The sequence below is a fragment of the Eschrichtius robustus genome, chromosome 1 (assembly GCF_028021215.1).
Source record: "Eschrichtius robustus isolate mEscRob2 chromosome 1, mEscRob2.pri, whole genome shotgun sequence".
NCBI lineage: Eukaryota > Metazoa > Chordata > Mammalia > Artiodactyla > Eschrichtiidae > Eschrichtius > Eschrichtius robustus.
Genome location: NC_090824.1, coordinates 58,408,133 through 58,480,221, shown reverse-complemented (window position 1 = coordinate 58,480,221; position 72,089 = coordinate 58,408,133). Strand labels below are relative to the sequence as shown.

Sequence of the window (72,089 nt, the reverse complement as noted above, 5' to 3'; positions counted from 1 at the left end):
TCTGGATAGCTGTGATGTTGGGACAAGAGGCTGTTCCAGGGTGCAGTCATAGTCTGAGGTTTTCTAAAAAAAAAAAATATTAAATATACTGTTGCCATAGAAACAATTAGTTTATTAAAACATATACACTTGCACGTGTGAATTTCCCTCAGGTTGATTAATAATTAAAATAAATTACACTTTCACAGTATTTACAGAATGCAACTATATTTATAGTCTTGGGACCATGTGAATAAATAAATACAGCACTGTAATAGATATGGAGCCCCCCCCCAAGTACTGCTCAGTGCAGGGTCTGCACAAACATGTGGTAGCTCTGAATGTAGAACATTTATATGAAAGGAAAATCAATGGATAAATTAGGAAGAAAGCAGAATGTGTATTTACAAACATCTTTAAAATTACATTTGCTAACCATGTGGCAACATTAGGGAAACCAAAATAGAGGGACATCCTACAAAAAATCTAACTAGTACTCTTTAAAAGTATCAAAGTCCTGGTGAACAAGGAGAGCCTGAGAACTGTCAGAGATTAGAGAAGATCTAAGAGATGTGATTGAAAGCAACGTGATACCACGGATTGTGTCCTGGAACAGAAAAAGGACATTTAGTTGGAAAATCAAATCAAAATCTGTAGTTTAGTTAGTATTATATCAAATTAATGTCTTTGTTTTGAAATATACCATGGTTATGTAAGATTTTAAGATTAGGAGAAGCTGATTGAAGGGTATATGGGAATTCTTAGTATTACATATGTGAGTTTCTGTAAATCTAAAATTATTTCCAAATAAATTTTTAAAAATACACCAGAATAAGACATTAAAATATTTCTAGGAAAGAAGCAATGTTACATTCTTAATGTCACATAAAATCACAGTTTACTCTCCTTTTTTCTCCTAAGGTATATGTTGCTCAATTATGACTTATTTTATCATGTCTTTGATTAATGGGTTATATCGATACATTTGAGAGAATATTGACTGGAGAGTATTGACTATAAAGAAGATATAGAAATATTATCTCAAATCTTAATACTGTTTCTCCTACAATTTTTCTACTTTTTTTTAACATTAAAACCTTTAGCATATTAATCATAATCATTTACAATTTTGTCTGATATTTCATACATCTGTGATTCTGAAAATTTCTTTGTCCTTTTGATCTGCTTTCTTACTTTTTAGTATGCGTCATAACTTTTGTTGAAATTCAGCAGTATTGCACTGCTATACACTACTCAACTCTCCGTAGCCTGGTGGGGAGAGGCTGGGCAGTGGTGAAGGGGAGGTAGGGGGAGGAGGAAGGTGGAAACCTTTTCTGTTTTGATCAAACCTCACTCTCAAGCAGTCACCATAATCCTGGGTTTGATGCTGTGGCCTCCTGGTTCTCCTGTCACTTTCCCAGCTGACTCTGCACCCAACATGTATTCCTGCCCCTCCTCCTTTTCCATTACAGCGATCAAAAGTGCTACTCAGACTCACAGATAAATCTTCCACATCCGCGAATGTCCCTAAGAAAGAACAGCTCCAAACACCAACCACACCTCTCTCAACTTCTGTTTTCCCACAGATGTTAGCCAGGAAAGGCGTATATAAGGTACGTATAGAAAGTTCTTCAGTTAAAATTGTTATTCCAGGTATTTTATTTTCTTCTGTCCTCCATTACTGGAAGTGAAAGTCTGTGTAAATAGATAAATGAACAGATTGGTACAAAAAAAAAGAAATATATATATATATATATAGAGAGAGAGAGAGAGAGAGAGAGAGATGTTAGACCCAGAGGATATGGTTTACAATGTTGAAGGTGACAAAAGCAAACAAACAAACAATACAATCATGTATTTATTGCTATAGTGGAGTTCACCTCACCAAAATGAGATTAAATATACTTTAACAGTAGTACATAAACCAAAGGAGATGGTATTCCTATTCCATATGGCTATATTCACGTGCTTACATGCGTGCATGTGCTTTTTTACACACAACAAAAGTTGCGTGTGGTTCTGTGGTCAGTTTTGGATTGGTTATACTAACAAGGACTAAGTAAACATGTTTTTGCATATATTTGTTGATGAATAATAGAAAGAGACTGGAATGACTGAATGGAAACACTAATGGGAAATGCATGACCAAATGTAACAGGTAAGTTTCATAACTCTTGAAGGTTATTTGTAAGCTAGATATTTTGGCTGAGGAAATCGCACTTACCAAGCTTTCACTGAATGGAATATGGCCTTTAGACACATTAATTCTGCAAATTCAAGTTAATTTACATAATGTTGAGAGTTGAGCAGGAGGACAATGAAATATAGGTTTGGTGGATTCCATAAGAAAGCTACACAAAGAGAAACAATTTTTCTTTCAAAGATTAATTAAATAATTAAATTTTAATATTTTAGTTAATGAATACATATTTTTAATTTCTTACTCATATAAATTATAATTAGAACACAGGTAGATCATATAGTCATTTACTATTGTTTTTTTTTAACATCTTTATTGGAATATAATTGCTTTACAATGGTGTGTTAGTTTCTGCTGTATAATGAAGTGAATCAGCTATACATATACATATATCCCCATATCTCCTCCCTCTTGCGTCTCCTTCCCACCCTCCCTAACCCACCCCTCTAGGTGGACACAAAGCACCAAGCTGATCTCCCTGTGCGATGCGGCTGCTTCCCACTAGCTATCTATTATACATTTGGTAGTGTATATATGTCCATGCCACTCTCTCACTTCGTCCCAGCTTCCCCTTCCCCTTCCCCGTGTCCTCAAGTCCATTCTCTATGTCTGTGTCTTTATTCCTGTCCTGCCCCTAGGTTCTTCAGAACCATTTTTTTTTTTAATTTTTAGATTCCATATATATGTGTTAGCATACGGTATTTGTTTTTCTCTTTCTGACTTACTTCACTCTGTAAGTCTCTAGGTTCATCCACCTCACTACAAATAACTCAATTTCGTTTCGTTTTATGGCTGAGTAATATTCCATTGTATATATGTTCCACATCTTCTTTATCCATTCATCTGTCAATGGACACTTAGATTGCTTCCATGTCCTGGCTATTGTAAATAGAGCTGCAATGAACATTGGGGTGCATGTGTCTTTGAATTATGGTTTTCTCAGGGTATATGCCCAGTAGTGGGATTGCTGGGTCGTATGGTAGTTCTATTTTTAGTTTTCTGAGGAACCTTCATACTGTTCTCCATAGTGGCTGTATCAATTTACATTCCCACCAACAGTGTAAGTGGGTTCCCTTTTTTCCACACCCTCTCCAGCATTTATTGTTTGTAGATTTTTTGATGATGGCCATTCTGAGTGGTGTGAGGTGATACCTCATTGTAGTTTTGATTTGCATTTCTGTAATGATTAGTGATGTTGAGCATCCTTCCATGTGTTTGTTGGCAATCTGTATATCTTCTTTGGAGAAATGTTTATTTAGGTCTTCTGCCCCTTTTTGGGTTAGGTTGTTTGTTTTTTTGACATTGAGTTGTATGAGTTGCTTGTATATTTTGGAGATTAATCCTTTGTCAGTTGCTTCATTTGCAAATATTTTCTCCCATTCTGAGGGTTGTCTTTTTGTCTTGTTTATGGTTTCCTTTGCTGTGTAAAACTTTACTTATTATTTTTAATGAAAGATCTTTTTTAGTCCTCATTTAAATAGTATAGGCAGAGTGAAAGGATTTTTATAACCAGTTATCTTATTAGCTTATATATATTTAATATAAGCTAAAATAAATCAAAAATGATTTATGGCCTTTATTGACATCTATTATTATTATAAACTTTTAAATGTCTCATTAGTCTCTCTAGGTACTGACTTAGGAGCTTATAAACATAGAGCCTTGTCTTGTAGGTATCAAAATACAGTACAAGGTGACAGTCCCAGACACTGTCCTAGCATCATGGTAGGTCCAGTTGTATAGGTGTGAAGGAAATGCTATAGGAGCAAGATAAGGGAGTCCCATAATTTACTTCATGCAGTTACTTGAGGATTTATTTGAAAAAGGTAAATTTTGAGCTGGATCTTTAAGAACTAAATAAAAATTTTGACAAAAAAGTATAGAGAAGAGACTCCAGGCAATGGTAAGAGTAGTAGCTTTGAGACACTAAATTGCATGATCTACTTGTGAGGTGATAAGAGATTTATCAAGTTTAAGCTATGGTAACTGAAGAGAGAGAGATAAACCATATTTTTCTGGGGCATATATATTATGCTAAGGGGTAAAACTGAGCTTCATGAAGTATATGGGTGGCTTCAAGTATTTGGGAGCAGATTTTTATTTTCAGAAGATAGTCCTAACAGCAGTGTGAAGCACATTGTGATATAGGAAGATAATCATGGTGTCCATATAACTGCCTCCAAAAGTAAAGTATTTCTCCAGAGACAAATATCAGCTCCAATCCTTAGAGCCACAGGAGGATATATCTGGAATTTTCAACTATCACTTTGTCCACATTAGTGGATTAGAAATATAAATGTCTAGCTTCAGAGTACCCAGTTACTAATATATCAACATCAAACTTGTATGAAACCTTACATGAATATTCCCTTAGCCAGCCTAGATTGACTTTCTCTTTGAGGTAATCAAATGGTTAATGCCTGAAATATCCCTCGAATTCCCATTGCCCATAAGGAATTAAGCCATTTAATTTATAACATTATGTATCATCAACAACAAGTTTTAAAAAATTCACTTTTGTTACACTGGTATTGATGGTACAGTCAATTGTTCATTCAATTTATTAAAAAAAAAGTACTTGTGCTTCTAACATAGTCTGGGCACTGTGTTATTTCAAATAAGTGTTTGGTTTACAAATAAAGCTTTTTTTTAACTTAAGGAATTTAGAAAGTAATAGATGAGGTACATGAATAAACAGGAAATTACAATACTGTGAAAAATGCCTCATCGGGAATAAGAATCACATGTCTTTCTAATAGTAATTTATGACACTTTCAAACTATCTTTTTAATTTTGACTTCTCTAAACCAGTCTATTATTAAAACCAGCTATACAATTAAAAATACTTTATATTCCCTTAACATATGTACTTTGATCTATTGAAATGTGACTTTCTTTAGCATTCAAAATATGTCATTGATTTAGAAATAGCGAGAATAATGAACATTTACTTAATGATACTATGGAAAGAATAGGATTTATTAAAACATTAAGGCACAAGTAATTATTGATGAGCAAAGGTGGACATGCACATAAAATGCTGATTATCTGACTGAGAAAAATAATATATGGATTTAAAATATGTAAGATATTTATTGAACTCTGACCATTGGGTACATTTAAATTCTTTTGAGTAGGATATGAAAGAGACTTATAGTAATGAATATATCAGTTCCTGCTTTTTAACTGAAGTATAAACTTCTTAAATTATCTCTATTTAGGCAAGAAACTGTTAATAAAATCAAGTTCTGAAATAGTTTGCTACAAAAATATCTTCAGACAACGAATAGTCAAGAGAACATCCTGTTGGGAATATCGAAGCCTGATACTGCTTTGTACAATGGCTATATTTTAAAAAAGTAGTTTTGACCAACAATAAACAATGCTTGTGAAATGATTGCTTACATTTTAATTTGCTAGCTAGTACTTTGTTTACAGTATGCAAAATGGTAGGTTCCAAAGCCCCTTTTCAAAATGTGCCTAATGATCTGAGAGAACACAGATTTGGCTATTGTAACAAGCTGTGTAGCTCTGTGATAATTGGAGGCAAGAGTGATCTTGTGATAATCTGCTATTTACTGTAGATCAAAATATGTCTTTGAGGAAAACTGCCATTATTGCCTTTACTTCCTTCACAGATGAAGTCCAGTATCCTTGAAGCAAAAGTTATATCTGAAGAAGCTATATATGGACCCCATTCAAAGCAAGTAGACAAATAAGATGCTAGAAATCACACACTTGCACTACGAGACAATTACTTAGTTTTCTAACATTTTGCTTGTGGTTTATGAATTTACAAATAGATTGAGGCAGTATGTATGCATATGTCATCTAATTAAAAATAAAGATATGTGCCTTAGGTAATAACATGGCTTATTTCAGAAAAACACTTTCAAACAGGGTTGAATAGAACTGAAGCAAAATAACTTATAGGGAAGAAAGAAAGAACATGGGCTAAAAGAAAAAAAAGACAAAACACAAAACAAATAAAACCAAAATCAAAACAAACAAACAAACCTGCCAAAGGAAACTAAGACAAAGAAAAGATAACGCAATCCTAGGAATAGTAAATTTACTAGAACATGATAGATTAGGAAAATTAGATGACAGAGATTAAGCAGAAACAAATACACAAAATAACAAAGCAGGATTAAACATGAACTTCTTATGGATCTTGGGAGCCCAGTCATTTCTGCTACTCTATACCATAATGGCATTTGTGCTGGGATGTGGTAGGGAACTGAGATGTTACCACCACCATATTAAAAAGATGATTAATTTTCATCACCAAAGCATTGAACTAAGGACCCACATTATTGAAAAGGAAACAAATGAGGAAAAAAAACTGGCTTTTAATTCTTTGCATGTATGAGTGGAACAAAGGTAGACTAATACCCTAATTTAGTCCATCTAAACTGGGAGTTCTGCCCAGGGGTGGCCTTTCCTATGTTCCTGGCCAGGAGAGCAACTGAAGGAGGAGTCTTTCCTCAGCCTGGACAGCAATCAGCCTCTAGTAAGTAAAGCCTTTTTTTTTTTTTTGTAAGTAAAGCTTTCATCGTGACCTTCCAAACAGCTTGTTTTTCCTAAGAAAACAACTGGAAATATAGAATACAGTGTCAATTTTAAGAAATTATTTCAGTCTTTAATTTGCTCTATTAACATATTCAGTAAATTTTGAAAATGATTAATAATTTATACTAAACATATCTTTTCATTTGAATAATTCTACTTGCTTGGTTGTTATTTATAACAGTACAAGAAACTGTATAATGCACTTGATTAAAAAAAAAAAAGTACAGTAAAAATCACAATAAATGAGCTCCCTAAGGCTAAAACAATGTTTCAACACAAGAATATTCAGCATGGAAATATTGCTTCTGGCAGACGTGATGGAGCAAAAGTATGTTTTAAACTAGATTTAATAATCTGCTTACTAAATTTGTTACATGGTACAAAGAGCATTTTCCCATTTTGTTTAAAAACCTGGATATTTTGAATAAAAGCTTCTAATTTTATTCCCTGTTTTCAAAATATTTCTTTTTTGCTGTTAAGAAGTGTCACATTGAACTGCGTTTATCTTCTAGCATTTTTCTCAATAATGTAGTTTTAGATACATTTACTGAAATGACTTGGTATATTTTATAATATTGCTTGTATTGAAAAAATTATTTTCACTATTCTTTTTCTTCAGTTACATCATAAGACTTTGTGTTATAATATATGAAACTTGGTGGTAAAAACTTTTTTTTTTTCTTGAAAAACAATCATTGTGTATTTTTTTTTCAATGCTTGGGCTTTTAATTTGATCATTATCACATATTACTTTTTTTTTTCCTGAATTTTATTTTATTTATTTTTTTATACAGCAGGTTCTTATTAGTCATCAGTTTTATACACATCAGTGTATACATGTCAATCCCAATTGCCCAATTCATCACACCACCACCCCCACCCCCTGCCGCTTTCCCCCCCTGGTGTCCATACATTTGTTCTCTACATCTGTCTCTCAATTTCTGCCCTGCAAGCTGGTTCATCTGTACCATATTTCTAGGTTCCACATATATGTGTTAATATACAATATTTGTTTTTCTCTTTCTGACTTACTTCACTCTGTATGACAGTCTCTAGATCCATCCACGTCTCAACAAATGACCCAATTTTGTTCCTTTTTATGGCTGAGTAATATTCCACTGTATATATGTACCACATCTTCTTTATCCATTCATCTGTCGATGGGCATTTAGGTTGCTTCCATGACCTGGCTATTGTAAATAGTGCTGCAATGAACATTGGGGTGCATGTGTCTTTTTGAATTATGGTTTTCTCTGGGTATATGCCCAGTAGTGGGATTGCTGGGTCGTATGGTAGTTCTATTTTTAGTTTTTTAAGGAACCTCCATACTGTTCTCCATAGTGGCTGTATCAATTTACATTCCCACCAACAGTGCAAGAGGGTTCCCTTTTCTCCACACCCTCTCCATCATTTCTTGTTTGTAGATTTTCTGATTATGCGCATTCTAACTGGTGTGAGGTGATACCTCATTGTAGTTTTGATTTGCATTCCTCTAATAATTAGTGATGTTGAGCAGCTTTTCATGTGCTTCTTGGCCATCTGTATGTCTTCTTTGGAGAAATGTCTATTTAGGTCTTCTGCCCATTATTGGATTGGGTTGTTTATTTTTTTAATATTGAGCTCCATGAGCTGTTTATATATTTTGGAGATTAATCCTTTGTCCGTTGATTCATTTGCAAATATTTTCTCCCATTCTGAGGGTTGTCTTTTTTGTCTTGTTTATGGTTTCCTTTGCTGTGCAAAAGCTTTTAAGTTTCATTAGGTCCCATTTGCTTATATTTGTTTTTATTTCCATTACTCTAGGAGGTGGATCAAAAAAGATCTTGCTGTGATTTATGTCAAAGGGTGTTCTTCCTATGTTTTCCTCTAAGAGTTTTATAGTGTCTGGTCTTACATTTAGGTCTCTAATCCATTTTGAGTTTATTTTTGTGTATGGTGTTAGGGAGTGTTCTAATTTCATTCTTTTACATGTAGCTGTCCAGTTTTCCCAGCACCACTTATTAAAGGGACTGTCTTTTCTCCACTGTATATCCTTGCCTCCTTTGTCATAGATTAGTTGACCATAGGTGCATGGGTTTATCTCTGGGCTTTCCATCTTGTTCCACTGCTCTATGTTTTTGTTTTTGTGCCAGTACCATATTGTCTTGATTACTGTAGCTTTGGAGTATAGTCTAAAGTCAGGGAGTCTGATTCCTCCAGCTCCGTTTTTTTCCCTCAAGACTGCTTTGGTTATTCAGGGTCTTTTGTGTCTACGTACAAATTTTAAGATTTTTTGTTCTAGTTCTGTAAAAAATGCCATTGGTAATTTGATAGGGATTGCATTGAATAATCAGATTGCTTTGGGTAGTATAGTCATTTTCACAATGTTGATTCTTGCAATCCAAGAACATGGTATATCTCTCCATCTGTTAGTATTATCTTTAATTTCTTTCATCAGTGTCTTATAGTTTTCTGCATACAGGTCTTTTGTCTCCCTAGGTAGGTTTATTCCTAGGTATTTTATTCTTTTTGTTGCAATGGTAGATGGGAGTGTTTCCTTAATTTCTCTTTCAGATTTTTCATCATTAGTGTATAGGCATGCAAGAGATTTCTGTGCATGAATTTTGTATCCTGCAACTTTATCAAATTCAATGATTAGCTCTAGTAGTTTTCTGGTGGCATCTTTAGGATTCTCTATGTATAGTATCATATCATCCGCAAATAGTGACAGTTGTACTTCTTCTTTTCCAATTTGTATTCCTTTTATTTCTTTTTCTTCTCTGATTGCCATGGCTAAGACTTCCAAAACTATGTTGAATAATAGTGATGAGAGTGGGCATCCTTGTCTTGTTCCTGATCTTAGAGGAAATGCTTTCAGTTTTTCACCATTGAGAATGATGTTTGCTGTGGGTTTGTCATATATGGCCTTTATTATGTTGAGGTCGGTTCCCTCTATGCCCACTTTCTGGAGAGTTTTTATCATAAATTGGTGTTGAATTTTGTCAAAAGCTTTTTCTGCATCTATTGAGATGATCATATGGTTTTTATTCATCAGTTTGTTAACATGGTGTATCACATTGATTGATTTGCGTATATTGAAGAATCCTTGCATTCCTGGGATAAATCCCACTTGATCATGGTGTATGATCCTTTTAATGTGTTGTTGGATTCTGTTTGCTAGTATTTTGTTGAGGATTATTGCATCTATATTCATCAGTGATATTGGTCTGTAATTTTCTGTTTTTGTAGTATCTTTGTCTGGTTTTGGTATCAGGGTGAAGGTGGCCTCATAGAATGAGTTTAAGTGTGTTCCTTCTGCTGCAATTTTTTGGCAGAGTTTGAGAAGGATGGGTGTTAGCTCTTCTCTAAATGTTTGATAGAATTCACCTGTGAAGCCGTCTGTTCCTGGACTTTTGTTTGTTGGAAGATTTTTAATCACAGTTTCAATTTAATTACTTGTGATTGGTTTGTTCATATTTTGTATTTCTTCCTGGTTCCGTCTTGTAAGGTTATACCTTTCTAAGAATTTGTCCATTTCTTCCAGGTTGTCCATTTTATTGGCATACAGTTGCTTGTAGTAGTCTCTTAGGATGCTTTGTATTTCTGCTGTGTCTCTTGTAACTTCTCCTTTTTCATTTCTAATTTTATTGATTTGAGTCCTCTCCCTCTTTTTCTTGATGAGTCTGGCTCAGTATCAATTTTGTTTATCTTCTCAAAGAACCAGCTTTTAGTTTTATTGATCTTTGCTATTGTTTTCTTTGTTTCTATTTCATTTATTTATGCTCTGATCTTTATGATTTCTTTCCTTCTGCTAACTTTGGGTTTTGTTTGTTCTTCTTTCTCTAGTTCCTTTTGGTGTAAGGTTAGATTGTTTATTTGAGATTTTTCTTGTTCCTTGAAGTAGACTTGTATAGCTATAAACTTCCCTCTTAGAACTGCTTTTGCTGCATCCCATAGGTTTTGGATTGTCGTGTTTTCATTGTCATTTGTCTCTAGGTATTTTTTGACTTCCTCTTTGATTTCTTCAGTGATCTCTTGGTTATTTAGTAACGTACTGTTTTGCCTCCATGTGTTTGTGTGTTTTACATTTTTTTCCCTGCAATTCATTTCTAATCTCATAGCGTTGTGGTCAGAAAAGATGCTTGATATGATTTCAATTTTCTTAAAGTTACTGAGGCTTGATTTGTGACCCAAGATGTGATCTATCCTGGAGAATGTTCCGTGCACACTTGAGAAGAAAGTGTAATCTGCTGTTTTTGGATGGAATGTCCTATAAATATCAATTAAATCTATCTGGTCTATTGTGTCATTTAATGCTTCTGTTTCCTTATTTATTTTCATTTTGGATGATCTGTCCATTGGTGTAAGTGAGTTGTTAAAGTCCCCCACTATTATTGTTTTACTGTTGATTTCCCTTTTATAGTTGTTAGCAGTTGCCTTATGTATTGAGGTGCTCCTATGTTGGGTGCATATATATTTATAATTGTTATATCTTCTTCTTGGATTGATCCCTTGATCGTTATGTAATGGCCTTCCTTGTCTCTTGTAACATTCTTTATTTTAAAGTCTATTTTATCTGATATGAGTATTGCTAATCCAGCTTTCTTTTGATTTCCTTGTTCATGGAATATCGTTTTCCAACCTCTCACTTTCAGTCTGTATGTGTCCTTAGGTCTGAAGTGGGTCTCTTGTAGACAGCATATATATGGGTCTTGTTTTTGTATCCGTTCAGCAAGCCTGTGTCTTTTGGTTGGAGCATTTAATCCATTCACGTTTAAGGTAATCATTGATATGTATGTTCCTATGACCATTTTCTTAATTGTTTTGTTTTTGTTTTTGTAGGTCCTTTTCTTCTCTTGTGTTTCCCAGTTAGAGAATTTCCTTTAGCATTTGTTGTATAGCTGGTTTGGTGGTGCTGAATTCTCTTAGCTTTTTCTTGTCTGTAAAGCTTTTGATTTCTCCATCGAATCTGAATGAGATCCTTGCCGGGTAGAGTAATCTTGGTTGTAGGTTCTTCCCTTTCATCACTTTAAGTATATCATGCCACTCCCTTCTGGCTCGTAGAGTTTCTGCTGAGAAATCAGCTGTTAACCTTATGGGAGTTCCCTTGTATATTATTTGTCATTTTTCCCTTGCTGCTTTCAATAATTTTTCTTTGTCTTTAATTTTTGCCAATTTGATTACTATGTGTCTCAGCATGTTTCTCCCTGGGTTTATCCTGTGTGGGACTCACTGTGCTTCCTGGACTTGGGTGGCTATTTCCTTTCCCATGTTAGGGAAGTTTTCGACTATAATCTCTTCAAATAGTTTCTCGAGTCCTTTCTCTCTCTCTTCTCCTTCTGGGACCCCTATAATGTGAATGTTGTTGCATTTAATGTTATCCCAGAGGTCTCTTAGGCTCTCTTCATTTCTTTTCATTCTTTTTTCTTTATTCTGTTCTGCAGCAGTGAATTCCACCATTCTGTCTTCCAGGTCACTTATCCGTTCTTCTGCCTTAGTTATTCTGCTATTGATTCCTTCTAGTGTATTTTTCATTTCAGTTAATGTATTCTTCATCTCTGTTTGATTGTTCTTTAATTCTTCTAGGTCTTTGTTAAACATTTCTTGCATCTTCTCGATCTTTGCCTCCATTCTTTTTCCAAGGTCCTGGATCATCTTCACTATCATTATTCTGAATTCCTTTTCTGGAAGTTTGCCTATCTCCACTTCATTTAGTTGTTTTTCTGGGGGGTTATCTTGTTCCTTCATCTGGTACATAGCCCTCTGCCTTTTCATCTTGTCTATCTTTCTGTGAATGTGGTTTTTGTTCCACAGGATGCAGGATTTTAGTTCTTCTTGCTTCTGCTGTCTGCCCTCTGGTGGATGAGGCTATGTTAGGGGCTTGTGCAAGTTTCCTGATGGGAGGGACTGGTGGTGGGTAGAGCTGATTGTAGCTCTGGTGGGCAGAGCTCAGTAAAACTTTAATCCACTTGACTGCTGATGGGTGGGGCTGGGTTCCCTCCCTGTTGGTTGTTTGGCCTGAGGCAACCCAACACTGAAGACTACCTGGGCTCTTTGCTGGGGCTAATGGCAGACTCTGGGAGGGCTCACACCAAGGAATACTTCCCAGAACTTCTTCTGCCAGTGTCCTTGTCCCCACGGTGAGCCACAGCCACCCCCGCATCTGCAGGAGACCCTCCAACACTAGCAGGTAGGTCTTGTTTAGTCTCCTATGAGGTCACTGCTCCTTCCCCTGGGTCCCGATGCACACACTACTTTGTGTGTGCCCTCCAAGAGTGGAGTCTCTGTTTCCCCCAGTCCTGTCAAAGTCCTGCAATCAAATCCCACTAGCCTTCCAAGTCTGATTCTCTAGGAATTCCTCCTCCTGTTGCCAGACCCCCTGGTTGGGAAGCCTCACATGGGGCTCAGAACCTTCACTCCAGTGGGTGGACTTCTGTGGTATAAGTGTTCTCCAGTCTGTGAGTCACCCACCCAGCAGTTATGGGATTTGATTTTACTGTGATTGCACCCCTCCTACCGTCTCATTGTGCCTTCTCCTTTCTCGTTGGATGTGGGGTATCCTTTTTGGTGAGTTCCAGTGTCTTCCTGTCAATGACTGTCCAGCAGCTAGTTGTGATTCTGGTGTTCTTGCAAGAGGGAGTGAGAACCCGTCCTTCTACTCCGCCATCTTGGTTCAGGGCCTGGTCCACATATACGGTGGTAAAAATTTTTCACTCACACTTTGTCATGTCCTAATAGCTGAAGAGACTGTAATCTTACAGTTTTTAAGTTAAGTTTCAGCAGTGAATGGAGGTATATATGTGGGAGATGGGAGAATTACTGAGTGTGATGAGAGGGGCAAATCAGAGATTCTGGAACAAATAAATCCTCTAATGAATGTCAAGATGTATAAGAGTCTCATGGCTGTCCTCAATATCTTCTAGAAAGTTTATTGTTCAACATCAATTACCTTTGAGATGATTTGGACTTGTGTATACATGACAACTCCATCCAAATTTTGCTTCTGAAGCATACCCTCTAGGAAAAGTATTGCACCCATATAATCTTAAAGGGGCAAACTAAAACATGGAGATAAATAATTCCACTCGTTCTCTTTTCCCATTTACAAATGTTACAGCAGCTTTTCATGTGCAATACAAATGGGTGATAAGAGACCCCACCCCCACCCTCAATATATGTTTTGATTTATCCGAGATACTGACTCATTCAGCCTATCCTCTCAAAGCTCTCCCTGACTCCTAGCTCCCTGATGTGCACCCTGTTTCAAGTTAACCTGTCTTAGGGTAGGGTTATACAAAAGTGCAGGAACGCTCAGTTCTTATAGGCTAACAGCCTTTTATATTCCATGGTTAACCTGTTGATGAGGAATAACTTTTATGAACAAGCTGTGTTCTTCTTGGTAAGGAAACAATTTTTCCTGTTTTGACCATCACAATCAATGGGTGTAAATCTTCAGGGCTGCACCCTGCAGGCCTGTAAGCTTTATAATTGCCCAGCCCTGAAGGGCCCAGAGGCAGCAACAGAGACATCAATGATTTACTGGGTAGGGGATCTTATAAGTTTGAAAAACTTTCCTGGTCAGTTACCAGGAAAACCAGAGGCTGGGGCAGGGGGCAAGCATGTAGACAGTTACTAATTAAGCCCTATCATTAAGAGGATTGGATAGTCATGTGAGTGAAGCAGGGAGTGCTCAAGCAGGAGATGTACAGAGAGCAGAAGAGCAGCCATCTTGAATGATCTGACCATACAGTAACAAAGGGGCATCCAAATCCCGGTATTTCTTTATCTCTTACTCTAGGTTTTAAACAATCTCAAAATGCCATTTAACTTTAGTTCTTTATGGAAACTTTTGTGTAGATTTCTTTGCAGCTAAATAATCTTCTCTCTAAATCTAGCTTCTCCACGGACTTCCCTTGTGTAAATTTGGTGAATTGTATCATTGAATTCGTAAAATTTATTCCATCTAGGGGCAAGCTCTCTAGGGCCCATAGTTGCATAGAGCTCTCACTTTGTTTCTGAATTGAATCACCAAGCTCTGTGCTAAGAATCTTGGCTTCAGGAGAGCTCAAAGCAGAAATTCCCAGCAGGGGTTTTGTGCCCTTCTAATCTCATAGGCAAGTCAGGCTATCTAAACTGTTATGCTAGATAAAAATCATTAATAAATAAAGTGACCTTGGGGGTTGCCATGGGAATTTCTGATTTCAGAAAGAACACCTTATATCCCACCGTCCTTATGCTGGCCAAGAGTCAAAACCAGACATCCAGCCCTTCCCAGTGAAGACAGAGCTTTTTTCAGTTCAGCTGTAAATCACCTCTATGCTACACAAGTGTTTGTTAGTTTATATGTTAAGATTTCACCAAATACACTTTATACTTTCTAAAGAAACCTTAGTGTTCTGTCCTACATTATCAATTTGACAAGGTTACAATTACTGCTATGAGATTATAACATACAGTCTTACTCTGAGAAAACAAAATTATATATATATATATATACATATATATATATTCAATTACATAGTAATATCCTACCCATAGAACTTAGTTTAGGTTTAAAACGTTTCAGTCGGCTCTTATTTTTCTCTAAATTTTATGAGTTATTAATATAAAGTTAATAATTTAATAATAGAAATAAAATTAGGTCTGTGCTAATTGAAAAAGTGCCAAATGTACAGTAATTTTGCTTTGAAGAGTTTAAATGCCTCATCCAATTTCTTCTTCCTAATTTTTCTGATGGAAAGATGCCAGACTAGATCTGAACATGGTCAAAACGATTTAACTGCACTGAAATTCTCAGTTTTTTCTTACTATATTATTTTTGCCTTTCTCTCTGAAGAAACCACCCACCATCACATAATGTCATTGGTAAGCTCAAAAATACATAAACTGTGGTAAATGCACCCCATATGCAATGCCAAATACTCATTAAACTCAAAATCCATTAAACTCAACTGTGGTGGGAAGCTGTGGAAGTAAAGGTGAAATTTTAGCTATTTCAGTGGAATAAAGCTGAAATGCTGAAAACACAGGAGTCCTTTTATTACTGATGAACTGCCACAAGAGATAATTGGACCTACTCTTATTTAATTGAAAGGCTTTGGAGGTGAGTTTCTTTAAAAGCAAACTGATGACACTGAAAACTGCAGTCTGTGGAGTTGATTGAAGTTTATCAGAAAGTTTATCAGTTGTCCCATTTATTAAGTTACACTGGATCACCTTCCAGGGTTTTGTGTGTGATAGATGATTTTTATGAAAGAAATCTTACTATTTGAATTAATATGTTTGAAAATTCACGTATGTCTGCTTAAAGTGATAAATAAGAATGAAAAAAGTGAATTTTGAATTGAACTTCTTTACAAAAATAATGTAGCTAAATTCCATCAATCTGAGATGTTAGATGCCAACATGCAGTGTTTTACCTCTTCCTATAAAGAGAATAAAATTTTGTATAAATTAAAAAAATACTTTACTTTCAATGATGACATTTTATTGCTCAGTCTCCAGAGAATGCTTTGAAATGCATAATTATTTTTAAAACCGAGCTTAATGCCAACCATTTTATTTCCTTTCCATGGAAAGTGAAAGGCCCAAATCTCAAAAGAGTTTTGGAACATTCGAAATGGTTTTGTCCATTTATAATTCTATTGCTACTATGTCTATGGAAATGTATTTCAAGTTTAAATAACAAGCCACATGAATGAGTCAGATGCTAAGTGAGGATTACTGCTTGCTCTGACTGTATTTTAACCTAAGAAAAAGTGTCTCTAGAGGAGACTGATGTGGGAAAGCAGGAGTAGGGGTTTTAAATTTATTATTCTACCAATTTGTTTACTGATATTCAACACATCTGTTAATCTGCTTTATGACATTTTCATGTTTTAAAATTTTAACAGTTAAGATATTAATTGATTCAATGAGCATTGAAGTGTGGAAATTACAATTGTGTTCCTTTATTTCTTTTTAAGTAAATATATCTTTTTATTCTTCAATTATAAGATGAAGTAAGTGACTCTCCCAAGAGAGAGGCCAAAGTATATATCAAACTATAGTTTTTGTATTTGCTACTTGATTTTACAATTATTTGTGTAATTGCATGTTTTTCAAGCTAATATGTACTTGATTTGGCTTTAAAAACTCGTCATTTGTTCAATCTTCTCCTATGAATGATTTTTCCATACACAGATTGCATTCTTAATGTTTGTTTATGTACTTTTTTAGCATGATAAGACAATGTAATAATACAAAAAACTTAAAGGTTTATATTTGTTTTGACAAGGAAATGAATCATGTAAAGGTGTTTCTTATATGGGCAAATGCTGCTTTTGATATAAATTTTACATGAAAGCTTCCCTCGTCTCCACAAACTCTGCCCTGCCCATGTAATCAAATCATTCCTGGGTGCGTGATCGCAGACACTGGCGGCTTTGCATATAGACGTAGCAGGGTCCTGATGCGGGTGTTCCGAGCCTGGGGTCCTTTCTTCCTCTGTGGTCCTGGCTTTTGTGCCTTATGTGGTCACTGGGCCTTGCTCCATCTACTTCAGAAGCAATAAAAAAATGGGCAAGATTTGCAGATGCTTCCAAGTTTCCAAGGACCAGCAAAGATAGCAGTCTGTTTAGAAATTTGAATTTTATTCATATGTCTATCATAGGACTATAGTTATCATTTTCTGGGGTTTTTGTTTTGTTTTGTTTTCATTTTGTTTTTTATTGGAGTATAGTTGCTTTACAGTTGTGTTCCTTTAAACAGATTTTCCTTTGCTTTTTTTGAAATTGAGTTTTATTATTCCTCCCAAAAGACATAAATGAAGAATATTTTTAAAAAGTGAACTAAATTGAGAGAAAGAGACTTGCTTTTTTACCCTAAGTATCCTCACAAACTCTCTTATTGTTATTACACCCATAAGAAGGAACCCCAGAACTGTGAAGACAACATCCAAATGTGGTGAATAAAATAGATTTGTAGTCGTATGTGATAATAATAACATGTGCACTGTGCTCAAAACATTACCTCAGTCTTCACAACAACCCTGTTTAAAAACGCAAAACAAAACAATGCAGAACAGTTGCTTTTTTATCCCCACTTCAAATGTCAATAAACTGACATTTAGAAAAGTTTTGATATTTTGTCCTACGAGGCATCTCCAGTAAATGATCTTGCATTAGTATTCTGACAACTAGTTCAGTGATTTTTAAATTTCATAATCGCTAAATTAAAAAAAAAAACTTATATAAAAATATATAAATTAAATTTTAAAATTATAAAAATATTAAAAATTAAAATTATAAATTATATATAGGGAGAGGAAGGCTGGGGTTAAGACTTTTGTTATATACACTTTCAATAGAATGGTTTAATTTTAAAATGAATTTTTAAGAGTGAAAAATTAGGAAGTAGCTAATCACTAAATTAAAATTCATCTCTCAAGCCAGAACTATCCCCTGAATTCAGGGTTTCGAGGTTATATATCTCCCTGAAAATTTAGCACATATAAAATGATTTGTTATAAATGTTGCACAGAAAATAAAACTAGATAATGTGAAAAAGAGTAACAGGAATGGTTTGCGATTTGAGGTAGGATGTTCAGGAAAGACCTTTCTATGATGTGATTTGAGCCAACACCTGAAGGTGGTGATGGAGCAACCTCTAACGAAAATCCTTTAAAAGAGCATTCCAGAAAGAGTACTTAGCAGGTTCTGAAGCCTGGGGTCAAGAATATGCTCAGCATTATTTAGAAAAAACAGAGCGGTCAGTGTGGCTGGACACAGCAAATGAGAATTTGTAAGAGTTAGAACTGAAACCTCATGGGAAGAGTGTTGTGGTAAGAACCACACATATGTTGTGGTTAAAAATTTGGGTAATATTCTCAGTGTAATGAAATATTTGGAGGGGAGGTTGTTGTGCTGAGAAGAAAAATAATGACTTGATTATTCCAACTGATTGTGAAGAGTAAGATATAGAGGAACCAAGAGTGGAAGCAGGAAGGGGAGTTTGGAGGCTCCTGTAGTGGTCGCGTTGAGAGATGATGGTGACAAGGTCATTAGCAGTGAATGCAGTGATACATGATCCAGGATATATTTTGGGATTAAAGCCAAAGGATAATTCTTGATGATGGTTGAGATGTGATAAAAAGAAAGGATTTAAGGATGATTATAAGATTTTTAGCTCAAGCAACTGGTACAGTTTACTTACATGACGAAGCTGGCAGAGCAGCAGATAGAAGTGGAGTTCAAAAATAAAGACATTGATTTTGGAAATGTTGGGTGTTCATTTGACATACAAATAGAGATGTTAACTAGTCAGTGGGAGGTATGCTTCTAGAATTAAAGAAATATAACTTTGAATTCCTGATTATAGATGGCAGTGAGGCCATGGGTATAGATGAAAGCAAGGAAATTATTATAAATAGGGAAGAGAAGAGGTCATAAAACTGACCTCTGGGACGTTTCAATAATTTGAGATCAAAAAGATGGGATAAATCGAGCAAGAGATGGTGAAAAGCAGGAGACCAATGAGGTAGCAAGAAAACCAGAGTGTGTCGACTCTGAAGCCAAGCGAAGAAAGGTTTCAAGAAACAGGGGGTAATACACTATGTCAAATGATGCCGCTAACTCAGGTGAGATAATGACTTAGTGACCACTGGATTTAGGGTTTTAGTTTGTTTTCAGAGTTGCCAAGAGGATTACATAAAATGCAAAGATAATTAACAAATAAATAAGATACTTAATTTTACTCTTTTCAATGTGAGAATAAAACCTAAGATACATGGGGAAACCATCATTTCTAAGATACTTATGGGAGCCATCATATAAAATTTAATGTGTGAGAGAGTATTTGAAACACCCCTTGAGAGACAAGTAGGATTTTAGCAGATAGAGTTAGTGTGGAACAAAAGCAAAGGGACAGGAAATAATGAACAGTTTGTGTGGAATAGAGTATAGGAGATAGTGGTTGTGATAGATTGTCTACAAAGACAGCTACCAATAATTCCTTCCTTCTCTAGATCCACTATAGAGAGGTGATTCTGTTACCTTCTCCCCTGACTTCCTTTGCTCGTCTTGTGACTTACTTTAAGCTTTTAGTAATAGAACGTCTGTGTCCCCTGGGAACCCCGAATCACCATGGGAAAAACGTCTCACACCCCACTCCCCACCACACACCTACTAGAGAGAGAAGACACATGGACATGTCTTAGAAGATGTGAGATTACAAAGAAATAGAGGACTAGTCAGTGTCCAGACTTTTTGTCACCTCTTACCAACAACCATGCATGTGAGGAAGGCCATCTTGGATTCCTAGTCCCAGTTAAGCTGCCCTAGCTAACACCACAAGGAGAAACAAGGCAACTCAGAGGAAGCCTGCTTTGCTCCTGACCCACAGAATCATGAGCAGTAAAATGGTTGGTTTAAGCTACTAACTTTTGAGCAGTTTGTTTTGCAGAAGGAGATAATTGATCCAGTAGTTGATTCTAAATTAGATTAAAATATTAATTGTATCATATTTTGTGAGTGTATGAATGAGGCCTAAACTCAAGGTTTATTTCTTATCAAGATGAACTTTGAAAATATTTTTAATGAAAAATGAGAAAATTAGTCAAGGGAATCAGCTTATACTATATATCTCTGCTTATCAAATAGTTAAAAAATATCCTGAAAGATTTTGAAGATAGAAAGGAGGAAAAATCACAATAAAAGTCAGCACAACTGGGGATGCCCAATTATTTTAAATTTGTGTTAAGTATAATCAGACTTAATTAGGACAATAACATTAAAAAATAGTCCACAAAATTTTGGAAATTGAGGGTGAAGGGTAATCCCTACTTAGCTTGTGACAATAAAACTAATTGAAATTTTTAGTATCTGTAAAGTGTTTTAGGTTTCCCATATAAAATGAACTCATTTTATTATGGTCAAATACAGTTATTGCATCTTAAAAAGCAGAAAATCTATTGAAGATGATTACCTATACAAAAGATGCAAAAATGAGACTTTTATGAAAATTTTAGTGTAAATAAATCAGAATTTTTTAAGAATTTAAGCAGATTTTATTGAACTACATTTGTTGAATGTCACCCTATGAGTAAATTTCACAGGGGATTTCCCTTATTTTCACTTTTCTTCATACAAAATGGCTCTTCTCCAAAACTGAAAACAATATTGTTTTCCTACACAGCATGTTGGACTGATATGCAACCTTTGCTTCCTGAAAGTATATTATTTCCTACAGTTGTACTACTCTAAAATCTGCAATTTTTATGTGTTATTAAGTCATGCATCTTATAGAACAGCAAGATTAAGCATAATCACAACTTAGGCTTTCGTTATTTTTGTAAAGAATCCCAATATGCTATCTCAAAAAAAAGCTTTTATAAAAATAATGTGAAAACTTACACTGAAGTGATCATCTAACCAGAGGGAAGAAATCAATGAGATATGATGAAAACATCATGTTTCATTTTTTCCCCAGACTCAGTGCTCCTAACATGTTCTGACAATTGGATTTTTATTTTGAACAAATAATTCAGAGTCTTCATAAAGAAAACAACTCAACTGAATAAGAATAAAAGCTAACTTCAGTGCAATTTTTAAGAACCAATATGATCCTTCTGGCAAAGAGGGAACAACCCACTCACTCTAGCAAGGTGCATCAAACTAGGGCACTTTTAAATAAATTGCCCTTGTCGCTAAGGAAATGGCAACAAAATGATGTCAGGATCTATGGAATCATGGCATTGGCAAGGAGAACAAAATTAGGAGGGTAATTTTTCTTTGATTGTCTGTAAATGGGCTTAGAGCTGGGTAAAATTGGAGTATTTGAGGGTAAGGGAAACAGCAGAGGTGTTCTGTCCCCTAAATCATGGCTTTCATTTTCCAGAACAAGAATGATGTCTTCTATGAATGTCCTCCATAGCATCTTCTTCAAATAGAAAGTTGTTTTGTCTACGTTGAAAAATCTGTTGTTTAGTTTAGTCACCTTCATTAATGATCTTAGCTAGATCTTCTGGACAACTTGCTGCAGCTTCCATATCAGCAGTTGCTGCTTCACCATGCATTTTTATGTTATGGAGATGCTTCTTTCCATAAACTTTATGAACCAACATCTGCTACCTTCACACTTTTCATCATCTGCAGCTTCCTTACCTCTTTCAGCCTTCATAAAATTGAAAGAGAATTAGGGTTTTGCTCTAGATTAGGCTTTGGCTTAAGGGAATGTTGTGGTTGCTTTGATTTTCTATCCAGACCACTAAAACTTTCTCCACATCAACAGTAAGAATGTTTTTCTTTCTTATCATTCCTCTGTTCACTCACACCCTCATCTGTCATTTGAATCTTGAGCAAAGTGTGTTCTCTTTTCTTATACTTTCAAATGACACAACGTATTCATTGTGAATTATAGATGACAAAGTGATTATATAAATTTATCAACTCACAAAATGAACTCATTTAGTGATTTGTAACGGTACCATTTGGATATTTCCCTTTGGTGCATAGCTCATCTACTTCTAAAAATGCCAATCATAGCTTTTTATATATTATCTGAAATCCTCCATGGGTTGATGTAGAATTTGGATTAAGTCCAAACTGCCAGTTCCCAGGCACTACAAGTCATAATGCCTGCCTCATCCTTCATCCTCAAGTCACTGTCGTCTTGCTCACTATGGTCCAACTATACCAGACTTTATGTTTTTTCAACATACTATGTGTATTTCTAATCAGGACCTTTTGCTCCATAGATCTTTCTGTGGTGAATGCCTCAATTCAAATATTATTTCCTCAGAGATGAATTCCTACAGAGAGGATTTCCTACAAATTAATTTGCCTCCTCAGACACTTCATTACCATCTTTTATTTTCTTCTTCTAACTTATTCCTAACTGAAATTATCTTCATCACTTATTTGATTATATATTTACTATATGTTTCTCTTACAATAAATTGCAGTCTTCATTGGAGCATGGATCTTGTCTGTGTTGTTTCCCTTGCAGTATCAGCAAACTTAATGGTTCCAGACATACAGTTAATGCTAAAAATATGAGTTAAGTGAATTATGCAGAAAGTCAAAATAAGATGATCATTAAGACACAGAGGAGTTAAGAAGTGAAGCTGAAACACTGAAAGGTACCAAAAGAAATCTCCCACTATTTATAATTTTTGATGAGCCACTCTATGCGCCTGGATTTATTTTCTGAGCTTTATATGATGTTATAAGAAATTACATGCTTTCAGATGCTCACAGTGAGTACCACTGAGAGATAAGGATTAATTGTATATAATAATATCTTATAAGTTTAATTATGGTAAAGTTCTGAGGCTCAAAACTAGAATGAGTTCTATCAAAATAATAGACAATTTAGGACATTGGTCCACTAAGCCTATTGCCCTAAGGATCTCTTGGACTAAACTCATGGGTGACAGATATGATACATCATAATTATTCAGAATAGATATTCACTCATGTGTTTATAATTTTAAGAGTATCTGAGTAGATTACCCTATCAATATTTGACCCTACATGAACTGACAGAGGTCTACTATTAGATATTAACCCCTTATATTTAAAATATTTTCATCTTTAGCAGTCATATTGGAAAACTGTCAGTATTTGTGGATATAGAAACACATTACATTTAGATCTAATATTAATATCATAAGATATGATGAAGAGCACCAGGCTAGCTCAGAGAAGAGCTCCAAGAGGATGAGAACTTGGCAAGGGGAACTGAAAGTAATTTGAGAGTATTGATATTTGGCTTCCTGGTATGGGTGGTTCCAAAAATAAGGTGGTAGCATAAAGGTTCCTGAAAGGTGAGCACACATCTGCTCAAAGATGAGTAGGTTATCAGCAGGAGGAGATGAATATTAAAATATTCAAAATAAGTGATTGCAATAATTCTAATAGGAACAAAATAGGATACATTTAGGGCCAAAAGAGAGAGCATATAATTTATCTTCTGATTTTAGAAGTGAACACATTAAATATATTTATGGAAACTCATAGCTCACAAAATAGTCTATTGTGAATTATAATTATTTCATTGCAGACTCTGCAGACTCTGCAGAGTCTCTGCAGACATTGCAGACTCTGTCAAATAGGTAAATAATATTATAATCCCTGTTATAGAGTTAAACATATTTAGATTCCTAGATATTAAACACTTGGCCCAATTTACACCATTAATGTCTCTAAACCATATGTTCTAAACTACTCAATTTAGTTTTTAGTTTTAGAAAACTATATCTGATGTAACTACAGAAAGAAGAGAAGGAAGCTTTTAGTTCAACTGAGGGATATAAGGATAATTCCGAATTGTGACTTTTGTCTTTGTATTGGTGCTTACTATCTCTACTTACTACTTTGAAGAATAATATTCAAAGTAGTTACACTGTAAAAATAAAGATAAGAAATCAATACATATAAGTTTTAAAAAATGAAAGCCTTTTCAAAGGAAATTCCATGAAAGTGGTTCATTTATTGAGTAACTCCTAGTCCTGTAGGCACACAGAGACAAACTTCATCGGAGAGGCTTCTCTTTTCTTATAAAAGAATAAAGGCATCTTAGTGGCGCTTTGGGGCTTACCCTCTCATTTGGGATATAGTGATCAAACTAATCATTGTTTTAAAATTATAATATTAAATGATTTCTAGGTGATCTACCTTTATTATTTAAGAGATACATTTCAATTATGTAAATGTATTATTAATATGCTATGTTTGATTATGATATATGTTCTTATTTAGGATATATTAATTTTATATAAAGAAAAATGCATAAGGGTACAGAAACAGGAGATAAATCAGCTTGAAAACAGTAAATTAGGACAATTTAAGACCCTTTTAACGAAAAAGATCCAAATGTAAAATAGATTATGCTTAAGAGTTGGTCATTTATTTTCTTCATTTCTTTAGGGAAGAGGGAAAACTATAAGGAATTACACACTAACTGTAAAATTAAGATATAACAAAGAAACAACCACAATTAAGCAAATTAAAACAAGGTAAGACATTGGTAAGAATGATTGGTTTATAGACCTTACAGTGTCATAAATAGTGAAAGAGTTGTCACCATATTAAAAGCCTATTTGAAAAGGTGTGTGTTGTGAGGAGTATTCGTTTGACAATGTATTTTGCAAATATACATTTATGGTAATGTCCTGTAACCATCCCGGGATGGATTTAATTATTGAGCCATTAAGGCTTACTGTTAATACTATGTGTTGATATTATTAACAAAAGTCTGGTTGTATCATTACAAGATTTTTTTTAACAATTTGAAATGTTTCCTAAACAGTGTATGGTAAATTAAGTTAAAACTGCAGTCTTTTTTCTGCTTTAAGTCAAAGTTTATAATAAGGAGAGTTGCCTAATATTTTGTAATATTGCTTAATAGAAAAATCATACTACATGACCTAGAAACTTCTGAGAAAACACCTGTAAATTTAGCTGCAATATATTAGTCTCAATAAGAAATAAAAACATGACATGAGTTACTATGTGTCTCCTTATTTTTAAAACTTTAAGATGGCATGTGTACCTTATGTGTTAGTCCTACGATATGTTGGCTATTAGGTGAAAGAAATCTAAATTTACTTTTGGATAATTAAGATGTTAACAACTTTAATCAACATATAAATTCACAATAGTAAAAGGGAATGAGGGGATTATTATGCTCAGAAATAAAATTCTAAATAAATAAATCGCAATTAATCATTTTGCACATACCTCTTTTTTGCTAGAGGTATTAAAATTGTTTTTAAATTTAACAATGTAACTTTTATATTAAATATATAATACTTATATGTCCCTTGATGTATCCCCAATACACCCCAACTGTTGTTATTATCATTATTCAATGGCAAAACCATTTTTAGAATATATTAGTGTTAAATCACTTTTGATTATGTGGATTCTTTTTCTTATTGAAACTGCATCTCCAGTATGGTATCACTCTATGCCAAGGTTTTGTAAAATGACTAAGCTAGACTTATTGGGTCAAACTTATCAATAGAAACATTTAGTAAATAACTCAGTGTCAGAAAAAAGAAGCCCCTTATTGGCGTGTTAAGGCTGAAGGAGTTTTCATCTTTTTCTATATTTGTATTTGATTAAGTGTTGATGCTGCTAAATCTGACTCTCTCTGATTTTAGCTCTTTTCTTCAGTCTCATTCTGTACTGGACACAACTCCTCATCTGTGGGACTGTATAACCCATGGTTTCACAGCTATCTAATTCATAAAAAAAGCTCCATATATAGTTTTCTTCAGAAAGAAGTCTTGCATTAAATACTAAGTGGTCATGTAATATAATCCTACCACACCCTTTCATCACTTATTGAAATCCTTAAATGCTTTTTTAGAGTTAAAGTGGTACCTCCTCTGAATTGTCCATGACTCTTGTCTGTCCAAAAAATGTTTCTAACATGTACGTTGCCATTTTATTTTCTTAGCAGTTTCTTTTTGTGAGCAACATTTTTTTAAAAACCTGACATTGTATTATCATTGAAACTCAATTATGTTGCCACGTTGTTGAAAATCAATTGATCGTATACATATTTCCTTCTAGAGTCCATGATCAATTTTCCTATTCTTCCACAAATACCACACTCTGTACCACACTCCCCCTCCCCTCTCTTACTTTTTACTTCCCCTCCCCCTCCTCCTCTTTTTCCTTCTTTTCTTCCTATAACTTCTAACTTTTCTTTTGGAGAGAACTAAACAAAGTAACATAGCGATTCATCATAAGATATTTTCCTACAAATATCTTAATGGGACAAACATTATCAATTCCTCTACATGAGAAATAATATAAAATATAAATTATAAGTTTGTGCTGGAATTAGGTTGCCTGGATTTGAATTCCAGCTTCAACACTTGCTAGTTGTAAATTCTGCCTTACTACATTTTTCTGTATTTTTTTTTTTTTACTATTTATAAAGTAAATTATTATAGTAACCACCTTATAGGGTTGCTTTGAGGTTAAATAATGTATTTAAAGACAGTACAATTCCCGACACAGAAAAAGTTCTCAGTGAATGCTAGCTATTTTTATTAAATACTCTTAGAGTCTTCTGTTTCTTTAGTGTTAATAAGCATATGTAGAAATAGAAAAGGCCTGCTTGACAAAGCCCATTAGTTATTGGTGGATTATTTATTATGGTACTGAAAATAAGCAGCAGTTAATTTTTAGATGGAAATTCTCTTTTCCTGCTTCTTTCCTGAACTCCCATGATATTGTGTCAGACTTCTTTCTGTGCTTTCTAAAGCAATTGGGGAGTTTATTTAAAGAACAACACATGAAAATAAGGCAACCAGTTCATGGATATTTGATTTTTTTCCCACAGGATGCCAGGACCAAAACAAATACCATTGTTTTCCTAAGCAAATGGACTCTAGGACAGCTGCTAACAATGGAAAGAAACATTGAAGTTATTCAAATTACTAGAGTTCTCTGGTGATCAGATTCTCTTGCTTTTCAGAAACAGCAGAGGATTTTTTAAATTTCCATCTAATGCTGTGAAGTGTCTGCTCTTTCTGTTTTTCTTGCAGACTTTCAACTTCTTTCTACAAAACAGCTAAGAGACCCATTGCATCATATCCAAACACTCCATGTCACAGTATCATATTATCATATTTGTTCAACTGTAATGACTTATCTTCTATGTTCAGAGCTTTCCCCTCAGAGACTGCTGGCTTGTTTATAGTTTAGCTGCAATTGGGTCAGGTGATGACTCTTAAAACAATGACAGCACAGCCATGTGGTACCAGCATGATGCCTTACAGATGGGACTGTAGTCAGGATGCTTGTCAATTTTTATGGAAAGTATCAAGGCCAACCTTATAGTCCAATAATTTTAGAAACAATATAGTATAAAGTTTAAGGATGTATGTAGTGTGACTGGGTTAGAATCTTAACTCTGCCATCTTCTAGTTGCTGAAATTCTCTGATCATTGATTTTTCTCATCATTATAAATAGGCATAATGACAGTACTTATAACAATAAATGTACTTTTAAAAATAGTTCTCAGTAAGCATTAGCTATTATTACTATCTGTCTTATGCCTACTGTTAGATGCAAATGCTAAGTTCTGATGCCTGATTTTCCTACCAGGTGGAGAAACACCCATAGAGTAAAGCTCTTGACCCTTCTAAACCTATTCACACACTCCTCCAGAGAAGAGGAGTGAGTTGATTGGTGAGTTTAAGAGCAAGAGCTAGTCATGAAAAACAAAACTCCTTCCTTGTTTTCTCACATGGAATCTGGATGCCTTCAAGAAGCAGGTATCGTACTCTGTTACTCTATTCTGCAAATTTTTTTGAGAGAAGGCCACTCTAAGCGAAGCCTGCAATTTTTCAGAACTGCCTAATGACTAGACAGATTAGTCAGTATTTATTAGATCAGTGAATCTGTCTAATTTTTTGAATCATTCCTAAAATCTCAGTGTTGCCAGTGTGTCATCTAAGTCACTTGTTCCAATATCAGCTAATCTCTTCATTTTGAAATTGGCTAGAGGGAAAATAAAAGAGTGTGAATTTTAGACTCCTCAAAGCTCAATATCTCCTACTCTACAGTATACTTTTAGAGGACCAAGTTTTGATTATCTTTGATTCCCAGTTATCTTTGAATGACAGCTAAGTTTCCTGGTATATAATATATTTTGTAGTTTATATATAATATTTTGCATAATAAGATCCTATATCCAGGTAGGATACACCCATTTAGCTTCAATTAGCACTCTCTTTTTTTCATATGTCCTAACTGTATTGTGATCTGTCACTTCGTACCTTGTCATCAGAAAATAGCACCACCTAGATACATTGAACTAAATATCTGCTCTGTCTTCAGCTCATTCTTAGAGACACTGCTCAGAATTCAATTTCTCTTTGAAGTTTCCCTGAGCAGTGGAGTTGGCAAATATTTATTGAGCATTATATGTCTCCTGCACTGTACTAAACACTGGGTAAAAAAAAAAAAAAGTTGATAAATATGACAATGTATTTCCAGCATAATGGGGTAGACAAGCCTATTATAAACATACTTATGATCTAAACCAATACGTATTTGTAATATGCTGATGTAAGTTGAAGGAGAAAATGATAAATCCTTAGTGGTTCAAGTATAACTGACGGAGGTTGGAAAATATTCAGAATAAATATAATGCCATTTTTGGTTTTGAAAGATGTTTTAGAGACAAAGGAGATGTATGGTTGTGAAACAGTGTCATTTTCAAGATGTCCAAGTGATTGTTAATGGCAGAATATAAACAAGATTAAGTCTGAAGAGACTTCCTGAGATCTGGAGTTTTAAAGGTTCACTGAAAACAATATTGGAGGGATAGGGTAATGACAGGAAAGGAACAGAGCAAGAACTGAGTGCTCTGAGAAGTGAGTGGCAGATGAATAAGAGGAGACTTGAAGAATTTTGAATAAAAAAGCGAAGACAGATTTGTTAGAGAGAGATGTTGGAAAAAATATTTTTAGGATGGGCAAATTTGAACATATTTATTGACTGAGAGAAAATTAAAAATTAGAAAAGTGTGTAGTAAATAATTTAATCGTATCCAAAGAGAAGGCTGGCTTTTGCCCTAAGCTTCTGAGAGTTACTCTCTAAACTCTTGAAATCTCCTGTCTTACAGGATTGTCTTTGTTGGCCTGGGACATTGTTATAGTCTAACAATGTGATTTAGGATAGGGTTTTGAGTCACACATTATCACTTTGACCTCCAGAGGTATTGTAGAGTGAGGTTGCCATATAGGTAGTTGACCAGGTAGCCCCAATAAAAATCTTTGAACATCAAAGCTCAGATAGGTTTCCCTGGTTGGCAATATTCCATGTGTTTTGTCACACGTAGATGTCAGGAAAGGAATACTCTTCCACAGACAGAGGACAAGGGAAGGTCTGTGTTTGACACTTTCCTGGATTCTGCCATTTGTGCTTCCTCCCTTGGCTGATTTTGATTGTATCCTTTCCCAGTAATAATTCATAACTTTGAATATAACAGCTCTCAGTAAGTTCTATGAGTCCTTCTAGTGAATTTTGAAACCTGAGGGTGGTTTTGGGAACCCTCCATCCCTGAACTTACAGTTGTTGTCAGAAGTGAGGATAGTCTTATAGACTGTGTGTGCTCCTTCTATCTTTGTAAAAAGGATCTTGAAAGCTAATAAGAATGAGGATATAGCAGATCAAGGTGGTGAAAAGAATGCAATAAGGATAAGAATTACAGGGCTTATATTTGTCCAGATGAGGGGCACCACATCTTGACACCTTGAGGGTAAGGGAACATGACATGGGTGTAGATGTGTGTGGGTGCAGAAATAAAGGAATGGAAAGCTCTGGTTGATTCATACTAGAGGGAGCCATTGTTCTTCATGAATGGAAGAGAATTTGTCTAATAAGTGGTTTTAAATAAAGGTTTAAATAAGTGTGACTTTTTCAAAAACCTACAAAAGGAACTAAGAAGTGTTGTGGTCAGCCAGAAGAGCTAAGAAACAAACAACCAAAAAACTGTAAATCAAGCAAATCTAGAAAATGTGAATATTTACCCACAGCATAGCTTTATTCCTCCTTTTCTGTTTCTGCATAGTCAGCTGTGAGCTTTATCAAGGTCTTCTGCCACAGCAGGAAATCATGGCAGCAGTGGGAAGGAAGAAGGCACTCTGAGCAGAGCGCTCATTGAGAGACACTTCTTCAGAGGGGTAGAGAGGCATCTAGATAAGAAGCACTTGGGCCTTGTTTTCAGATAGTTACAGTTACTATGTTGATACCACTCAAAGGGAAAAAACTAGATAATTGATTCTAACTATTTACGGGCAATAATATGGCTATTACACAATGGGCAGGGAAGAAGATGTCTGGACTTAGTGGATTTTCTGGACTTCATCCAAAATTAAAAGTGAAAAGAAAACTATAACAAGCCAAAATAAAAATAACCATTAATGACACAGCCTTCTTAGGAGTGCATGTTTAGGTCTGTCTGCCAAATAAATACGTCCAGCTTAAGTGCTGGATGAGGGCAAAGCAAACATTGAGTTGGAATTGGAGAAAGTAAGTTATGACTCCTAACTCCAGCCACATAACCAGTTGCAGGCAGGAGGACTATAGTAACTATATGTATTTTTCTTCCTTGCCTTGATATTTAACTATATGAAATATTTTCTTTTTCCATTCCCCACTATCTGATAATAGATATAAGTTGTGTAAATAACATTCAGCTCTATAATTCAGCATTTAAGTTATAGTACATAAACTATTGTGACTAGGCAAAGAAGGAAAGAAGTTACCCCTTTTAGGAAGAATGTAAGCATGTGTGTGGTTGTACAAAGAACAAATACATCACATCAGGCAGGCATGGTGCTGTTATCATCTTCATTCAGAAGCGAACTGTGTGTCAATGGGTCGCATATAAATACAGAGTTGAGATGGTGTACACTATGCTGGGTTGTCTGTCGCCAATTTATTCCCTTCTCAGGTCTCCTCTGCCTCACAGAAAATAGCACAGAGCTTAATTTTGCAAAGTTCCCTTCCACATATGGTTTCAGGCTAGAGTTTGACATTGCACGACATTCATGAGTGATTTACAAAGTGAAAGACAAAACTATTCCCCAGGGACAGTTGAATTGAAGTGGCTTCCTGGCAGGCTTTTGAGAAGAGACAGCTGCCACAGACTGAGGTAGATGGTGAGACCTTAGCAAAGATTCTTAAAATTGCAGTAACTTTATTTTGAGCTCTTGAGAACCACACTCTTCAGGACTTGAGGTGGAGATATTTATTAGATGCTTCTATGTTTATCATTCCTCAGCTGTTCCCAGTTGTGTGAGCTCGTAATTCCCATATTAAACTCTTTATTTCTGGAATACATGTCCTTGCTTTTATTTTCCTAACCAAACCCGGGGAGAAACAGCCGATAATCTCATTATGTAGATGTGGAAATGTGCTAGAATCTTCTTTAGTGGGTTTTTGTATGAATCGAACCATGTAAAATTTGTCCCAGTGTTTAAGAAAATTAAGTTTATTTGAGATTACTTAAAAATATTTATGTTGGTCATTGGTCATTCACTTGGCTTAATATTGAATTCTCCTGTGATGGCACAGAATTATTGGCAAGCTGATTGCCTTTATGAGTGTTAAAAAAAGCAAATTTCAAGAGAAATCCAGAAAAAAATAGGTAGTGTTTATATAATATATATGCATATAGGACATATATATTTAGTACATGAAATCCTCTCAAAGTGTAAAAATAATGACTTCTGGGAGAATGGATTCTTAAAAGCTGGAAAGCTTCTATGGTTGTTTTTAAAGTGGGTGAAGTTACTGTGTCTTAAAGATCAGCACTTCTTGCTTATACATATGTCCTACCTGAAATACAGGCGGGGCCAGCAATTCTCAGGGATGCTCAACCAGTACCTCTTTCTCTTCCAACTCCTCTGCAGCTCCCACAGTTTGAAGAAGCAAAGTGGGCACCTGCTCTGCAAACCTAGACTTAACTTGTTCCTCCTCCTCCCATGAATGCTGGAATGTTCTGATGCTAAGTGTTTTGTTAGACTTGGGGTGAGTAATATAAAGACCCTTCAAATTGTTAATATTAGCTGTGTGCTTCATTTCAATATTTAATTGAAAATCTTGCACTGAGGTGTGTCTGCTACTAGCCTAGTTATTAAGAAAGTAAGGCATTTTAAGAAATTGAATAACAGGTTGATTTTTAAGTGGAAAAAAATAGAATCTATAGCATGGATAAACTTTTTGATTGTCTATACCATTAGAAAAAAAAATACTGGAGCAGTCTTAACTGTCATCAATAGCAATGTGGTTAAACAGAATAAAGAAGATGCAGGGTATAAAATCCTACTCAGAGGCCAACCATAAGGAAAGGATTCATTTGAACCAATATGACAAAAGCATAAAAAAACACTGCTAAATTGAAGGAGTTTATTATGATTCATTAAGCACAATATCATACAATTTTAATAAAATCATACAGCACAATGATTTATGAATATGTATGTTTATGTGTCTATGTATAGAAAAAGAATGGACGCCTACAGAGCATAATGTTAATAGTTGTATTCTCTGAAGCTATCAAATGAGTCATGTATTTGGGGAGGTGTTGTTGCATTACCTGTAATGTAGATGTTTTTGAAACAGAAAATATGTATATGATATAGTTGTGCAAATAAGTGTAGTTTCTGATTAAAAGAAAGAGACAACAGCATGAAATTATGTAAACTCTTAACAATCATCATCTCCAGCTACTGAGATTATGGATAATTTATCATTCCTCTTTGTATTCTCTGATTCTACACCCATTTCCAGGGGGAGGAGAGTTCCCACAACAAGTAATTTTTGACACCATCTGGGTGTCCTAAAATTTAATGCAATTCTGGTATTATTTACCTGGAGGTAGCATCAGATCCCACAGGTTAAGAACTCAGTCCTAAAAGAATGCCCCCCCCCCCTTCAGCCAGCCAGTTGCAAGTCCAGGTTATCACCTGTGCTTCTGACTAACTGGCTATAAATAGGGGTTTCCAATGCCCCCGCTAGAGCAGTTCACAGAACTCAGAGAAATATTCTACTTACCAGATTACTGGTGTATTATAAAAGGATATAACTCAGATACAGCCAGATGGAAGAGACGCATAGGCGAGACATGTGGGAAGGAGCTCAGAGTGTCCATGCTCTCTCCCAGTGCGCCACTCTCCCTGAATCTCCACGTGTTGACCCACCCAGAAGTTCTCTGAACCCTCTCCTTTGGGGATTTTATGAGGCTTCATTACATCAGCACTATTGTTTAAATCATAGGCCATAGGTGACTGAACTCAATTTCTTCTCCCTCTCCCCACTCAGTAGGTGGGTTGGAGGGCTGGGGAAAGAAAGTTCCAAGGCTCTAGTCATGTGGTTGTCTCTTCTGGTGACTAGCCTCCATGCTTAGGTGACCTAGGGGCTTTCTAAACTAAATCTCATCAACAGAAGAAAAGATATCTTCATTGCTCTCTTCACAGGGAATTCCAAGGTTTTTAGGAGCTCTGTGCCAGAAACAGGATGAAAACAAAATATATATTTCTTATTATAAATCACAATATAACATAACCTTTTAGAGATTACCTGGAAGTTTGCTTTGTGTGGTCAGTGCATAACACACACACACACACACACACACACACACACGCACACACATCTCCTATTCTTTATCATTTATATATTTAGCATTCACGTTTTGAGTTGAAAATATTTAATCACTAAATTTAACATGTCTATTTACTCTTTCAAATGATTAATTATATGTTTTCTTTGTTCAGAAAGCAAAATTCTTATCTATTTCAAGGCTTGAATAGATCGGGTACCTTTCTGATACAAACCAATGTTCTTAAAAATGTACTTTTATTTACTCTTAAATGTACTTAAGAATTCTGGTTTCATCTCTGACATGTCAAGAGCTTGGAAGTGGTCATTCCAGTCAGTAACATTTTTCTTCCTTACAATAAGAAAAACCTGAACAAACTCAAAGGTAATGACTTTTATTGGACCCATCAAACCATTGAGAACATAGAGCAAACTGTCACCTTGAAATCTGGGGAGATAGGTACATCCAGGGAGTCACGGCTGAGATCAGCTTACCTGGACGAGAAGCTGCTGGAGTCATAATCCGGTAGAACACTGAAGTGATAATGACAAATTGCTGGAGGCTGAATGTGGACTGTCTTAATCTTGAGAAACTCCCAGGGGAGTGCAGTCTTAGGGGTCCCTAACACATTTGTGTGTTCTCCCAGTGAAGAGTGAAAATACCCTATTGCTTCTGGCAGGAGAGGGTGGGGGAAGAAACTATTTTCCAGATATGATCTATTGTCTATAAGAACCACTTTATATATAAAGACACAGGTTAAAAGCAAAGGAATACAGAAAGATGAGAATGTTAACTTTTTTTTTTTAAGGCAATAAATAGTAAAAAAAAAAAATGTTGTTGCAGGGATAAATTAGACATAAGTCAAACAGGACAAAATAACTACATCCCAAGATTTTCTCCAGTCAGAACTTTCTTATAAGGCCTTAATAGTTTTATTTAAATCTGCAGAATATAAAATGATATGTTTAAATTACTATGTGATCATATCCTATATTTGCTTACTCCATAATTACTTGGCTTTAATGGACTATTAATTCCTATAAATTTCCAGAAAAGGTAATTACTTGAAGATCATAATGTAAATAAATATTCAAATTTACCAAGTCTCAAATGAATTAATGCTTTCCTATGCACTAGATATTTAAAATACATCTAAATAAACAATGTGATGGTAACATAATTGTGTCATAGCATAATAATAATATGAGGCATGGCTTGTAAAATAATTTCCTGTACACATGTACATGACAACTGGTAAGACATCCCAATTGTTCCTGTCTTCAGGCACATTGGATTTTGATTATGACCCCTAAAGTCACAAAAATAATTTTCTATCTCATAACGTGTAATTCATTTGTAAAATGTTAATATAATCTATTGGGTTTTGCCACTGTTGTTAAGTTTATTCAAAAGAGTTATCAAATTATAATTAAATGAACAGGGATCTGCTTGGCCTGTGTAAATATTGTAATTGGTTCATAAATATGTAATGCCATTAATTAATGTGCAGTACCAGGTAATTTTGAAATAAGTATTGTTGTCTCCAATGGCCATCTTATACATAAAATATTTTATCTCCCAAGAATATATTTTGAAAAGAAATCCAAAGTTTATTTGAATAGAACTTTCCTTGAAAAGTAAATACTAGGAAAATACTAGAAATTATATTTCATAATGTGGATGAAAATTGCCAACGACTTTGATGCATCACTCCTAATAGAACTGTTCTCCTTTACCACCATAGTTGATGAGGAGGTGCTGCCAGACTTTCCACTCCTGTGAAATGGCTACAACCATACCCCATTAGAAATACCCATGGGAAAAAAAAAAAAAAGAAATACCCATGGAATGTGGCAAGTTGTACCAACTCTCTGTCAATTACATTTCTTTACGTCAATTTAAAAAATTTCTCTTCACGAAGACAGTTGATTGGTCTTCATTTAGAAACACATAATACACATTTTTCAACTTAGAACTAGACTACATAAAATAAGACCTCACATTAACTATAAACTTATAATTCACATTTACCCCCTCTCCTTTTTACATCTTGATTTTTATCAAGTTTACTGCTAAAATGTTACATTGTCATCATTTACCTTTTCATTTCTATGTGTTCTAAAAGTTCTTTAATGAGCAAATTAACTTTCAATTTAAAAAGATTTAAGAATGGGATGTTTTATTAATTGACATCTATTGTCTGTTCTCTTGGTACAGATGTTAAGAGAGCAAAGTGACAGACGGATGCATATTTTCTTCTTTAGTGGAATCACTAAAGATTTTATCATAAAAGGTAACCCCTTCATACACTGTTAAAGCCATTTGACTTTCAGCAAGCCTGCTCATTCATGACTCTTCATCTATTTTTATCCAATATTTCAATTAGTCCAACAGAATAATAATCCAGTGATTTCAAAAATAATGAATTGTGTCCTCATTAAATTGTTTGACTAAGAGTATAAAGTGAAAAGGGGGTGAACAAATAAATATGTTAAATTCAATCATTAAATAGATGAGGTAACAGAAACTTTGGGGATTGAAGATTAATTTTCCTTTAAGATCATATCTTGGCAATTTAGAATAAGCAAATCTAACCAGGAAGCGTCTGACATTAATATAGTACCTATAAATTATTCATTCATTTGCAGATTTCATTTATGTCAAATCTTGTTAGAACAGTTAATTTTACATGAAAGTTTTTCTCCGAGGAAGTTCTTAACAGTTGGACATTAGCATTTTTGAATGAGTCAGCATTTTTCATGTAACAAGATTCCTGTCTTGTTATATTTGCATAATTTAATCATTGCACAGTATAGCATAGATCTAAGAATGTCATTTTTCTTGGATTAAATATTAAAATTATGTGCATAGTAGGGTGGTCACTTATAAGAGAATAAAGAACAGGACATTAGTAAGCATATATAATCAATTTGTTTTATTAGAAAATTAACAGGACTGAAATATGGCCTTAATTAAGCCACTGGTTTGTAATCAAAATGTTAAATCAGTCATAGGAAGTGAGAATTCTATCATCTAAGCATACAGGTGAATAGCATATATTATTTAAATACTTTGTTGACTATAGTGACATTTTATAGTTAGTATTGTAAATTAGTATAATAATTTACCATGCAAGATTACTCTTTCATTAAGTTTAGATCTATGTCCTCTGGTAATACAAATGTTTGTCTTAGTTCAAGAATCTTTTATATTTAGCACCTAATAAAAATCTAAAGATTTCCTTTGGTTTCTTAAAAAAAAAAAAACAAAGATAATGAGGGTTAATGCTCAAGAGTTTTAGCAAATGGTACTGTGAGTCTGTCTTCCACCTCTTCTTTTACTAGCTCCAAACGTTATCCTCTTCTCAGATGCTTGTTTGATATTAGATGGGAATTCAGTCCTGATAAAGACAGCCTTAACATTTCCCACAGCTTGACTGAACTTTAGACAGTCTTCTTCTTGCCTTTAGACCCCTGACCTTCCGCTTGCCAGGGCTTTACAAAATTCAGATGGCCTAACCACAGGGGCCCCTCCCCTCCCTTTTCTTAGAGTATTTACTTAGAAAACTTGTAAATTTTCTCCCTCTCTCTCTCTCTCTCTCTCTCTATATATATATATATATTATATATTATATTATATATATTTAAATATATAACTAAATCATTTTAAAAATCTTCTTGTCATTTTACAACCCAGGACCTGGGACTTTCTCAAGGACCTCAGAACCATCCCTTTGAAATGTAATCATCAAATAAGAAAGTGTCTGTATCTCCTGTTCTCAGTAGAAAGGTAGGAACCTGTCTTAGGTGGGCACCTCTCTCAAACTTGTAAAACTACATCCTGTCATGAAGAGATGAGAAAGTTTACTTTTCCTTTGGGTAAAGCCAATGAGAAAACAGATGGCTTAGTATCTCCACCCCAGCTCTTATAAACTCCCCTACCTTTTGTTTCAGGGAAGTTGAGTTCATCCTGTGTTCTAGTTTCTCATCCTTATTTCCGTAGCCTTGAATAAGGTCTTCCTGACAATATCTGGTATGATTTTTGCTTTGACCATCACAAATAACTGTCTTTGCTCCCCTTGGAACCACACATGACAAGACTTGCAGATTGGATGTGCTAAATCACTCTTGTACCTGAGTGTTGGAGAGCACAGTGATTAGAGAAGAATGAAGTTTACTGCAAGAGACTTCAGCCAGAGACTGGAGGCCTTTTTACTCTACACAGTTGGCTCACGGTGGGGAGAGACTGATTTCCTTTCTCCACTTGCGGGACTGAAGATACCTAGAGCGATCCATAATAAAGACCCGAGCCTTAATGTATAAATAAATACATGAATAATTAAACAAACATACAAATAAATAACTGCCCTCTCACAGGGCCTTGCAACACAATAAAGGGATATCAGATGGACAAAAACAAGCCACAAAAATCTGTAAAGTAGAGCTACAGTACAGAAGCAGATGGTAACATGATTTCTTAGGAAAACAATTTAATGAGTAAATTGATGCTACCTTTAAGTAGTACTTAATAGTAGTAATATTTAGTACATTAAATACTGTACTACAGTTAATGATCTGAAGTAGTAGACTAGAATATCAAATGGGAGAATTTTGCTGAAATAAGAAAAAAATTGAAAGAGAAGGAATATATGTGAGAAAATCTTAGCAACTTATCTGAAAAATACAAGAGAACTAACATGGAAATGAAAAAGTTTAAGAAATGAAAATGTAATATATGAGAAAAGGAATTTAGTTAATAGAAAAATATTCTTTTCATCTGGAGAAAGATTCATGTCTAAGCTTGAAAGTTTCATGGAGTTCCTGGAAAAAAAGCAATTCTAAGGTAAAAAGAAAACATCATGTTTCCAAAACTGAAATAGGTAAATAAGAAGGAAGAAGATATTAAAGTATCATCACCAGACATTCTGAAACACTTGAAGCAGAAGACATTAGAATATTATCTACACCCTATTAAGAGAAATTTGATGAGTATAACTCAACAATCCTACACCCAATGAAGACATCTTTTCATTGTTAGTGTGCAAGATAGATATTTCTGAATATGCAAGAATTTAGAGTACACCACAAGTTTTCCAAGACAGAATGCTCATCAAACAATGACTCCAAACAAGAACAGAAAGGAACTGAAATATAAATTCATCAAAGTGAGAAAAATTTAGAAGGAGAATTGTGTTGAATTATATTGGGTTGGCCAAAAAGTTCTTTTAGATTTTTCGGTAAGCTCTTACAGAAAAACCCGAATGAACTTTTCGGCCAACCCAGATAAAATTTTCACATTACTGGAAGAAATGTGAAGTGTTACATCCTCCTTGAAAGCAGCCTTGTGACAGAAGAAGTGACGGGATACTATATACAACTCTACACACATGAATTTGGCAACTTAGATAAAATTAACTATTTTCTTATAAATAGGAAAATATCACAACCCATCCAATATGAAAAGATGATTTAAGTAAATTGATTTTTAAAAGACTTTATTTTTTTAGAGTGGTTTTAGGTTTACAACAAAATTGAGAGGAAGTTACAAAGATTTCCCATATAACTCGTGCCCCCACACATGCATAGCCTCCTCCATTATCAACATCACTTATCAGAGTGGTACATTTTTTAACAAGGATGAACCTACACTGACACATCATAATCACCCAAAGTCTATAGTTTACCTAACAATTCACTCTTGGTGTTGTACATTTTATAGATTTGGACAAATGAATAATAGCATATACATCATTAGACTACCACAGAGAGTATTTTGAATTCCCTAAAAATCAGTTGTGTTCTGCCTGTTCATCTCTCTCCCACTACAACCCTGGCAACAACTGATCTTTTATTGTCTCCATAGTTTTGTCTTTTGATCATGTCAAAACAGTTGGAATCATACAATATATAGTCTTTTCACACTGGCGTCTATCACTTAGTAATGTGCATCTAAGGTTCTACCATGTCTTTTCATGGCTTGATAGCTCATTTCTTTTTAACACTGAAAAATATGCCATTTTCTGGACATACCATAGTTTCTCCATTCACCTACTGAAGGACATCTTGGTGTTTTCAGTTGTGGCAATTTTGAATAAGGCTGCTGTGAATATCTTTTTGCAGGTTTTTGTGTGGACATATGTTTCCAGCTCCTTTGGGTAAATACCAAGAAGGGTGATTGCTGGACAGTATGGTAAAAGTATGTTTAGTTTTGTAAGAAACTGCCAAATGGCCTTCCAAAGTTGCTATGTTGTTCAGCACTCCTACCAGAAATGAATGAGAGTTTCTGTTGCTCCACATTCTTACCAGCATTTGGTGTTTTCAGTGCTTTGGATTTCGGCCATTCTAATAGATCTGTAGTGGTATCCAATAAGTGTGTAGTGGTAGTTGGTTTAATTTTTATTTCCCTGATACATATAATGTGGAGCATCTTTGCATATGCTTATTTGCCATCTATATATCTTCTTTGGTGAGGTGTTTGTGAAGGTCTTTGGCCCATTTTTCATCTAGGCATTTGTTTTCTTATTCTTCAGTTTTAAGAGTTTTTTGGTATATTTTGGGTAAGAGTCCTTTATCAGATGTGTCTTTTTCAAATATTTTCTTCCAGTCTATGGCTTATCTTCTCCTTCTTTTGACATTACCTTTCACAAAGCAGAAGTTTTTAATTTTGATTAAGTCTAGATTATCACTTATTCCTTTCATGGATCATACCTTTGATGTTGTATCTAAAAAGGCATCACCATATCCAAGGTCATATAGTTTTTCTCTTATGCTATATTCTAGGATTTTTATAGTTTTGCATTTTACATTTAGAGCTTTGATCCATTTTGAGTTACTTTTGAGGAAGTGTGTGTCTACACTCATTTTTTTGCATGTGGATGTCTAGTTGTTCTAGCACCATTTGTTGAAAGGACTATCTTTACTCTATTGTATTGCCTTTGATCCTTTGTCAAAGATTAGTTGACTGGTATTTATAGGTGGGTATTTATGGGCTCTTTATTCTATTACACTGATCTATTTATCTATTCTTTTGCCAATACTACACTGTTTTGATTACTATAGCTTTGTAGTGAGCCTAGAAATTGGGCAAAGTCGGACCTCCAGCTTTGTTCTTCTCTTTCAATATTGTGTTGGCTATTCTGCATCTTTTGTCCTGCCATATAAGCATTAGAATCAGTTTCCTGATACCCGTAAAGTAATTACTGGGATTTTGATTAGGATCACATATAATTTACAGAGTTGGGAAGAACTGACGTCTTAACAATATTGAGTCTTCCTATCCATGAATATAGAATATCACTATATTTATTACTTCTTTAATTTCATTCATCAGAGTTTTGTAGTTTTCTTCATAAAGATTTTGTGTATATTTTGTTAGATTTATGTATAAGTATTTCTTTTTTGGGGTGCTAAGGTAAATGGTTTTGTGTTTTTAATTTCAAATTCCTCATTCATTTTTGGTCTATAGAAAAGCAATTGACTTTTGTATATTAATTTTTTATTCTGAAACCTTGCTTTAATCTCTTATTAGTTCCAGGATTATTTTTGTTTCTCATATTTTCTGCATATATGATCATGTTATCTGCAAAAAAAGACAGTTTTATCTCTTCTTTTCCAATCTGTGTATCTTTTATTGCTTTTCCTTGTCATATAGCATTAGCTAGGAGTTTCAGCATGATATTGAAAAGATGAGAAGTTAGCCTGGCTGAAACCTTGAATCTGACCTTGTAAGATCCTCAGCACAGAATCCAGCTCAGCCAACTCAAACTGCTGATCAACAGAATAATAAATAATGAATATATAATGGAATAATAATTGGGTATGGTTTTAAGTTGATTAGTTTGTGGTAATTTTTTATGCAGCAAAGAAAACTAATACACTGATAATAAATCAGCTTTTACTTACAGAAATGGCAGTTTCATATGGTTAATCAAATAGATTTGCCTGTTAATCCCAATATTGAGCAAGGCAATAAAGTATTTCATGTATTATCCCAGGATATTCTTTATGAATATCCTTAATTCATTAAACTGAATTATGAGGTTGCTTTTTTGACTCTTAACTACTAATTTAAAATTATTTCCAAAATGTCATGATAGACTTTTTAACAGTTTCTTAATGTCAGGTGGCTACAGTATTGCAGAATATTTTTTAATGTAGGAAAAATTCTTATAAGTGATGAGGTAAATAAAATGTCAGTAATGTTATTGCTCAGCCTACAAACTCATCATAAGTCTTGTCTTGAAAAGTAGGATAAAACTGATCAATTAAAACTGGGTAAAAAGGGGGAATGACTCAAGAGATATGAAAAATGTGAAATTTTCTATACTTTCTTGTTCAATTTACTTATAACCCTCTAGCAGTATAGTCACTAAAACTATCTAATGGTAAGATAAACTAAACGGAAAGCTGAACCTGTGCCTTATGATGAAACTTGGTTTTGCCTGGTAAAAGCAAAAGGAAAACCTGCTGCACTCTGGACAGTTGGGTCCCACAGGTTCACATTTCTAGGGAATTTTTTAAAAGTAGCTCTTCAAAATTTATTCTTCATTGGTTCAGCACTGATAATAAAAATGTGTTTCTTTGATATTCTTAATATTCACTCTGATAACTGGTATTTGTCAGTTTACTAACTTTCATTGTCCTAATGTTTCCATAAGTATAAACAGAATGAGTGGACACAATTGTATTGTAAAACAGGTGGTTAAAACATAATCTTGATACAATGAAAGACTTCATATGCACAAGAACTAGACCTTTAAGGAAAGAATTTTAAGTAATAAAAATATTACTTCCCATAGAAATTATTTGATTTGAAAATAAATAGTAAAAACTAAGGCACTTATACATACTTTATGACTTTGCCACTCTTACATGGCAATATGGCTGAATTTTCAATCCCAAGTGTTATTCTCTTTTGCTCAGAGGATAGATGGAGAAAACCCCTTTGAAAAGATCAGTTTTCTTTGCTTCTTCAATAGCATTTGTTGATTACATTTTCCATCAATCATTCACTGCTCTATGGAATGTTTTATCATCCAATAAGTAAAACATCTTTGTCTCTAAAATGTAATTTCTGGAAAGTGCTCTCAAGATTTGGCTTCCCCATAGCTGACAAAAACTGAAGAGATAGAACACAAGTATAGTCTCTTTTTCCCAAGTGGATTTCAATACAATTTATTTTAATCATCCCCTGTAGGCTTGCTCATTTATCTTGTTGATTAGTGCAGTTGACACTTCTATTCTGGAATATATTTTATGGTTTACTATACCTTCAGGCTTCACTCCAATTTGTAGGATATCTATTTCATCAAGACAGTGGATTATAAATAAAACAAATAGTGCTATATGAATTTTAAAATAGTCTCAGTGTAATGTCAGGTCAAAGCAAAATGATTACATTCCCAAAACCATAAAATATATTTTAGAAGTTCTCAATAACTATTTGTTAAGATAGTTTTAAGCTATTTTACTGTAGACTTTTAAATAAGATTCTAGCTGCAATTCTAGCTGCCAACATAAATGAGAGAATAAAAAAAAAAAAAAAAGAGGTAATTGATTTTTTTGCAAAGCATGGACATATTTTCCATCCAGAGGGAACACACAGACAACTCCCAGAGATACCAATTCAAGAACAGAACCAGCAGCAGGTAGTGAGGATGTCAGCCAACAACGCTGAAACTAAAATTGACATGTCTAAAAAACCCTAAATATCAAGTAGTATCAAAAATGATATTATACATTGCATTATACCCTCTGAAGTAAAAATAAAATATTTTTCTGACCTGAGCAATTTGCTGATAGAGCAGAGTATGTTTGAAGGAATTTTTTTGTTGATATATATTTTTCATTACTTTTTTGATTAAGAGTTAGCTGCACAAACAGTTACTGAATACCCAGCATCTAAAGAGGGAAGCAGGGAACAGATGTTTAATAATTTATTATTATAATTCTCTATCATGAAAAATTTTGGTTACTTTTCTAGCATTAAAAAAAAAAAAAAAAAGAATGTACCAAATGCCACTGAATGGCATTTTTAAATTGGCTAAAATGGTGAATTTTCACTCTTTACTGGTGAATGTTATATGTGTTTTGCCACAGTAAAAATAAGTTAATTCATATGCCTTTAGTGAAAACACATTTTTCCCAAGTTCAATAAGAAAAAGCTCACAAGTTATACCTATAGGCCTCTCTTAGGACTGAAACCTGCACTGTCAAAGACATTTCCACCAGTGGCCACATGTGAATATTAAGCACTTAATATGTGGCTACTGCAACTAGGCAAGTGAATTTTTAAATTTTATTTATTTGTTTATTTATTTATTCATTTATTGTTATTATTGTTTGTTAATTGTCTGCTCTGGTACATATCTACTCTCTTAACTATTCAACTGGAACATGTAGTGGGTTGGTTAATGGAAAAAAATCAGTTAAAGAAGAGAATTATAAAAAATGAAGTATACAAGCACAATTTTAATAATTTATTTAAACTTAAAACATAAACATATACTCGTCCATTGGTTGGTTGTTGGTTGTTGGTTGTAGGAACTAGGCCTTTTCACCATAATGCACTTTCTACCACTACTAATTTCAGTTTCTTTAAAGTGAAGTGACAGGTTTTTGAACAAATCCGAGAGCAGGATCTTTAGAGATTTGTATGTTTTCCTCAGTTCTTCACTGTTTTCTCATCCATACCTAATTCCACTTTTAAAACTCAAGTGTTTCCAAAGCATTTGGCCTTTTTTTCTCCTCCTGAACTATCAGTTAACCTAATTTTTAATGAATCACACAGCTACAAGTAACAGTGGCATGAATGTTTTGGTGACACACCTGATTAACTCTTGGTGTGCCCACAACCCAGTGAGGAGATAAATGTGAGCCACAGCACTGAACAGGAATAGGCCAGGTACATAGGCATCAGTACTCTTCCGAGTGCTGGCGAAGAGATGGTTAAGTGGAGGCTGGCTAAGATAATTTCTCTGTCCTAACAAGGAATGACAGACATTGGCATTTGGACTTCAGAAGGTAGGAGGAAAGATTCTGAAGCAGGAATGCCTGGATGAGGCACTGCCATGGCCAGTAAAAGGGTACGTTGATCAGAGAGTTTGTCCCAGCAAGGAGTGAAGGGGCACAGAAAACTTCTGTTTATTAAGCACTTCTCTTGTGCCCACCCCCTTACAGGCATTATTTCATAGAATGGTCATAGTGTCCCTCATTTTCAGATGACGTCATTGAGCATTTTCCCAAAACATGTAGATCTGGAATTAGGAAACTATTCTGTCAAATGTCAAAACCAGTCTGTTCAACCAGTATTGGTTGAATGTGGCTATGCTCACCAGGTGATTCTGATGCAGAAGGTTCATGAAAACACAATGTCACCTTCACAAGGAACTACCGAGATGGCCAGCCAGAAAGGGAGGAAGCACTGCTGAGTAGGGTATGGCGTGGTTTGAGAGGGATGGAGTGGTTTGCTGGAGCCAGCTCATACCACCTTGCAAGAGCCAATTGTTAAATCAAAGAAATTTTATGAGTTGCTTCTTAAATACAGTCATTATTTACAAAAAAAATTATATAAACCTGCAATTAAATATATTATACAATGAACAAAGGCAATAAACACTCAAAATTCATCACTTCTTAATTATGTTAATTTTTCCACATAATTATCTTCTATGTTCTTAAGGTTATTTGTGTCTATTGCATCTGTATGGGGGAGATGCTATATGCATTAGTTATCTGGTGTTGCAAAACAAATTACAGTGGCAGCTCAATTATGAAACCTGTCTGATGGTTTCAGGTATAAATTGATTATTTCTTTTCATCAGAGTTTTTCACCAGTCAGCTTTTCCTCCCTACTAACTGCACCCCAGATTGTAGTTGTTAAGGATTTGTTGCAATTTGCTTTTCTAGTTAGAGCACTGGAATTAGTAACAGAGTATTAAAAATGCATTAAACAGGACAGTAATTTTCATTTACACTTCGCATATTTCCATCTTGCACAGTACGCAACAGTTTTGTTTCATAACAGAATTCTTACTGAGCAGGTACAATAGCTACCAGGGAAGCAGGACTAAGAATTCACAGTTGAAATGACACTATTGTAATAATGTTTACTGAGTTTTGTTGAAATAGGGAATAATTTGTCTTCGAACATGCAACACATATTTTCCTTTGGGGGGAAGAAATTGAGCAGTGATTTTTATAGTATGTTTTTTTTATTAGCATAGTTAGTAATCATTGAAATGGCTATGATAGTCAAAGTAGGCAAAGAAAAAAGTTAAATCAATTTTCTGACTCCTCTCTACATAATGAGATCAAGACTGTATTCACATTGATTTACTCTCCAGGATTAACTAAAAGCCCCAAAACAGGTCTCTATGTATACCTGGATCGGAAAGTCACTTTCTCTTATAAGTGCAGGATAATTTCCTCATTAAAACTTCAAAAGAACAAGTTGTAGAATTATGTCTGCTCGAGAGATGTTTTTTCTCTTTGTGCACAAAATAATTTTCCATGTACTGTCAGAGGTTCAGTGATACTACAGTAACATGGAAATGACCAGGATTATTCTTATTCCAGGGCTTTTCATTTTACTCTTTCTTAAAAGAAAAAGTCTGCCAAATGTCAAGTACTGTTTCTGCTGCTAGGATGGCTTTGTAAAATTTTAACAAAATTATTTTCTCATAAATATAAACCCTGGACACACACCAAGCAAAAACTACCGGAGGGATTTGGAGAACAAAACAAAGTAGACACATTTTGGACGGCAGTTGAATCTCGGGGGAAAGGTTTGCTGAGTGACTAATGGTGGCTAATGACCCAAGAGAGAAAGAGTCCATCATCTTTCTGGCCTGAAAAGAGTGGGAGAAAATTTTGGGGACTCCTTGGCCCATGCAGAGTGAGAGGGGTTACTGATCAAAAACAAACAACAAACAAAAAACCTAAACTATGGTAGTCCCAAATTCTGTATATTAACTTTACCTGTCTCTGGCTGACCACAAGCCAAGCATGTGCAGACAGACTCAAAGCACTGAGTATAAAAGGATTAATGAGTTGCCCCTGCACCATCACCACCAACGTAAAACAGATTTTGCCTTGAAAACAGTTTGAATATAACCAGGTTAATGGCTTGCTTAAATAAAAATGCGACAATCTTCACAAGAATATATCAGAATGTTGATTCTCCATGACATAATATTGACAATGTCAGTGTTACAACCTAAAATCAATAGACATACAAGAAAAAAAAAATGACCCATTCTGAAGGAAAAATAATATCAACAGAAGCCAATGCAAGATGACTTGATGTTGAAATTATCAGAAAGCAGCTACTATACTTATGCTTAATTAGGTAAAAAAAGAAAATACACAATGAAGAATGAAAAGACAAGAAATTTCAGCAGAGGAATACAAAAAACAAAAGAGAACTGAATGCAAATTTTAGAACTGAAAATTATAATATTTAAGTTTAAAAATATCTGGCTGGGAAAATGGAGATATATATGCTGAACAACCACTAGGGTTACCACCAAAAAATAACTGCAAAGTGACTTCTAAATTTAAAAAAAAATTCTAAAAAACTTAAAACATAGAAAGAGAAGAAAAAAAAAAAGGGGGGGAGAATGCAGAAACCAAAAATGTCATTTCACACCATCCAACATACATTCTACAGTTTTTACTTTAAATTTTATCACTATTCTCACCCTCCACTGGAATGTAACATGTGAAAGCAAGGATCTTTTTCTGTTTTAATGTATTTATTTATACATTTTTAAACTAATTTCAATTTTAGATTCCCTGAATACCTGACACACATTAGCTTCTTAACAACTATTGGTTGGATAAATGAATAAGTTCCAGATTTAATGTAATTTTTATCTATTAAGGTAGAATTAATAATCTAATGTGAGCCAAATATACCCATTTAAGATAATAAAAGACAATCATTTATATTCTTCACCTGAGTGCTAAATTCAATTGCATGTTTTCTGAAGCTTCCTATTATTATAATCACATATTCTTAATTTTTGAATTGTAATATGATTTCTGGATGGTTGGCAGCTCAAGTTATCATTTTAAATCTTATCAAGAAAAGCCTGAGTAGAGATGAGTGACCCTCAGTGGAGTCTGGTAGAACTCAGATTAGCAAGGGTTCCAGATGATTTATGCTGATACAAATGCTGTATGAATTTCTTAAGCTTATTCAATTGAGCTACACAGTTCTTGAGGGACCCTTGTTATAACATTTTGATATTCTAACATGTGGTCCCAGAAGCAAAAATTCAATTGCAGGAGTATCTTAAGAAGTTGGGTAGGAGGGTTACTTGAAGTTAGTGATTTTGTGCATATTCATAATTACTGGTTTTATTATTCTGATATTTGGAATTGATGCATATGTTTTACATTAAATAGTATAAGTATATAAAGTACTTTTCAAGGTATCTGTCACGTTATTTGTCTTAAAATATAAGTAAATAGATAGATAGTACTAGATGAAGTTAAAACAGTGCTTTAATTACTTCAGACTAGCTTTATCTGTTTATGTGGACAAGCAAGCCTTAAGATTACCTCTGGGTTTGCTAAGGGTCTTGATTGGAGAGAGACAGAGAAGTCAGAGAGAGACAGACAGAGAGACACAGAGACAGAGACAGAGAGTTTGAGAGACACAGAGACAGAGAGTTTGAGTGAAAATAGTTTCCAATATTTATTTCTATGTTCCAACAGATTACCACAGTGCAAGAACACATATGACTGAACTATTACAAGGTGTGCAGTCAAGCCACCAGCTGTAGCTTCTGGGTATCTGGAAGAATTAGAATAGATAAGAGAATGAGAATGACCCAAGAGAAATGGATTATTCCTACAACCAATCATATATTAAGCAGTTCCCTGAAATGACTAGTTTTCACTTTTTTAAATAATTAATTAATTTATTTATTTTTGGCTGTGTTGGGTCTTCGTTGCTGTGGGTGGGCTTTCTCTAGTTGCAGTGAGCGAGGGCTGCTCTTCATTGTGGTGTGCAGACTTCTCCTTGCAGTGGCCTCTCTTGTTGCGGAGCACGGGCTATAGGCGCGCAGGCTTCAGTAGTTGTGGCTCATGGGCTCTAGAGCTCAGGCTCAGTAGTTGTGGCGCACAGGCTTAGCTGCTCCGCGGCACGTGGAATCTCCCCAGACCAGGGCTCGAACCCGTGTTCCCTGCACTGGCAGTCAGATTCTCAACCACTGTGCCACCAGGGAAGCCCTAGTTTTCACTTTTATGGAAAACAAATTTTAATAAGTTAAGAAATGGAGGAAACATCATGGGAGCTCAACCATCTCACTGGATCTTTACCAAAACCTTTGTGGAGGGGCCAGGGGACAGAAACAAAACAATAAAAGTCTATCACACATGGCCTAAGTCTTAAGAAACTCAAATGAAAATTTTTACATTAAAAAATAAGAGACAACCATTCATTTAGTAAAGAAACATTAACAAGGCCACTTGGGAGGTTTCATTACACAAGTCAGAAATATTCCTTAAAAAAATAAACTACTTTAGTACTGAAAAACTTATTCATTAATTTAAACATGGGTCTGGTGGAAACTGCTCATCTCTCTCAAAAGTTCAACTGTATGCCTCACCTGGGTACCAGAGAACTCACTTTCAGGATTGATCATTGGCATGGCTGCCATGTGCTGCTTGCTATGGGCACGATGTTCAGCAGGGCACTTCCACTGTTCTCCAAGGTGTCTCTGCAGGCTACTTGGGTTTCTGCAAAATCGGGTGGCTTGGTTACAATCACAGGAAGGCTGAAGGACATATCATTTTTGTGACATTGCTTCAAAATCACATGGAATCATTTCTGCTGCACTTTCTTGGTTGACCTAGTTAGAAAATTCTGCCCAGTTTCAAGGGAAGAAGATGTTATCAACCCCTAATGACTCAGGAGTGGTAAAATTCTGGAAATGTGGTGGTTGCCATCTTTGGAAAATCCACACTTGGCCCCTTTATGATCTACCCACAATATTTCTGACAAAATGAGCTCTTTAGCCTTCAGTGAAAAATGTTAAAAGCTCATGTTTCCACACTTATATTATTCGAGCAATTTTAGATGCTTAAGTTCAACATTGATGAAGTAAGTTTTAATGTTTCAGTTGTTCTTCTGCTAAATTTATTCACAAATATTTATAATTGCTGGCTTATATTTACCACTTTACATAAATCTAGGACATGTCTTCATGCAAGTATGATAATTTTTATTATGCTGAATAAACAATGTATTTAATTACTCCTAAAAATTATAAAATTCTTTATCAAACTACAGCATAATTAACCAAACTATTGACAATGATTTTTTACTTCTCTTCCTTTTGACTTTTTTTTACTTCTATACCTTTTAATTTCAAATTGCTCTATTCTAAATTATATTTAAATTAGAATATTTTTAGAAGTTCATTGTTTGGTTTTATTTTAAAGAGATAGAGAATATCAGTTTGTTACAACATAATATCTCTTTCTTAGGCATTTCTTGGACTTTTCTTTGAAAATAAATGAGGAAAATATGGAATTGTTTATAAAAGTGTTTTTCTTTATCTATTTATATTAAGTTAGTGGCAGTTTCTGCTAGTTTTCCAGATACATAAATATATTTTGATAATTATTCCTAACCATAGTCAGAAAAATTCCAATGAATATTGTGAATATAGTAAAATGAAACATACACAAATCTTCCAATATGTACAGACATTAGAAATCTATCTCAGCACAGATGTTGGCCATCACTATCAATTGACAGATAAATTGTTGGTTTAGGGCTACCTTTTGGCTGAGACAACTAAATGAGGCACCTGAATTCTAGTCTACTGTATAAGATATACATGGTCCTCAAAAGTAAGGTCATATATCAATAAATACAAGTATTAAGAATTATATTGATAACAAAAGCAATCCTTCTCATATATAAAGTCTATTTTTCTGTCACAAACACTATTTTTCTAGTCATTTCTATGTTTACCTCAACATTAGTAATGAAGCAAGTCATGAATATAAGCAGTGATTAGAAAGAACGCCTAAAATAATTGTCTTAATTCCTTTCATTTTCCAATTAAAACTAATAGGGTAATGTATGATGACAGTGCAAGCCAAAAGGAAAGGTGCAATTGTTTTTCTAAATGTATCAGATAAAACTTGTGATCAGGTGAAGACTTTTTACTTGGTTTGCTTCAGTTTTGCCTTTTACTGCTTTCATTTCAGCAACTAAAAGTTTGTGGTTGGCAGCCAAAACAAATTTATCTTCTGTTGAATTTCATTTTATGGAATTTCTAGGATCAGGGTTGGTTTCCAGTGTGCAGAGAAGTGATTATAATAGAAATATTTAACCTATGAAAGTGTTCTTTGAAATTACAAATTATAGGAAACCGATTAAATTGACCACCATTTGTTGTCTTCCACAAATAACAAATTTTTATCCAATGAAGCTTCAATTGCTTAAATATTTTTGGTAATCTCTCCTCAAAAAATGTTACCCAAATATATGAATAAAGCACGGGAACTTACTGGTATTTTCATATCTCTTGTGGAGAAAATTATTTTTCCTCATTGTTAATTTAATTTTCTAAAAAATTAAATGTATCTTCAATAAATGGAAAATATTGTCCTTGAGATAATGGGACTGTTAAAATTAAAGTAATTGATTTATATTTAACCCATTTATAGAAAAATATCCTAAAAAACAATTTCAATATATGTTTTCACCAGTTGATTTTATAAGGTATTTTATACTGACTATTGAAAAATTAGGATATTTAGTTCTCTTGATTTTCTATACTTAATTCAAATGTTAAAAGTAATTTTATCTTTGAGAATAGCTCTCACTTTTCTTCTCTGTTTCATCGTTTTGTGTCAACTTTATCCAGAATGTTTCAAACAATAAAGTATGTAACTTAGCCTAAACTTTATGAAAGTACTCTTTACAAATTATATCACCGATATCCTAAAATTGCTGAGAAAATGTATATTAAACAATTATTTTATTAGAAATTTTAAAAACACATTTTTCTTCTATTTTGTATCTTATTATACAGTTGAATAAAATAGTGTACTATGAAACCCTAATTCAATAACAATTTCTGTTAGCATTTTATGCTAAAAATAAATCCAGATTATTCAAGTATCCATTTGGTATGGTAAGTATTTAAAATTATACCAGATTCTTCTACCAGATAACATGCCTTGAGGCTTTCTTAACAGACTATAAATTCTGGAGCCAGCCTACTTGGGTTTAAATCCTTGCTCTACCATTTCCTGTCACCTTAGGAGCAACATTTTACCAGTCTCCTTCAGGTACTATCTGTAAAATGGTGAAAGTGAAAATGGTACATCACTTATGATATTGGCCTGGGAATTAAATATTTTATCTAAATGTTTAGCATATGATCTGTCTTTTAAAAAGTACATATGTTACTTTTTTAATGATTTTTCTGCCCAGGACCATTAGGACCATCTGTTCAGGTGATGCAAATGATTTTAGAGTTGGTCTTATCAAGAATAATTGCTAGCAATGTAAACACTAATTATCTACAAAAATTAATTCTCTCAAAAGCAAATAAAAATGACATTTAAATTTTCCTTTTCTTAATGTTTGTTCTGTAACTTTCCTATATTAACTTGAAAGAGGAAAAGCATCACTTTATCTCATTGTTTCTGCCTCAAGAGCACTGACTTTAAGAATACAGAAAAATGATACTGATTGCAGATTTTCTAGCGATTCATTTTACTGATTCAGCACACTTATTTGATAATAAGCACATATGTATTTTCTGTTTGCAAATTTTACAGTGCAGTTCTCTAAGTACTCTACGTGAGACATCTCAATATTATAAATGGCTTTTAAGCAAGCACATCAAAGCACAACTGACTTTTTTCCTTGTATTTATTCATTTACTTATCCACTAGAGGGAAATAAAGCACACGATACCTGTCCATGGTGCATTTCAATGGTTGGGTTACTAGACCTTATCAAGGCTCTTTACTATCGCATTATTCTAGTAGCTATGTTCTTCTCTCAGACTCAGAGTAAAGCCAAGAGATAATATTCCTTCAATTACATGGTTTTCAGTATGCTGATAACTTTTAATCTCAGCTAGATTGTTGATAACTAAAAAAAGAAAAATTAAATCCAGGGCATAGATTCACTTTACAAATGTCTATTTTGGAAAATGAGGGAGACATCTCATATACTGTACTTTGAAATAGTCTCAATTATTTTAAACTAAAGTAGTTTTATACGATTACTGATTTATATAAATTAGCCTAAAAAGTATGAGAATAATAATAATTTCCAAGTATTTATAATTCTTTATTAATTTATTTATTCTACACATCGTATTGTGTATTAATTATGTTCAGATGACTCTGCTACCCGAATGCTGTGAAATAGGAGAAAAATAATATTAGCGAAATAATAATAACATAGTTTAGATAAATAAAGGACTAAATTAGTAATAGCTTTTTTTCCTTACTTTTTTGTTTCTTAAAAGGAAAGATTGAAAAGGATGTAGATGATTCAGTGTATACCAGATAAATCAGGCCTTAAGAAGTTACTGTGCTGTCCTCAGTAAAACAAGGTTGCAAAACGTCATGACAATGGGAATGATTAAATCTCTTTTTCAGTTTTGGATGTGTAAGTTTAGAGTAGGACAAAATCAAACAAATGAAAATAATTGGCAAATAAATATACCACACTGGAGCGTATTTTGTAAAATCTATATTCCTTTTATAATATATGTTTATTATTGAAATTTTGAATGACAATATCACTTTTCAAATGACAATATCACTTCCACTTTACCAAATAACTTGACTTTTTGAGTCTTGTAAGAATAATAATTCCTAAATCAATTAGAGGTACTCAAACTTGTTGCTATGCTAATAGCAAATGTACATTTTCCTTTAATAAGTACACATACACTTAGATTTGAAATGTATTAATTCACTGTGTTGCTTCTCTTATCTAATCCACCAGCCCACTAGTTTCAGCTCAAATATATGTGTCCCAAATGATTTATCATTTGTATTTGGAGATATATGTTGTTGTCACTTTTGTGTTACAAATGATGTCTTTTATACGAAATTCTATCATCACATAATATTACAAATATGACTTAAAACTGTTAGCAAGGGTTTAATTTTAATCGCTTTGTCCTTATTGCTATTATCCCCCTGCAGAATTATTGTTACTACAGTTAACAGTATAAGAATATTATTTCCAAAATGTTTCCGCTCATAAGTGTCACTTTGTGTGCTGATTAAAATAATTGTTTTTACAAGATTTCTAATATTTTAATTTTTCATTGTGGTGTTTCAAACATAGAAAAAACAGCAGAAATAAATATTACATATACCTATCAGTTCATTATTATGATTAAACACACATTATATTACCTGTAGATGATTTTATTTCTCTTTTAGAAAAAAAAACTTGCAGACATAGACTATAAGTCCACATACTATTCTTTTCCTCTTTCTCATTCCCCAGAGTTAATCAAATTCCTGAAACTGGTGAATATCATTTCCATATTTCTTACTATTCTTTTATTGTGTATGTTTAATATATAATATACACATGACATACAGAATTGCTTTGCTTTGCTTTTCTTCTTGAAATGTTACAAAGCAATGGACTCAAGAAGCTATCTTATGTAGGATTTTATATATCAGTGTTGAAGAAGTGAAATTTGTCAGTACTACTCTGTCCATGTATTTCCCTTTTTGGTGTTAGTAAAATAAAACTACACTAAAAATATATATTTGGGGTTCAGGTTCTGGATAAGATGTATATACACACTATGTGTCCTAATGAATACTGAGAACCCTCATAAGCAAATAGAACAGGCAGTATAGAGGAGAAGATTAGAATCCAAAATACTATCAAAGCTGCAGTGAATCTACTATTTTTTTCTCTTCTGATATCTCATGGTTTGAAACTTAAGCACCAGAATATGCCACTGGGGCACAAACAGAGAGAGCTCAAAGAGAAAGCCTCTAGTTTGGCTCAAGGAGTGTGAAAAGGAACCCCTAACACTCAGAGAGAGTATATAATTTTATCTCTTTTGTTTTCTTTCTTCCATTCTCCTTCGCTCTAGCCCTTAAGCAATCCCATTGTGAGAGCAGCAGCTGGCAGCAATAAAAGCCTGAAGGAGCCAAAATTCTAATGGAGAGGAGCCTTCTTTTTCCTTCTATGGAACTGTATTTCCAAAAGAATGGGTGGAAATCCATTTGTTTGTTTGGTTGGTTGGTTGGTTGGTTTTTTTTCTCTGTCCTTGTTTTGCTTGGCTCTGCATGCAGGAGCAGCTTTGGGAGTGCCCAGCAAGGCAGAGTATATAACACACCAGATTTCTGAATAGAGTTCCAGAGATGAACCCAAAGAAACCAGGAAGTACAAGGGACATAGTGGAGAGGAAAGTGCTGAGGAAGGAGATACACTAAGCTATTTATGACTTTCTGAGCTCATCCTCAAACTCTACATGTGTGCATCTCATCCCATTCAGTACACCAAACACTTTGAGAATTGAACAGAGAGACCATCACCCAGGTCTGGATGTTGACTGGTGCACACATGGAACAGTTCTGAATAGTGCAAAAAGGGTTGGAATCAGAATTGACTTTAAAACAGTAGCCCATGGAAGGCTATCAACGTTTGCCACAGGATTTAATCAAGACCCAGAGTCTCATTGTATAACATTTCATATGTCTAGGGTAAAATTCAGAAATCCTTGGAATTTGAAGAACCAGGAAAATCTCATTTCATATGGAAAAAAAAATCAAGACACACACATGTTGAGATGACACATATATTAGAATTATTTGACAAAGACTTGAAAGAAACTATTAATTTCACAAAGCTCCAGAAAACAATTTAAAAGATATTTGAAACCAAAAGGAAAATTTGTTTCAGCAAAGAAATATAAGATACACGTTACTTGGGCAAAAAAAAAAAAAAAAAAAAAAACCTCACTATATACAGGGACTAATTGGTAGAATAGAGATAACAGAGGAAATAGTCAGTGAAATTGAAGATAAAGATACATTATCCAATCTGAACAACAGAGGGAAAAAAAAATTAATGACAGGAGCCTTATGTCATGTAACAAAATATTTATATTATTTGTGTATTTGGAGTATCAGGAGAGGAGATAGAGCAAAGTGTGGAAAAATTTTTGAAAAAAATCACAAACAGAAACTTCCCAAACTTGGTGCCAAGATATAAACTTACCAGTTGAAGAAGCTTAGTGAATCCCAAATAGGGTAAATACAAAGGACTCCATGACCAGACACTACTGAAAATGAAAGATAAAGAAAAAAGTCTTTAAAAAATTCTTAGAGAAAACAAACAAACAGAAAACAACAAAAAACACTGTCTGTAGGGAACAATAATTTCAATGACTGCAGATTTCTCACTAGATACCATGGACTCCAGAGAGTAAGGGTACCACAGTGCTAAGTGCCGAAAGAAAAAAGCTTTAAACACAGTTTCAGTATTCAGGGCAAATATTATTTAAGGAAAGGTAAAATAAGAGCTTTCTCAGATGAAGCAAAACTGAAATAACTCATTGCAGCAGAACTGCTCTAAAAAAATTACTTAAAGGAATTTCTCCAAAAAGAGGATGTTATGGGTTGATGTGTCCCCCCCTCCCAAAAAGCAGTATATAGAAGCCCCCAGATTTCTTACAGAGAGAATCAAGTGAAAATGTGGTCATTGGGGTGGGCTGTAATCCAATGTGACTGGTGTCCTTATACAAAGAAGAATTTTGGACACAAAGACAAGGATAGAGGGAAGACAATGTGAAGACCCAGAGAGGCATGGAACAGATGTTTCCTTACAGACCTCAGAAGGAACAAACCCTACCAACAACTTGATCTTGGACATCTAGCAACTAGAACTGCGAAACAGTAAATTTCTCTTTTTGTAGGCCAACCACCAAGTTTATGGTACTTTGTTATGGCAGTCCTAGGAAACTAATACAAAGGGGAAATGATAACAGAAATTTGGAACATCGGAAATGAAGAAAAAAAGCCATTGCTTAAAAATGTTAGGAGTGACAGGGAGTATAATGACATTCTGAAATGATGGAAAATAGAGAATTTATTGTCAGCACACCTGCCCTAAATGAATAACTAAAGGAGGTTCTCTAAAAGAAGGAAACTTGGAACATCAGGAAGGAAGAAAGAACATGGAAATGGCAAATATGTGGGCAAATTCAATTTCCTTCTCAAGTTTTCTATTTGATGGTTGAAGTAAAAATTGGAACACTGATACATGTAAAGGGAGTAATTAAGATAATTATAGAGTGTGATCAGGCAGCAGGCAGCAGGAGAGCAAGTGGGAGGAAGGAACTGGGGGTGGGAATCAGCAAGCTGTGTGTGAGCCAACAAGGGCAGCCACCTCCAGGGAGCACTGAGATTCCTCTAGTTCCTCTGACGCTACCTACCATTCAAAGGTTGATTCTTTCAGAGAGCAGATCACAACTGAGGCAGAAGACTTGGTGGAAAACATTTTCTCAAAAAGTTGTTAGAACTTGACAGTTGTTTTTTTTTTTTAATTTTCTTTCTTTATTTTTGGCTGTGTTGGGTCTTCGTTTCTGTGCGAGGGCTTTCTCTAGTTGCAGAGAGCGGGGGCCACTCTTCATCGTGGTGCGTGGGCCTCTCACTATCGTGGCCTCTCTTGTTGCGGAGCACAGGCTCCAGATGCACAGGCTCAGTAGTTGTGGCTCACGGACCCAGTTGCTCCATGGCATGTGGGATCTTCCCAGACCAGGGCTCGGACCCGTGTCCCCTGCATTGGCAGGCAGACTCCCAACCACTGCGCCACCAGGGAAGCCCAGAACTTGACAGTTTTTTGAAAGGACCAATCCTAAACATATATAACCTAACTCAGATCCACTCAGACATGAGTCTGCTGGCCCCTGACTATTCTTCTCACCAATAGCCACAATGGACTGCAAGATCCCACTTCCAAGAAGCGAAGATTGGGTGAGTGTGAAGAGGCCTGCCAAGGAACCACGGTATTTGTGATGCCCAATGTGATGCTAAAAAGCAACCAGGAGTTAGTGGAGAGTTTTGAGACAGTGAAACCTGAGATCTGGCTGCTGATCCTGAAATGAAGCACCATAAAAATGTGGGTACAACTCCTAATTCCTATGTTAGAAGATGGGAACAACTTTGGGGTGTCCATTTAGGAGAAGACAATTGCAGAACTAAGAATGTTGAGAGCTGCATCTCATCTGCATCAGATTTCTAGATATTATGTTACAAGAGCCAAATCGGTTTCCAAAAAAGCTAAATATCCCCATGTGGAGGACTGTCCTGCACCCTGACAGGTATTGATGAGAAAGAACATAACAGCTTTTAGCTCGTCATATCAGAGCTAAAGAATCAATATGTCCTTCTACATGACATGATCTGGAAAAATATCAAAAAGACCAAATGCAGAAACACTGTACAGAGGCCAAGGCCAGGGGACTCTGTGAGTCTGGCTCAAGACCCACATCACCTTAGTTTGTTACATGACTACGATGATGGGGAAACTGGCTGGAAATAGTAATCACACTTCTCTGTGTTTTTAGTTAGAGTTTAATGAAACTGTCATGTAGTTCTGTGACAGACTTACCTCTTTTTTACAGGTCTTCTATTTCCTTCCCTAATACCTCATAATAAAATAAAATCAATAAACCTGTCCTAATTTCTGGAGAACTCCAGGTTTGTGCCCCCAATATGTTAGAACAAGAATACATATGCTTTCTCTCTTCCACTTTTCCTTCCTTTGGGGGAGACAAGCTAATATCTTGGGCTTTGTGTTTTCTTCCTTTCGATGGTTAGTTGGTTAGGAACTGAGGGAACTAGAAGAAAAGGCTAGGTATTTTTTAGAAATTGGAGTCAAGTGGATCAACTCCTCTCTTCCTGAGGAAAGATTAGTGTCTCTGGCCGCTGTGGGACGTTGGATCCTGCCTGCCACAGTTGCCCTGATGATGACTTAGGGTTTCGCATCTACATACATTCCACTTTGAACCTGAACCTGATCATGACAAGAAACACCTTGGACCTTCAGCCAAATCCCTAGCTCCTGCAGATGTTTTTATAGCTAGGATTTTTACATACACATATATCCGTAATACACCTACACATAGTCATGCACGCACATGCCTTCCTACTCTGTTACCTGTCACCTGCACCCCCCTGCCCTGGTAACTTTGAGTGGGGGGTGTCTGCAGCTGTGAAGGTCAGCTGCTGCCGTTGTTGCTGCTCCTTCTGGGCTTTCTTTCTGGAATTTTACTTCTAGGGAAAGCAGTCACTTGTGTGCATACGTGTAAATGCCCACACGGGCATGTACATATTGTGTGTATATAGAAATCTGTCAGGCAAGTCAAAACCATAGAAAAGTTGCCTCTATATCTCAAATCTTCCAGAGATATCACTTGTTACAGCTTTTGTACTAACCCATAACACCCCCAGTTTTTTATTCTACCACTACTGGAGAGTCAATATCTGCTGTCAATCTGCTGGTGACTCTCTCAGTGTCTATTTCTGACTTTTATTCTTTCCTTGTCTCGTCTTCCAACCCCCAATCATATTTCCACCTGGATGCATCATTTTTTTACTCCCAGTATGATGTAGAGAAGGAGTCAGGATGCTGTTTTCCCATGAACAGTACTCAGTAACAAAAATTGCATTTTAGTTGTGCCCCTACCCACTCTCCAGACCCCTTCCAGCTAAAACCCTTCCCTCCTCCTACCATGTGTCTCTCAATTTCTTTTTTGTTTGTTGGATTGTTCCACTGCCCCTCCTCCTCACCCTACCACCTTTGGATTGTAACGTAAAATTATTTTACCATGTCAAGAAATTATTAAATTACAGGTACTTTTACCTCTTTCTTAAAAAAAAAAATTATATTATAAAGCAAAATAAACCAAAACAAGCAGCAAGATGGCAATAAAAAGGTAAGTGCAGAAATAAATGAAACAGAAAGCAGAAAAACAACAAGGAAAATTAAAAAGCTACTTTTTGAAAAGATCAATAAAATTAATAAACCTCAAATATTGACAGAGAAGTAGAGAAAAGACACAAATTACCAGTGTCAGGAATGGAACCAAATGGGATATCACTAAAGAGCTTGTAGATGTCAAAAGGATAATAAGGGAACACTAGAAACAACTTGATACTCATAACTTTAGCTTTTGGTGTAGTAGACCAATTCCTTGGAAAGCACAATCTTCCACAACTCATCTAATATGAAATAGTAATTTTGGTAGCTTTATAACTATTACAGAAATTGAATTCATTCATTTAAAACTCCCCCAAATAAATCTCTAGGCCCATGTGTTTTCACTGAAGAATTCTACCAAATTTATAAAGAAGAATGAATATTGAATCTAGACAATTTCTTCCACAAAATAGGAGGGAAACATTTCAACTCACTTTATGAGGCCATCATGACCCTGATACCAAAATCAGAGATATTACAGAAAAAGGAAACTATAGACCAATATCCCTCATGAATATAGATGCAAAAATTAACAAAATATTTGCAAATATAATTCAGCAATATATAAAAATAAATATATACCATGACCAAATTTATTTATTCCATGGATACTAGGCTGGTTCGTTATTTGAAGATCAATCACTAAACTCCACCATATAAATAGGCTAAAAAAGAAAAGTCACAAGAGCATATAATTTTATTCAGAAAATTCAATACCCATTCATGATAATAACTGAGCAGATTTAGAGGGAGGATTCTGATTTGATAAAAGGCTTATACAAGCAAACCTCATTTTATTGTGCTTCACGATATTGCATTTTTTACAAACTGAAGGTTTGTGGCAACCTTGCATCCAACAAGTTACTGGTGCCATTTTCCCAACATTTTCATGTCTCTGTGTCACATTTTGGTAATTCTTGAAGAATTAGACGTGGAGCCTGAAGTTGTGACTGAATTGCTGCAATCTCATGATAAAACTTTAACGGATGAGGAGTTTCTTCTTAGGGATGAACAAAGAAAGTGGTTTCTTGAGCAGGAATCTACTCGTGGTGAAGATGCTGTGAAGATTGTTGAAATGACAACAAAGGATTTAGAATATTACTTAAACTTAGTTGATAAAGCAGCAGCAGAGTTTGAGAGGATTGACTCTGATTTTGAAAGAAGTTCAACTATGGGTAAAATGTTATCAAATATCTCCAAGCTATGCCTGTATTAAAACAGTACAGCAAGTATCATACCTAAAAATTACTAGTTTTCCCCTTGAGGTTGGGAACATGGCAAAAGAATTTCTGTTCTCCACATTCCTTTTCAGCATAGTACTGCAATTTCTAGCCAATGGAATAAGGCAAAAAGGAATGACTGAGTGAATGAAATAAAAGGTAAGCAGATTAGAAAGGAAGAAAAGAAACTTATTTACAGACAACATAATTTTCCATGGAGAAAATACCAAGGAAACTAAGAAACGAACAACAACAACAACAACAGCAAAAAGGACTTCTAGAACTAAGTGAGTTCAGTATGGTCACAAGATACAAAATAAACAAACAAAATCTATTGTATTTCTACATAGGAGCAGTGAACTCTTGGACAAAAAATAAAAAGGTTACAACACCATTTACAGCTGTTCTAAAAATGAAATACTTAGATGTAAATCTAACAAAACATGTAAAGGACTAGTATGCTTAAAACTACAAAATCATAACTAAAGAAATAAAAGATTTAAGTAAATTATGCTGTGTTTAAATAGAACATACAGTGTTCATGGATTGAAAGATTCAACAAAGTAAAGATACAATTCTATCCAAATTGATATATAGATTTAATTCAATTCCTATAAAAAAATCCTAGAAGATTCATTATAGAGATAGGCATGATGTCCTAAAATTTATGTGGAAAGGCAAAGGAAATGGAAACATAAAATAGCTGAAACAATTTTTAAAAAGAAGAAAATGAATGGATCAGCATACCTAGAATTAAGGTTTACTATATAACTGCGGTTATCAGTTGCCATTGGCAGAATATTGCCAGAATCGATCAATGGAACAGAATAGAGACTCTAGAAATAACCCCCCACAAATATCTGCAAATGAATAGAGAAGGAGCAAAATCAACTCAATGATGGAAGGATAGACTTCAACAAATTGTGCTGGAGCAATAAGATTCCCATAGTCCCCCCTGCCCTCCAAAAGTCTTAACCTAAATGTCACATTTGATACAAAAATTAGCTCATAACACAATACTATGCAAAATACAATACTATAAAAACAAAAACTATAAAGCTTTTAGGAAAAAAATAGGTGATAATCGTCAGTACCTAAGAAGGGTAGGTTAAGCATTCTTAGACTTAACAATAGAACAGGATCCATAAAAGAAACTATATATATATAAATCATACTTAATAAAAATTAAAAATTTTGCCCTGTGAAAGATTTAGTTAAGAGGATGAAAAGACAAGTTCTGACTGGGAAAGAACATTTGCAAGCCACTTATCAGACAAAGTAGTAGTACCCAAAATATGTAAATATATAAAATAACTCTCAATCTTATAAGAAAAAGGACAAAAGACATAAACTGACATTTCACTGAAAAGGCTAGTTAGGTAGGAAAATCTAATCTAGTAGGAAAATAAGCATATGAAAAACCATTCAATATATTCAGCCATTAGGGAAATGCAAATTAAACTGTTATGAGTTATAAATACATGTTTATTAGAATACCTATAATCAAAAGTAATGACAACGCTAAAGGCTGGCAAGGATGTGGAGAAACTGGATTGCTCACACGTTGCTGGAAGGAATATAAAATGGTTCAGTGGCTCTGTAAAGCAGATTGACAATTTCTTAAAAACCTAAACAAGCAATTACCATCTGAACCAGCTATTGCACTCCTGGGCATTTATCCCAGAGAAATGAGAATTTATGTTCACACTAACACCTGGGGATGGATGTTTGTTCAAAGCAGCTTTGTTTGTAATAGCCAAACCAGGAAACAACCCAAATGTCACTTACGGGTGAATGGTTAAACAATGTGGTATATACCTATCATGGAATACTACTCAATGATAAAAAGGAGTAACAATGATAATAACACCTTGAATGAATCTCCAGAATATCATGTTGCGTGAAAAAAAACCCAATCCCCAAATGTTACATGCTTTATGACTCCTTTTATGTTACATTATCACAACTTTATTATTATGTAACAGATGGAGAAGATTAGTGGTTGTCAGGGGACAAGAACAAGGATACAAGCAGTAGGTGTAGTTATAAAAGGACATGAGAGATTCTTTCAGTAATAGAATTTTTCTATATCTTGACTATATCAATGCACATATTCTGGTTGTGATATACTATAATTTTGCAAGATATTACCATAAGGATATTAGGTAAAGTGTACACAGGGTATCTCTGTACTACTTCTTGCAATTTCTTGTGAATCTATAATTATCTCAAATAAAAATTGTTAAAAATAATAATTTTGCTCACTATACTCAACAAAATAAAAGTCAGGTTTAGAATTTCAGTGGAGAAATGGAAACTGAAACATGACAGATTTAAAAAATAGAAATTGTAGACCTGAAAAAAAAAAACCGTAAGTAATATTAACAAGTAAGTTGATAGGTTTAACAACATAACAGACAGAGATGATGAGAGAATTAGTAAGAGGTTGAGTAAAATAGCCAAAGTGACACTTGGAGAAATCACAGGATAGAAAAGACAGGTGTGCAAATAGGAAGTAAAGAAGACAGAGTAAGAAATCCTCACATATATTTAACTGGAACACTAGAGGAACTAGTAAGGAATAATGGAGCAGAAGTAATATTAGAAATGATGATGAATAAAAAATCTCCAAATCTGATAAAATATATCAAGCTACAGACTTAAAGCTCTTTACATTGAAAGATGGAATAATAAAAAGTCGCCTACATTATAGGAGATCATAGTTTAACAAAAAGACAGAGAAAAAAATCTCAAAACAGCTACAAGAAAAAAGAAAGCTTACATTCAAAGAAGTAATGATTAGAACTGATCATTTTGTTTCTCAACAGAAACAATTCAAATAACTATAAAAAATGAACCAAAACCTATCAACAGTAAGTAAATGTATTAAGAATGAAATTTAAATTGTCATTTTCAGACTTATTAAAAATAAAGGAGTTGCTACCAGCACACCTGCAGCAAAAAGAAATTCTGTCTATATGCCAGACAGAAGAATAATTTACACTAGAGGATCAGAGATACAGGAAGTATTGATATTTAAAAGCAAGAACAATTTCAAGTATGTGAGTAAATCCCTACATTAATTTAAATTTAAATGTGTAACATAATGATTTTATGTAACAATATAGTAATATTTATAATTATAAAATCATTATTTTGGTAGATATACAAACACATGCTACTACTTATATAGTTGAATTATGTCCTCTCAAAATTCATGCATTGAAGTCCTAACCCGCAGTTCCTCAGGAGTGACCTTATTTGTAAATAGGATTGCTGTGGACGCATTTAATAAAGATGAGGTTATACTGGAGTTAGATGGGCCCATAATCTAATATGACTAGTGTCCTTATAATTAGAATGTCATGTGAAGATGAAGGCACAGATTGGGGTGATGCAGCAGAAACCAAGGAGCACCAAAGATTGCCAGCAAACCACTAGAAGCTATGAGAGAGACATGTTTGAGCTGACAACATCTCACTTCAACTACTCTTGTTTTTTTTTCCCTCGGGACACTTCTGCATCTCTCAGAGTTCCTCAGGATGCACACAGATGCAACTCAGAAGTGTGAGTATTTAACACCCCAGGGAAAACCCTCAAGTTTTGGGAAGAGTGGTGGACTGAACAGCTGAGTAAAATGCTCCCACCTCCTATCCTTTAGGTTGAGAATGATGGCAGGCATTTGGACTCTTGTCCGGTATTCCTAATGGAATCAAGCACTGTTGCCCAGAGCAACAATTTTGGTAATGTAAACCTAAATTGGCTTTTCCTCTTCTGCATCTTCAAATAAACTACAACTCTATAAATCCTTGGCACACGTTTTGCATTTGTAGAAACCTAAGATAAGTCAATACTAGAATCTGTAGATCTTTCTTTTGCTCTTGAAGAAATGCTGCAAAATACACAGCATACCCTTAACTTCAGGAAGTGCTAGTTCAACAAAGACCCTCTCTGCACACAAGTGGAAAATACCTAACACTGCTAGCTTTGATATAACAACATTCTTTGAAACTGAACTACTTATAAAGCTACCTTTTGAAGGACAAATTTTTCTTATGAGGTAACAAACGTGATTGTAATTAAATGAGTGCACCAAAAAGAATATTGTGGCTACATGTATATGGATAGCACAATATGATTTACAAATCTTTAAAACTAGAATCCTAAGATCATCAGTAAAGTGTCCACCTAACTTGGTAATTTTATACCAGAAAAAAAAAATCTATGTTTAAATTCATATCAATAAGCCACCATATAGAATATTGTGTAGGTGATTTTCCCCAACCTTTGCTGCAACGTTCCCAAATAGGTATTATTCCCATCTTATAGGTGATATAATGGCCTCAAAGACATTCAGTAATTTTCCTGGCAAGTGGCAAAGCCATGAGTTTGTCACTGTTCTCACAGTCTCAAACTATACACTCTTTCAGCTATGCATGGTCTTACAAATAAACCTCTGTATCTGTATTGCAACCTTGGCTTCCATTCCCTGTGGTCCAGGTCTCTTTCAGGACTGAAGATTTCTCAGCTCATTTACTGGTAGTAGTGTTCTCCTCCATTTACCTAGGGATTTATTTAGGTTTTATTTTTTCTCCTATAACCAATAACTCCAGCTGTGACTCTCCACTCTTCTGTATTTTCCATATCTGTGCACTACTAAGTAGGTTTGAAACCTCAGTGTTGACAAGTTGAATATCATCACTTTTGCATCTCAGGAGAGCCTTTGGTGTTCAGCTCCTTGAAGCTGTTTAGTGCAACCACCCACTGCCTCTCCGCATGAGATGTTTGTTGCAATGGGCTGATTCTGTTCTCCTCTTCACCAGCTTAGTTCATTGAGAGAAGATCATATAAAGCTGTAATTATGAGAATACATGCAAATGGGTTTGTTGATAAATCTTTGAGGAGAAAAACTGAAATGAACCTTTAAAAAGAAAAAAAAAATCTGCCAGAAGCTTAGCAAATGGATTTAAAACAACTAAAAATTGAGGGTTTTTTTTTTTTTTTTTAAAACCTCTTTATTCAAGAAACTAAAAAGAAATAAAAACCTGTCAACAGACATCCTGGACACCCCAAAAAATGGCAGGTCACTCTGATCTCAATGGGAAATGACCTAATGATTAATTAGGTGTAATCTTATAATTTGTATCTAAACATAACTACTGTAATTCAAATGTAAGTGGTAAGAAACTGGCTTGGATTATTTAAGTGACTAACAGATTTCTAAAACAACATCTGATTGACATTTGAAAATAAGTTATGATTAGGAGTCCAATAGTTGTTAAAGATGGTAAGGAAGACTTCATTCAAGAAGGGACTACCCCACTGAGGCTTTGCAGTAGAGGAGAGGCATTTGGGCTCCACTCTGACCACAGCAAAAAAAAAGTGGGGATTTAGAGCCAAAAGCAAGGGGGGGATGAGTGGATAGACACTAACTAATGGGAAACATGAAGATGTTTGTAGCCAGATTCTGGCTAAACAGACCTAACAGATTTCTTGCTGAAGGCAGGTCAGAATTTTCAGATATTACCTAGGGTTGGCGAGGTGAGGAATTTGATCAGATATGGAGAGTAGTCAGATATCAAAGATGAGGGTTCTGGCTAAACCGACTTAGTAGGAATCTTGGGAATGCAAAGATTGACATGGAAGTTCAAATGTGGAAGCCTAGTTGAGAACATGGCTTAGAGGAGACTGGCTGAAGTTCGGTCAGAAAGAGAGTCTTTGTGATATTTTACAATGGACTTCCTGCTAACCTCCGTTAGCTACAATATTATCATTACATTTGTGATTTGTAATAACATTATACTATCTTTTATGTGTTTAGAAATACAAAATGCTAGAGTAGGAAGGAAACAAAGTATGACTAAACACAATCTTTTAATTATATATAATGAAAATTATAGTGCAAGAATATGATAGAGGCAAAGTCAGACTATAGATTTTTGGCATAACTAAGTTTCTTGGTTTCAGTTTTATATTCTTTTTGTTATGTAATACTGAGATATGAACCCACAATTTTAATGTTCAAGAGCTTTTTCCCTTTTAGCAAAAGAATATTACATATTCTTAAATGAAATTGCTCAATAACTGCATCCAAATGGAATTACATTGACTTCATTTATAATTTATCAGTTTCTCAAAAACTAAATGTGGAAGCCTATTAACAATGTTTTATATCTAGGTAGTTCTACTTTCATGAATTTCTTTGTTTGATTCTAGTTATGTGAATCATTTCCTTTTCATGAAGTTTTAGGTATACATGATTAATATTAGCTGATATTTGACAAAGTCATACTGCATTTTCATAAAAAGATTCCACCAAAATCAGATGTGTGAACCTTGTTCCTCTGAGGTGTGATGGTAAATCAACTATGATGGCAGTGGCCATTTTGAAATAAAATTGTGGAGGTTCTTTTTGAATAACAACCACCATTGACTTACATCTTCTACTTATGGCCAAGAAAATATAATGATATAATTGTGAATTTACCCTTATATAGATTTTCCAGGTTCACTTGAATGCAAAACAGTACATATTAAGAATATTCATATTCTTGTTCTGGAAGAAAGGAAGGAGGGAGGGAGGGGGGAAGGGGAAAGAAAGGATGGGAAGTAAATATTATATTTTTGAAAAGTGATAGCTAATTCCCTTACACTGTATATTTCTTGCATGCGGTAATGCTGTACTTATTATAAAGAGGTCTCAGAAGATACTGATTTCTCCTCCTCAAAGCCAAGTGAAATGAAATGAGTTAGGATTAAAGAAAAGTGGAAAATATGATGATTTGGGGATTCTGTATAGGTTTTTATGATGCTGGTGAAAGCTATTACCCTTTATCAAATGCCTGATATGTTTAAGGTACATCACATACATTGCTTATTACATTCAAACACATTCTCTTCCTATGTTTTCCCTTTCCAATCACTTTATATTGAGGTAATTAGTGTCTTTTTCCTTGTCTGTCATTCATATTTCTTCTTTTGAGGAAAGACATAAAGAGATTAATGAAAAAGAAGAAAAATCTTTTAGTTTCACTTCTACTATTAGATAACATATGCTTGTTAGTGAAGGAAAGGTTCTATACTTAAATTTTTATTTCTTTTTTTTAAATTAATTAATTTCTTATTTTTGGCTGCATTGGGTCTTTGTTGCTGTGAGCAGGCTTTCTCTAGTTGCAGCGAACGGTAGATACTCTTCGATGTGGTGTGCGGGCTTCTAGTTGCGGTGGCTTCTCTTGTTGCAGAGCACGGGCTCTAGGTGTGTGACCTTCAGTAGCTGTGGCACACAGGCTCAGTAGTTGTGGTGCATGGGCTTAGTTGCTCCACAGCATGTGGGATCTTCCTGGATCAGGGATCGAACCCGTGTCCCCTGCATTGGCAGGTGGATTCTTAACCACTGCGCCTCCAGGGAAGTCCCTAAATTTTTATTTCTTACCTTCATGTTTAATGTCTTTTTCTATTTACAGATTTCTTTAATGTATTTATCCCCTTGTCCCTGGCAGTCTCAACTTGATCTTGTCTCCTTTGCTCTCTGAGTGGAGTTGTGTCAGGTGCAAGTCATCAAGGCCCTTTTCCTTGTCACCTTTTCTTTCAATGTCATAAGAATTGACAGCATGTCCCTGATACCACCTCCCTGTGCATGTTCACAATACAGGTGTCACCTTCCTGAGTGACACCTCTGAAAATTGCTTATTTTGAAAAACAAGAAAGGTTTTGACTTATGGAAAGTACAGTGATTTTTTTTTTTTTTTTACTTGCTGTCTGAGCCAACTAAATGTCCTACAAGTATCTGCAGAACTCAACTTCCTGGTAGTTATAATTGGGTTTAAGTAACCTAAACAGAATCTGTATGCTTACTTATCAGCTGGAGAAGAGGCCAAGTGATTAACTGAATCTAGTAGTATGTTACAAATGCTTAAGTTAACAAAGTTCAGTGCATGTTTTAAACACTTTACTAGCATTCCTTCATTTAACCATTAAAAATGCACTATGAAATAAGTAAAATTGTTATACCTGTTTGTTTCATGGGAGAAGAAACTGAGGCACAGAGAAATTAACTAACTTCTCCAAGCTCATACAGCTAACCAACTGTGGATGCATTCTAAGGCAGGTCTTTCTGACTCTAAAATTTGCATTCTTAACACCATGCTTTCTACTCCCTTTTGGGAAAAATACATTACCTTTTTTCTTTCCTCTGGCAGATGAATCTTTGTGGTTAATGATAATCAGTCTCTCTCTATAAGATAACAGCGTAATTAGTTTGTGTTTTGTAAGATTTTCACTGTGACCTCTTAGTTTTGTCTTTAAAAGGAGAACAGGAGAAAATGTCACATAAAATCTTGGCGATTATTTTCAAAGCTATTGGAAAACAAAGGCTAGAAAACAAAGGCTGAAAATATACTCAGAATAAGGCTGGGAAAGAGAATTGAGTGAAAATTAATTAGTTTCTAGGTCACTTCAGTATTCCTGACAACATGGAAACCTATGATTTTACAGATCTTAGACTTTATTTTATAATTCATAACTGATCTAAACATTTACATAATTATTTTGACTTTTTTTCTGACTTATTTAAGGACTGAAGGAGTCTTCTCACTGTGTATGGCAAGTTAATATTTTGAAATGTTTCAAAATGTTTCAAAATAAGACTGATGGAGCATAGGAGCCCTTAAAACACCTGCATGTGTGCTAAGACAACAGATTTGTGAATTCTGTTAACAGTCATAATAATTAAAACAGAAGTTTATATAAAATCATTCATTTGCTTAAAAAGTCTCTAGGTGGCAGTTACTATTAGCCTGATCTTACAAACAAGTATACTGAGGTTTAGACTGATGCGACTTGTGTTTTAGTTAGATAAAAATAAGCAACAATTTGGGATGCAGAAAAGCTGAAGGCAGAACCTATGTTCCTAGCAATTTACTTACCTTATGCATCTTTTACTGATGTGAGGACAAAAATATCTTATCCGTTGGTATGATTAGTGTTTGAGGACAGAGTCCATGAACTATAGTCACTATTACTGTGGTATGGACTAAATATCAAACAGTTGTTAAATATATCTATTTAAATTGTGAATATATTAATGAATAAATAATTGAATTAATAAATGTACTTAGATATTTTTGCTCAATCTCAGAATATCTGTTGGAGTTTGTCTCATTTTGGTATATCAATGTATCCAATATGGTGAAGATTTGTTTTTTCATTTATTTTTAACACTTGTCCTAGTTGAGTAATTAACAGCTTTAAAGTAATATTTGCTTTGGTCTTCTGAAGATATTAGAAATGATTAATTTTTCTCCCTATTTAATCAACTCATTAAGATGACTGTATATTAACCAACAATATAATCAACAAAAACAAAAGATAAGCTAGGAGTAGAATAATGCCAGATATAATACTTTTGAGAAAAGGTGAGGAAAGTAGACAGACTGGTTTTTCTACTAACAGTTTGATAAAATATTAAAAGAGTGATAGCTAATATCAATACTTATATAAACTTGTCTGCTAATATCTATCAATAGATATTGCTGACACCCTTCAATTCTTTCTGTGGGAGTCGAACAACTTTAGAAGGCTGTCCCTTAGTATGACAGCTCATTAGTTTGAGGGAGCTGCTGAGAGAAAGGAATGTTCTGCACCACCAGATTTTATGTAAATTAATTTAGATATATTTTCTCTCCTTATTCTCTATCTGGGAGGAGTATCCATAGAAAAGCTCTTAAACTATGAGTTTTCTTATATAGCAAAATAAAAATAAAATATATTAATTACAGTTTGTGATCTCAGCATCTGTCAATGACTTTATTGCAGTGCTGTCTCCATTCTTTATAAATAAAATTTCCATTTAAAATTCATTCTTAAAACCTAGAAGTCAGTTAACAGAACAACAATCTCTATGATTATTCTGTAACAAGTAATGGGTCACTGATCACAGTCTAATCTAACTGTGGTAAGAAATGAAGCATATTCTTGTTACATTTTAATTGAAAGTCCCCTCCTTTCTTCTTTAGCCTATATCCTATATATGAGTTAATCTGAGCAAATTGAAGGACAATTTTGCATTTTGTTAGATTAGATCAAAGAGCACTACTTGAGGATGATCAAAAATGTACTGTGTGGAATTGAAATTGCAAGTTATTCCTCAAAGGAAGTCCTGAGTATCAAGTCTCAATGATTTATTCTGTACGTATTTGTAGTTTCAAACCACACTTAGTGTTCTCTTAGAATAGCATTCTAAATAAAATAGTTAATCTCAAAGGCAATTTGTGATAATGAATAAATATTCAAGCTTAATTTATTTTGATAGATTTGGTAGAGCTCAAATAGGGGATTTAATCTCTTGTTACACTAGAGGGCTAAATTATTTGACATGCAAATACATACTTTGAATTAAAATTTAAAGGGTTTATACAGCATTGAGTTTTTTGAAAAGTAAAGTGGAAATTCTGGATTAGAAGTCTAAGGCTTTATTTTTTTTTTTCTATGACATAAATTAAAAATTGCTTTCAAATAATACATCTTTGAAATATTTTTCAAAGTCTTTTAGAGAACAAAAACAGCAAATATTTCCAGCTTGTTTATGATTCCAGCTACCAAAAAAAGAAAGGAATTGGTATCAAAAAAGACAAAATACATGATGAGAAGGCGACTAGAAGAGCATTTTTCTCATAGATCTAGATGTGACCATTTTAAAGCAAATATTGCCAATTCAAATGCAGCATTTACTGAACAATGTACTACACCATGACAAAGTGGTTTTATTGAAGACTGCCTGAATATTAGAAAATATGTAAATATAATTACCATAATACCAGAAAAATGATGTCATGCAATCATTTCTCTAAGATGTGAATTCACCACTATCTCTCCTATACATTCAACGTAATTCCAATAAAAATTCCAACAAAGTTTTACATGAAAACTGTTAGGTTGATTTTCAAATTTACATGGAAGATTAAAGGGCTAAAGAAGTTCACATACTATTTTCAGAAAAAGAAGAATATGAAGGGTG

General features: G+C 34.4%; 1 pseudogene; it reads left to right on the top strand.

Moving 5' to 3' along the window:
* The first annotated feature begins 18,922 nt into the window (after nucleotides 1-18,922).
* Nucleotides 18,923-61,071, top strand: LOC137759330 (proteasome activator complex subunit 3-like; annotated as a pseudogene).
* The last annotated feature ends 11,018 nt before the right edge of the window (nucleotides 61,072-72,089 follow it).